We start from the raw sequence: 70,478 nt of genomic DNA, 5'->3' as shown, positions 1-70,478 counted from the left end.
GTCAGCCAGACACCTGTCGTTTCTAACATCAGGTCACTACGAGTCACCGCAGCGTCTTCATCCAGTGAGTGAGGCAAGGAACGACCGCAGCTGTCTGTCCTCTGTCTCCGCTAAACAACACACTCCCTGCCCATTAATACGCAAAGCTGGAATCATCTGGCTTTCTCCCGCTGCTCGGCCGTTTTCGGCAGCGAGACGGAGATGTGAGTCGGAGCTGAATTTATTCACAACTGCAGACGCTCACAGCCAGACAGATGCTAATGAGGCGGCTGCTGTTCTTTGCAAACATAGTTAAGACAAAATATATTCCCATTTGAATGGAACGCTGCTTATTAGACGCGATGCTGGGATCTTGGACTCAGTCACCTGCTGCTTTTTCTCTGAGCCGCTCTCAAGCATGATGGTCTCTGAAACTTCCAAGACCAAACCCTTAATAGGGCTGTGACCTTACTGCTAGATGAACCAGTTCAGGGGTGTGGGACACTCCAGTTTCCTCCCACACTCCACAGCCAAGAGTGAAGACTCTTGGTGGCCGCACCTTCCATTAGTCAACAAGAATTATGTGTTCTACAACTAAACCTGGGCGAAAAAAATCAACGGGCCTCGATAAAGTCTGGTCCATTTTTTCTTTTAGGGCGATACCGACCACAAACTCCTTATCATTGCGACGTCAAATACTATGATTCAAGTCGTGTCTGATGGCTAAAAAGTCCCATCACTTGTTTGTGTCAACAGAAAGAAGAGGAGTCGAGGACACAGCCGTCCAGCTGCGGGGCATCAGCAGCTCTAAAGTCGGTCGACCGGGCTCTGAGCGAGCGACTGTGGACTCTTCGTCACACACAGGCTGCTCTCTTTCCTCCAGTGACTGTCTCCATGCTGTGTTTTAAACCCCCCCCAAATAACACAGAGATAACAAGGCTGACTGGTGGAGAAACCACAAGCATAAATATGGATCTACAGAATCTCTCATTGGATTATCATGGATCGGCGAGCCACTTATCTATTCTCCAGTGATTTTGATTCATTGCTCGAGTCCAGCAGATGGCAAGCTCACTGTCGGCCATTAGGTTTTACAGATGAAGCTGTGGGTCCACGGCAGGGTTCCCTGGAGCAGTGCATGGTTCAGCACGGATCCTCTGTCTTAACAAACCAGAGAGGAGTCACACGCTCCGTGTCTTCGGTGACTGGGCCAGATGTGGTGACCTCTGGAATCAAAGTGGTTTGGTTAAACTTAGAAGAACAAATCCTCACCCAGACGAGGAACCAGGTCAACAGCAAAGCAGTGAACACAACAAACCTTGTGATGAAATAAAACACCAAACAATCAGAACCATTTAGACGTCTGACCTGGTGCCTGGAATGTAATCTGCTGGACAGACGTCAGGAGTATTGGACACAGAACCGCCAGCATTTTTTACCTTTGTCACGGCACTGGTACTTAACCTCTGGGATCGTGATTTCTGGACACAGCCATGGAAGGTCACATGTTTCCATGCCTCAAGTTTGTCCACCGTGGGCACAAAATAATAAGACAAAAATCAGTGTTTTGTATGTGAAGTAAATTTGGGGACACTATTTGACATAATACATTTTTGTGCAAATACTGAGGCTCCATTTGAGCGGCACACGAGATTGAAGCGTGCAATGTGAAACGACTGAGGCGGAAGACTATCTCTGTAGAATCACACCTTTTCATTCCATATTTTTAACTAGCGCAAGTCGCTTCTTGAATAAAAATAAGTCCTTTGTTTACATGAACCTGCTCTTCGTCCTCAAAAACCACTGACAAATCGCTCGAATATTTGTTAATATTGCTTGCGACTTCCTCTGCTTCCACGCACTCAGCCATGTTTGTGTGCAGAGTTGGTACCTCTGGTTCCATCACACGCCGCCGGTGTGTGATCCAGTTATGACCATCGAGTTTCTCAGTCGTTGACATCGGGTGTAAATTATAGCGGAACATAGAAATAAAATTTTATTGAAACTTTTTGAAGTCACAGAATGAAATCAGTATTTTTTCTTACTCTTCCTTTAAGGGTCTCATCTCTGCTTTCCGATGGCATGTATGTTTTGGAGCACATACGGCTGTCTGTATCAGAGCAAGGTCCTCCACGGTGAGTCATGACCCGTCACTGTTGGGAGGGATGGCGTTGCTAGATCGGAGCAGCGATGCAGGAGCCACACCTTTGCAGGTAGTGACCTCGCGCAGGGTGCTGGACTCGCGGTACGGTGAGGGCTCCTCACTGACAGAAGCCATCTTGCCACCTTGCTTCCAAAAAGGACACGGGGCAGACCCAGGACCTGCTTTAAGTGTGTCCTCGACTGAGTGGAAGCAAGTCAGCGAGCCAGTTTTGTGAGTCACCGAGAAGCGCTAAGATTCGAGGCTGAACACTGTGAAGGGTGCGATTCATCAAAGCTGAATAAAATGGGTCACAATATTTTAGGAGTCTGTCGCCTTTCCATTTTTCTTAATAATCAGAGCTGAACATGGAGAAATAATATAATAATGAACACACCCTCCGCACAAACAGCCCAGATACTCATTCACCCTTGAATGAAATAATTACTGACAGAATTACCTGAGTGATGAAGGAAGGAGCTGCAGCCAATGACGGGACAGAACTTCTCTGCCATCTAGTGGTCGCCAAGGGCCACTACAATACGATGCCAAACCTCTCAACAGCAACACCATCTACACCCACTAGAGAGGAACACATGAATGGAGACTTAATAATGGAACAATTCTAACTGCCTTGACTCGCTCAAGAATGGAGACTCACCATCAGCATGACAACAGCCTCTTCTTGTGACACGAGTATCTCACGCTGTGGTGTGGCATAAAGGTTGGTGACCATCCTGGGAAACGTTTTCAGGGCGGGTCAGAAATATGAACGTGATCACCACAGTTATGTGGTGGGATGGAAAGGATGATGGAGGATAGACGAGGCGCAGAGGAGAGTCATGGACCATGTGTGACGCTAAATGGAATGATTGAGCAAGTACGGATTCCCGACACAGTGTATTACGAAAAAAAAAAACGTGTTGTGGAAATCGTACGCCAACAGTGTGTCTGGTTTATCCGCACAAGATGCCAGTTTCAGGCTGCGATCAATCATAAGCACCTAAATCGCACTCAACTTCCCTCACAGTCCCAGTTACTTGCGGCACAACAAAAATAAGTCATAAAATTCTTTATTCATAAACTTGATGCAAGTTCATAAATTCCTTTACATGTTCAAAAATCACCCTTGCAATTGAGGGGAAAGGGGGGAGCAACCTGAAAACAAACCAAAGCATGCCAACAGTGCATAACTTCAGAACCCGGCCACCGCAGTCAATAAAGCAAGTAGGGATTCCAGAGGCTGGAGCTCCAACACGAGGCGTCAACTCAGGGATTTCATGTGATGGCTGACAGTAACTGGTCCGATCGAAGTCACTTGTCGGAAACCAGGTCAATTGATGGAGCATATTGACGGAAAACATTCTGACTGAGGAACCCGCTGCTCGACCTCGTAATGAGGAACAGAAGCCTGGAAACAAAACTAAAGACTTCCTTTAAACTTGAGTTTTGCTGCGAAAGTTGCATTGACATATACAGTAGATATGCTAAATAACAGTAAAGGTTTCAGTTCGTCGAATTAGCTGTGTTTTTTTAGACGCTTCTGGAGACGTGACTGATGACGACACTTGTGCGGGATGGATTCCTGAGTTCTCCAGGGAATGCATGTGTGATTCATTGAACCCAACAAAAAGGGAGGAGGGTTGGTCTTATTCACATCTCGGAATCTGCTAGAGCATCCTCAGAAATCGGATGAAGATGGAGAACTTTGTTGCTTATGCTGGTTATCAGGAGAAAAAAAGGCAAATGAGGACAACCACGAGAAAACTTGCAGGATAATCCAGACAGTCATCTGCATATAATTCACATTACGCTGAAGACTCGACAGTGCTGAGGTGCTACAGTGACTGTCGGGAGAGGTCGTGGTCCAAGCGGTTGGTTCACAGGAAGAGCTGGGTCCTTCTGGTGGACCGACGAGAGAGAGGTGAAGACTATTGCTGAAGAATTCCAAAAAACTGTGGCTGTGATGAGGTGGAAGGAAAGAAGTCCTCGAGAGGTAAAAAGGCCGTTTTCTTTTCTCACTCCATTTCAAAAGGATGAAGCAGGTGACACATGATTCCGCGGGAAAGCCCTCGCAGCCTTTCTGAGGTTTATCTGGTTGGAAGGGGCGAGACGTGAGGGGAACTGGAATGCCATGGAAAAAGAATAAGTTACGGAGCCTTGCAGTCGGGACACGCTGTTGAGGGAGTGTCATTGTCACCAACAACTGGAGTACAAAGCAATTTTCTTCAAAAATAAAGAGCAAATATCGCAGTAGTCATTCAGCTTACATATAAACAAGGTATACCGTTCCTTTTACTTCCGCAAGACACGTTATTCAGTCCTACGTAATCTGTCTTTAGAAGTTGTGGCACCTCCTGTTGGTCATCCAAGGGATTGCAAACTCCGCAGCCTGGGCCACTCAGGGCTGCAGGATAAATCATTTAAATCCTCTTGCAGAGTTACAAATGTCCATGTGGAACCCGATAACAGTGTGATCTGCCTGGACGTGCCCCAGATGCAGCAGTGGGGCCAAAGGTCCAGACGGTGGTGAAAGACGTCCATCTTTGGCGAACAGTTTCACTCAGACCACGGTGATGTTCTTCTCATCGCCAGCGGCGGCGAAGAGAACAAAAGCCACGATCTGGTTTAGTCAGGTGACACATCTCAGGCTCCATCTTTGGAGTGTCAGGAGTTGCTGTGGCGAGCACAGACGAAGCGCACCGTAGCTCGGAGATGAAGCCATGCCACACCTTTCAAACCGCAGCCAGCATCATCCGTGGCATGCTTGTCAGCAAAGCCCAAAGTCTTCGAATCCAAAGAGATGGACTTCAACGGCAGATCGTGGGGTCGTGGGGAACGTGGATAAATATCGGAGGAATGACTTCTGGGTCCATAAAACCAACGAAGAAAATCCAATTAAACTTTTGGGATAAACCAAGAACAAGAAAGAGGCGGAGGTTATGATGTGTGGTCCCAGAACAGGAGAGGTCAGTTTTAGCCGTCCTCCTTAGGGGGTGTGTACCATCCTGGATGTGGGGAGACAAAAGTACGGGTGAGGGCCCGGAACAGTTGATCACCATCGATAAGGACCAGTGTGCTTCGTAAAGCTGTGGTCCGAGCATCACTGGTTACACGCTTGTGATGGGCCTAAACTGAGAGCGCCACCTACACTGAGCATGAGGACATACAGGTATTCAACGTGCAAGGATCTGGTCACAAACAAGAAGCTCTTCTGAGACAAGTTCAGTTCCGCCCCTTGATCAAGTCCATTGCCATGTAATTCCTATCTTTGCAGGAGGGTGTACAGACTGTCTGGCACAGACAAGTATATATGTAAGGAGGGTTTTTTCCACTCCAGAACACAGTCCAGGACAACATCATACGAGTACTTCTCATCCACTCGAGTATAAATGTAGTGACAGAAGAGAGACACGGCTCAAGAAAGTTGACGTGAAAGTGTCCTCACCTTGAAAGCGCACTAGATGGCGCTCTCTGCTCGAATTTATTTGGATTTGAATTTCAATTTAACTTCACATCATTTCAAACCAAGAGCGCCACCTACTGAACATGAATGAAGACACTGAGAATTGAAGCCTGATCAGTCACCACTATATATATGACACTTTTTTGTAAAATCACATCATTGAAGGTGTTTTTAAAATGATATTCAGACAATCACTCAATAAAACACTTGCGTGACCTGAGACGGGGACCTTAAATACATCAGCAGGCTCACTTGTGCTAAAGATCAGTATGTACAAGGGTTCACCGGCCACCAAAAGAGAAGATACTCACCGTTCTTTTCGTGGATCTGGACCAGGGATTTGTAGGACTGCTGTGCTCTGGCTAGATTGTACTGATTCTGCAGTGAAACAAAGAAAGGTTCCATGTTAAATCAGCCGAGTCAGTCAAGAATATTCGGACCACGTTTTGCTGAATGAAGCTGCTGTTGCCAATAACAACAACACATTAAAGTACAGGAGATTAGTAAGCAAACATTTTACTCTGTTAAGAATGTTGTGTCATATGGAAGAAAAATGAATTCATGTCTGCCAATGTAACTGTACAAGTAAGATTCAACAGATTTGGACAAAATCAGATACAATTTTTCCCCCCCTAAGATTTGAAGTTCATCTCTTAAAAGCGCACTTTGATATGTACTTGTTTTACCTTTGATGTTCATTCATGAAGCGCTCGTGTCTCATTTTAGGTTGATGTACACTTAAGGTATATTTAACTCCGGGCCTGGTCTTCGGGGAATTATATTTGAAGGCAACGGCTTCTGAAGAACAGCCTGAGATAAAAATAACTAAGTGTTGCACGGAAGAGATTAAATCAAGGATTCATTTCTGGACGGTAATCAATGCAGGCTGCAGGTGAGGTCACCAAACGGATGTTCTCACCGCAGCCTGGTCAATGACGCCTTTGCAAGCCCCCACTTCTAATGATGATTTCCATCAGACTGGCCAGGCTCAGTGGGACTCAGGGTTGAATGTACAGCTAAGTTAACTGAGAAAGAGGTAAATTATGAGAAATACTTTGGACATGACATGGATCAAGTCATCTGGAGTGACATAATTCCGAGTCAGGGAACAAGTGCACAGGTCCTCAACAGTATGTATGTTACAATAAAAGAAAAAAGAAAGTTGAGAGAAGTAGAATGACGCACAGAAGATGAGTCTCCCAGCAAGAAATGAGCCTTGGAAAGTCAGAGTGCAGTTTTTGTTTGGTTATAGGTACGATTTTCTATTTCACATCTTGAAAAAAAATGTCTTTTTAAGCTAAAGAACATGTTTAAAATACTTGCATTACTTCTCACATACATTGCTATTTTTGACAACCGAAAAAAAAAAAAATCATATTTGACTGCGGGACCAAACTGGATGAGACAGGTGTCATTATTAGAGCACTTAAAAGGTCAACTTACTTTATTGGCTCCGAACAGCACTCTGGCTTTTCCTTTCACTAAGGTGGCATTGATCTGCATGATGACAGACTCAATGGAGTAGGCACTGCTCCAACCCTGCACACGGCGAACCAGCGGTCAGGACTCTGCTTCGACAGATAACAACTCTCAACTGAATTACCTGTTTGGTGAGAAGCTCCATGCAAAGGGCTCCTCCTCCGAGCACGTAACTGGAGCGAGAAGAGACAGAGGATGACAAATCATCCCATGATGATAGATTCACAGAAGGTCACTCACCCTCCAGACAGCACTGGCGACACCACCCGAACGAAGGGCGGATCGAAAGGGAAATTGTCCTGCAGAGGAACCAAGGCTGGATCAACTCATGTTCAGCCAATGAATCCACAACATCACTCACTTTGTAAGAGAAGTTCAGCAAGATGTAATCCATTCCTTCCTTTTCCTTTAAGACCTGTAGGTCGCTGTGGAGAGGGCTATCTGGGTCCACCCTGGAGAGGTGAGAGAAGAACATTAGAGCTCGACTGGTCTCCGTGCTGATGGCTCAAGACACTCACGTTCGTAGCTTGACGTGCCATTCGTAGAGGCTGTCGTTCACCAGTTCCACCGAGTAGATTCCTGCAGGACGCATCAGAGTTTAGGAAGTATTTGACAGTGGAGTGAAATCACACCACTTAGGTCCCGCAGTCTTCTATATTATTATGGGATATACGTTTTCAGAGCTATTGTATCTGAAATAATATTATCGTTCCACATTTTTAAGTAAAATTGTAAAAAAAAAAATAAACAATTTCACGACTGTTTACAGAACCCTTTTCCTCATAAACACGTTCCTCTGGCTTTTTTCCCCTGAATCACAGACAAGATATTTTATAGGAATCATCCCAGCTCAAAGTTGTGACAAATCACAACTCCAGACTAGAGTTGGTTATCAGTGGATTTTAAAAAAAAGGGTTCATGCTGAAGTACAAGCCAGTGTGTGATAAAAGATAGCTACATTCCGCAATCAGCGAGACAACAACTCTAAACAGCAAAAACCACATGATCCTGCTTGTTCAGTGGAGGAGAAAATCAGACGGAGACTTCTTTGTTTCCCCCCACATGCATGTTGCTTGAATACATTTACTTCACAGTTCGCAGTGTGTTGCCTCACCCGTCTTGTAGCTCTGAGACCTGTAGATTTCCCTCAGCTCCTTCATCAGGCGGTCGGATGCCTGGACCGACCCCGACACAGCTCCCTGTGAGAAGACGGACACTCAGAATGTAGCATTTCTGTACGACGTACAACAGATGGCGGTCCTCTTCAAATCAAAACGGATTCAATAACGCTTAACCAAGTCCACTTTACTTAAGGTTTTAAGTAAAATTACTGGTGGAAACGGTGCCACTATAAACTAAAGGCAACTCTCCATCACAAGACGACGTACACAGACTCCTCTACAATAGCTAGAGTTCTGAGGAGATAAGACAAACATGAGGTCCTCAGTTTGACTTAAACTATGAAATCACTTTTCTTTATGGGGAGTGAAAAAAGAAAGAAATACCAGCTGATGTTTTTGAACTTGAAGATTAAAGATTATTGATGATATTGGTTGTTGCATTTATTTGAAGTCTGTGAGAGTCACATGCAGAAGAAAGCGTCTCCGTGAATCGCTCTCAACTGATCCCATTTAGTGAAATTTGAAAGCGTGTCCTAAAAATAATAAGCGTCTAAGAAGTGACAAATGTTGGGGTTTGTGTAGAGTCGGTTGTTTGAAACAACACAAGCCAAATATGCAATGAAAACCACTATTTTGTGTCCATCAAAAGGTCATTTTAAATATTGATCATCAAGATATTATGACGCACTTGATACCAAGTGAATTTTGGCCACTGATTTTAGATGGTATCTGTTTGCATTTGTTGTCAGCCATGTTTTACAGAAGACTTCTTCTGTAAATTAATTCTCACAGTGCTTACATTTAAATGGTCCTGTCTTTGGTTCTTCCTGATCTTCTCCAGGATGGCGAGGTTCTCCTTCTCGATGCCGTCATCCTCAGACTTCTTACCATCGACTGGCTCCTCTTCTTTCATCTCATAGTGGTCCAGGTCCTCGATGTCCTGTTGGAGAACATCATGTTAACCATCTTCCTGTGATCACAACACACTGGAAAACTGTGGTGACAAACATCTGAATCTTTCCCTCACGATTAGGAGCCGACTGTGGTGCATAGCTAGTAAACAGCGGCGCAGTACATGTAAAGAGTTTGACCCAATTCCTGAAGGCAGTGTAAACAGAGCCGCTGTTTGACCTCACAATCCAAACTATTCAACAGATCTGAGATTAAACTGGAAATACAAATGAAACCAAGTGTTGAAAGAAGTGTGTTTCTGCTGGACCTGACCTCAGCAGTCAACATGTTCTCACGGTGACATCATACCTCTCCCATCTCTTCCTCCTCCTCCTCTTCTGATGTGACCTCCTCCGTTCCATTTTGCTGAAAGCATGACAAACAAGCAAGACAACAGTATGAATATAAAAGAAGCAGACAAATTAAAACTAACAAAACAGGACTCAGTGTGAGTAGAGTCAGAGGTAAAGCTACTGACGTTGTCATTGGAAGGAGATGACGTGAAGAGAAATGAGTGCATCAGAGAAATATGTGGAAAAGTTTGGAGACACAGTTAGGGAGGACAGATGGTTAGGATTCATGGAGTGTTGTTAAGTATGAGGACCCGGAGAGGATAGGTGTGTTTCCCAATCCTAGTAAACAGAGGCTCTTAAAATAAGAACTAAAGATAGCATGACTTTTTTTTACATACTGGGACCTTTTCAGACATGAATGCAAATCAAAAGTGACTCAGATGTGAGACACATGCGTACAGATGAAAGCTGTAAAAGCTAAACAAGGAGCAGAACGTCGGTGGATAGCATACCTTCCTCTCCTGTCCCACGGGCCCTGCAGGCAGTGGCTGATCCAGCATCTCCACATCTGGGTGCTGAGGAAGGTTGTAGAGGCGGCAGAGGTCACAAATGAGCTTCTTCAACTGCTGCAGTAGCTGGACGTGAGAGAACACTTCAGATCAGCACAGTGTCTGCAATCTACTTCACTAGTGTGAGATGAATGTGCGCTGCCTCCACAGCAGGCGGCGATTCGATCAGAAGAATGAATGGACTCTATCAAGAATTTTACATTTCAAAAGCAGCATTTTTAAAGCTCACATTGATTATTTAAACTACTATGAACAGATGCATCTTTAGTCTGATAGTATCCTTGCAAGAAAAAAAAACTAAAAATTAAGTCTAAATTTGAATTTTATATGAATGTTTCGCCAGGTTGAGGTTTGACTTGACACAGACACAGAGGAGAGACAAAGTTGACCAAGATAGACCTCCATGCTGTGGCAAGAAAATAGTAAAGGAAAAAGACATGACATGTTTCTATGGCACATTTCACCCTGGAGGCTCAGCAGCTGCAACAACTATCTCTTTATTAGCTTCTGCAATCCTCAGATCAGTTGTTTCTAAGAAGCCAGATTGATCCGCTAGCTTGATTTGTGAGTTCTTGTCATCCACAAACCTCATGTTTTTTCCCCAATTGGGAAAAAAACAAGGTCAGATGAAAAAAATGAATCACATTGGCAATGTTATATCGGATAACTACTGGGTATTCTGTGAAAAACAAAACAAAACAAAACACATAACCCAAAAAAAAAGACTTCCAAAGGTTACAAACAGCAGCCGTTGTGTTCAGGTCTTTTCAAATGTCAGTCAACGTAAAAGGAAAAACATCTGCGCTACTGTTTAGAGCACTGACACAAACGCTGATGTTATCTGTGCCTTTCAACAGACACTATTCGATGTGAAACAAGACAAACAAAACGCAGGTATTCATTCACTTTATATAAGCTATAAGAAACCAGGAAAGTCTAGTTAACTTTCAGTTCTGTAGATTCAACACGGAACAGATTCTTGAAACTGAAAACTTCCAAAGAACAATGAAACTGAAAACTTCCAAAGAACTATTGCAGAGGTAAATTAATTGCACAGACTCCAAAACCACTTAGACCATTCAATTTTTTCTCAGCTTTAAGGTCACATGGCTAAATCCAGAGAGGGGTAATTTAGTAGTTTTTCTGACATGAAACATTATAGTGTGTTGTACACGAGGTCCATGCTATTCTTTCTTTCCATAACATACTTGAATGAATAAAACACATTATTTTTTTGAAAGGATGAAATACTATGAAGACCACACCAACCCGAGACCAAGACAGTATCAAGACCGCAGAGCATCAAGACCAAGACAAGACCAAGAAATGTGGAGATCAAGACCAAGACACAGTTTATATAAGGTGTCTCCAACTGATGCACAAATGTGAGACAGGTTTTTGTTCCAATGAAACAAGCGCAAGCTGGTACTCAGGTGACAGCTGAAACAAGCAGCACCAGCAACAAAGAACAGCACTCATTGTGGCGGTTTTGTGGATCAGATTGAGGCCCCTGATAAATACCAAAGAAAAAACACAACAAAACTGAACAAAACACCTGAATCCTTCTTTTACCAATTACACGAAGAGTTTTCTCAGTCTGTGTAGACCGATCTTGAATAGAAATCCTGTGTCCATCCCACTCGAGACAAGGCTGAGTAAAAATGCACTCAAGACCAAGAGACTGAAAAAGTGGTCTCGAGACCAAGACCAATCTCGAGTACTCGAGTACACAATCCCGAAGACAAACCACATGGGCGTCCACACAGTATCACTTCAGGCATACAAAAACACAATCAAACTTTCCACCAGGTGTCTGGGCATGAATTCACTTATCAGTAAGCACACATGAAGTTGATTAATAATCCACTATTTCTGCACAAAGATCTCCGTCATTACCTCTTCATATTCTGACAGCAGTTACTGCTTCCCTGCTATTTTAAGAGCAAACATTCCAGTGGGGAAAAGGAACAAAGACAGAAGGGTGAACGTGTGTTGTTGAGGAGGCGTGTGGAGCATCTGGATGAGAAATCTGCCAGTGTTTGAAGACAACGTTGCGATCAAAGCTACCAAAACATGGCTGGGGATATTCTCGCCGCCTCAAGAATGGTGGTGAGACTTTAAAAGAGAATGAGAGCACCGAAGGACACGGGTTTCAGATCTGAATTCTGATCTATGTCCATCACTGAAAACGGAGTATAAAAGTCCGCACACTGAAGACAAATCAAACGCTGGCGGGGACCCACAAGCCTTTACTACGGATCACACCAATGATATAAGAGACTGGAGAGTGTCAGACCAAGTGCCTGGACATAAGGGAACGACAAGGTTAGGATTTTCAGTCACAAAGGCTGAGTTTCAATGTATCCATTCAGGGATTGACTGACTGACAGAGGACAACACACATATATGACACAGAACTTACACAACCTCTGCTCTGGACAGGGCCCAAGACAATGTAAAAAATGTGGACAACCCATACTGACTGCAGCATTCTCCAGTAAAACACACCAGCATTATCAGTAAAAGAGCAGTTAAGATGAGCCGACGACTCAGAGAGGCTTATTTCCTGAACAACAATGATGCATTCAAGGCCACCTCGCAAAGGGATGGAAAAGCACTTCCTCGCACTTCTTGAGGTATCAAAAAGGAGAAAGCACACTGAGTTTCTCTCATTCGTCTTGTTTTTCTTTCTGTGCACAAGCACTTTTCGTATGTAGCCTCGGGTGTCATTAAAATAACAGTCAGGTTTACACTCACAGAGGTGTCAGTGAAAGAGCTGCGGCTCGATCGAGATGAACATGGTCCATCAGTGTTATTAGAAACACGATCCTAAAACTGGAGCCTTTTTCTGCCGAGATTTTGAACTAATTATGCATTTCACATTTGTTTCTTGTTTGTGGAGAAATATTTTTCCTGTACGTAAATGTAGCTATTTAGTTTAGCCAATTACTATTAATATTGTGTTCTTGCTATTCTCAGGACGCTCTTTTGGGGTGTAATTCAGTGCAGATCCAGTGAAAACTTGAGACTGACAGTCGGGAAAATACAGATAATCATTGGCTTGTGGACATTCTGCAGGAAAGGATGGAGCCTGAGGCTGTGCATGAAGGTACTGACCACTGCAGACATTCAGTGATGCAAACAAGGCCAATCACAGTTGGTAGTTACCAGTGTGCTGCCCTTCCTCACGTCTTCCAAACGCTCCAGGACTTGGGCCAAACTCGGGTCGTCCGAGTCCACGAACCATATCGGAGGCGTGGAAGGATACGACTCCTAAAGACGGTGAAGAGAAAAGTCACATGAAACCATCGGCGGCTGAAGCGAGTACACGGGGTCACGCTGATGACGACATTGAGACTACAGCTAGCCAGCAGCTGACGCACTTCCACGACAATAAATGTTCATTTTCGTCTGAATACTTCGGTCTAATTCGAATGACAGCGTTACAATGGTATGATGAACAGGGTGGAATATGTCGCTCACGCTGTCATTGCACACGGAGCCTAGTTTTAACGTGACAAGTTCAGTAGCTAACTTTAGCTCGGCGGCTACAAAACAGCGGTGGTGCGTTCACGTCCCTTACCGTGATGTTACAGTGGATTATGAGCAGCTTGTCCCCGGTCACGTTAAACTGGCAACTCAGCTCATCGGGCTTCCAGTCTATGATCCGGAACCGTTCGTGATTCGGGTCGAAAATGGACTCTAGAAACTTCAGTTCGGCCTTCAGCCCCGACACCGACATCTTCCACGCATCTCCGGCCGGGCCGCTGGGGAGGGGACAAGTCGGGGCTTCAGCCTTTAGCTCTAGCCGCGGCGGGTATTCCGCGCAGAACCGGGAGGTTTGGTGAAGAAAGTGCTCCCCCAAGGCCGGTGTGGAAACGCTGGAGCCCGCTGCGGCGTCAGCACAACCGCCGCGGTTGCTATGCTAACGCGCTGATCCCCGCTGTTGTTGTCTTTCCGTCTATTGTTGTTCCTCTACGGTCACAACGTCACCGCCCGGGCTGCAGCAGCGCCCCGGATCCGTCTCCTGTCCCGCGGGTTCATGTCATCCAGTCAGCCGTGGGGCGGATTTCCACGGGGGGGAACTTCTAGCACAGCCCTGCGGGGAGTGTGTTTCTCATCCCGGTAGCTGCTGCTGCCGCCTCTGTGGGGTTTAAAGATGGCGTTCAGCTGCTCCCAGCACCATCCGCGTCCACATCGCAGCTCCGTCAGTCAAAAGTTTCAAGGCGACTCCGTCATCCGCCCCGAACACAACAGCGACTCAGACATGCAGAAAAGCAAGCGAGGGAATCCAGTTGAGTGTCGCCTGGGAGGAGGCCCTGGGGCAGACCCAGGTCACATGATCACGATACAAGTGCGTCGGTCACTTTAAGGACTTTTATTTTGAAGCAAACTCTCTTCTTTCACAAACCGTTGAGAGTTATTCTTTCAAGATGTAACAATCATGTTTAAAGTGCTTTAAACACTGCAGTATTGGGAGGAGGCCTTGGGGCAGACCCAGGTCACATGATCACAATACAAGTGCGTCGATCACTTTAAGGACTTTTATTTTTTGAAGCAAACTCCCTGCTTTCACAAACCGTTGAGAGTTATTCTTTCAAGATGTAACAATCATGTTTAAAGTGCTTTAAACACTGCAGTATTGGGATGAGGCCCTGGGGCAGACCCAGGTCACATGATCACAATACAAACGCGTCGGTCACTTTAAGGACTTTTATTTTGAAGCAAACTCCCTTCTTTCACAAACCGTTGAGAGTTATTCTTTCAAGATGTAACAATCATGTTTAAAGTGCTTTAATCACTGCAGTATTGGGAGGAGGCGCTGGGGCAGACCCAGGTCACATGATCACAATACAAGCGCGTCGGTCACTTTAAGGACTTTTATTTTGAAGCAAACTCCCTTCTTTCACAAACCGTTGAGAGTTATTCTTTCAAGATGTAACAATCATGTTTAAAGTGCTTTAAACACTGCAGTATTGGGAGGAGGCCCTGGGGCAGACCCAGGTCACATGATCACAATACAAGCGCGTCGGTCACTTTAAGGACTTTTATTTTGAAGCAAACTCCCTTCTTTCACAAACCGTTGAGAGTTATTCTTTCAAGATGTAACAATCATGTTTAAAGTGCTTTAAACACTGCAGTATCTCTTGAAACAAAGTTGTGCCTCAAATATTGATATCAGGCAGCAACTTTCACTTCTATTATATTAACTTCAACTGCAACCCACCTATAAGAACATTTCTGTTCTCATCCTGAAAAGGTGGAGGAGGTTGCTGGAGAGAAGGAACTCTGGCTGCTGCCCCCTCGATCCCGGGACAGCAGTCGTGAAAGAGGGTCCCAATTAAACCCTGAAATATTTCCCTCATACAGTAAGTAGTTACATGAAATAAATGGCATGCTTTTGTGCTCTTTCTTCGCAAGCCATGCTAATCTTGAGACACGATAAAATACAGATTGAGAGAGGCTTAAAGTTCAGATTTTTAGTGTTTATTTATTTGTCATTGTTTGTGGGGTGCGTTTTTACTTTTGCTCTCAATTTATTATTTAATTTTTTTTTCCACCTGTTTTCTGCTTTTTATGTTTATCAATTGAAATACAGAAAACTGTTTCCTATAGATTTAAATTGTCACTAATTAACAAATGAGAAATGTAAAAAAGAATGACTATAATTGGCGACGAGAATCAAGTATATTCTTTCTTATTTTATTTTGAAACAGCCGAATAATCGGTCGTAGAATTCCGTTTTCACAGCAGGAGGCGGTGTTGCTCTAATTCCGGACTGACTCGGCTGCACTCGTTATTTTTCAATATTTTAATCAAAAACACTTTCTTCCAAATACATGTCATGATATCATTCGACTGTGGTCTGTAGTAGATGAAGTGAGAGGACAAAAGCGTGGCCCTTTTTTTCATGACATATTTGAATATCTTCTGGTGATTATTATAATAATCTATGATTTATCAACCATTAAAATGTACAGCCACAAAATTTCAACCTAGGAAGTGAACACAACTAATGCTAAATAATAACTCGATTATGAAACAATGTGGCAAATGTGCAAACAACTGCTGATTATGTGTGAAATGAATTAATGTTACGTTTCCATCATTAGACCATAAAGAATGGAATTTAAACTTGTTGTTCTTGGCTGAACTAGGTGTAGTCCAGTGGGGAACTGAATGTTTAAGACAAATTCTCAACTGGTACCAAGTACACCCCTTATTTCCAACCACAGTCAGAAACAGCCCCTGGCTATTCTACAACATGGAAATTGATGTTGTAATATTGAACCGCTCAATGATTATATTAGATGAGTGTTTCGAGTTCAATACCTCTTCATTTTCCTAAAATTGAGGAGTTAATCTCAATTTTTCTTCCGGTAATTCCACTTATTTATTTTCCATTGTGTTATATTGTGACTTAAATTATGTTTTTAATTCTGACCATAACTGAACATTTCTTAATAAGTTACATTCAATTCCACCATCAAAAACTTCTTGTTTATAAGATGGTGCTTTGAATGGCTTCTTTTCTCATATTAAAACGTCAAAAGGTAATAAAACCCATCATTTCTTAATTTAAAGAGTAAAAAAAAATCAGGATACAACTAGTTTAAGAGCCTCATTGGAAGAGAATTGTTCAAGGAAATTGGCAATTTGCAGTTGTATACAGCCAGGTTTAACAAACAGTGGATTTGGTTTTCTGTCAAATAGATTTGCCTCCTGGCTCAGCTCTAATTCCATCAGCAAACAGATTATTTCTTCATCTGCTTTACACGTACGAGGACAACGAAATTCAACACCTCCAACCAATGCAGCACATAAAAACACGACACACGATATGTCACATGAAAAATTGTATTTCCACCATGAGAAGCTGCCAATTGTAACTGACCTGCTCCCCCCCAAATGTGCCGCAGGTCAGGGGCATCTGTAACGTGATGGCTGTTCAGGTAAAGGTCAAGGCTCCGCTCTAGCAAACACTCTAATTCATTTATTTTTGAGGAGGAGTGGAAAGGGTGTTTGTTTGAAAGCAGTGTTGTGACACCAACAAGGGCAAACTCACCTGTTTTTCCAGGTCTGTTTATCTTATGTGTCGGAGTGCGAAGCTACTGCAATCCTCTCAGGGATTACAGTGGGAGACAAACACAACCTTGGATATCTCTGAAACGCACATTTTGTTTTCATCTCTCCCTCAATATGTCAGGGTTTCATCAACCTATTTTGGAATCCATTCTCCAGCTGTCAGTGATCACGCTTCTCCTCTCAAACTTTAAGAGTAAATATCACAACTGAGAGAGTGACGTCCCATACTTATCAGCCACTTCAGAGCTCTGTTCATGTTGAGAACTTCTACCTGCAGCATATCTTTCCTCTGGTTCCAGAAAACACTGAGGAGGCCAAAGATATTGATGGGCGGATGAGGCTTCATGAAACAGCGTCTTCTTTTACTACTCACTAGGTGGTTTAAAAATGAAGTGCAATTTCATTTAAATGGTTGTTGAAATCGAAACATTTTACAGCAGGGAGTGCCATCTAGTGTGCTCTGAAAATAAGGACACTGTTTCATGAAGCCTCATAAACCCATCGCCAGCCCAAACAAAAAAAAAACCTTTTCTTTCATAGATTGTTCTCTTGCACCATTCTTGCTCATTGACTTACTCATTTTATTTGTTGATTACTACATTTATGACCCTCAAAAGGAACCCTTTGACATAAGGCTTCATGAAACCATGTTTTTATTTTCAGGTGGTGCTCTTGATGTGAGGTTTTAGAGCAGAGATCCACCTAGTGAGCTGTGAAAATGAGGACACTTTTTCATGAAGCCTCATAAACCCATCGCCAGCCCAAACAAAAAAAAACCCCTTTCTTTCATAGATTGTTGTCTTGCACCATTCTTGCTCATTGACTTACTCATTTTATTTGTTGAATATTACTACATTTATGACCCTCAAAAGGAACCCTTTGACATAAGGCTTCATGAAACCATGTTTTTATTTTTAGGTGGTGCTCTTGATGTGAGGTTTTAGAACAGAGATCCACCTAGTGAGCTGTGAAAATGAGAACACTTTTTCATGAAGCCTCATGAGCCCATTACTACTGCTGTCAGAGTTTTCAGCAGAGCAGCGCAAAGATGAACATCTGGACTGCTGAGTTGGAAAAATTTAGTCAGGCTGCCTACATCCCTGTTTTTGGAGAATAATTTTTGTCATAATAAACCAAAAATGTACGCTGGCCAGTGCTGCGCACATGAGGCTTCATGGAGGTACAGAACATGAGCTGGATCCTGGCTCCTTCAAGAGATGGTCTCATGAGGCTTCATGAAACAGTGTCCTTATTTTCAGCACCCACTAGATGGCACTGTCTGCGTTAATTTTTTGGATTTCAACAGCCATTTCAGTGAAACCTCATGATCACTTATTCTTTGACGGAGGGCGGGACCTATTGAGCTCTGAAAATGAGGACACTGTGTCATGAAGCCTCATGAGACCAGCACTTGAAGAGTCTCCAAGGATCCAGTTCATGTTCCGTACTTCCATCATGTGAACATGTCCCACAAAGATCTAGAAACAGGGCATTGTCTGCGTTTTTAACCGTGAACCATCCAGACATTGACAAGCTGATGCTTCAAGTTTGCACATTTTCCTCCTAAAATCATCATCTGGTCGATGCAGAGGTCAAACACATCCCAGTTGCTTTGTTATGCTACTTGCTGGACCAGAGAATGAATTTGACAATCGATAACATTAACACATTGACTTCCCCTGTGAGTAGCTAGTCTGCATTGATCTTTGTCGGAGATACCGCCAATATTACACGTGTATTGTCTTTGGCAATTGTATGAGTGGTGTGACATTTCCCCATCGTTCTCAACACGAGTTCAGAGAGGCGTCTCAATATCCCCAGCAAGGATGAACACGTGCGGGTTAATTGGAGAAGCGGCACCGGAGGATGACGGGCAGTTTGTTATCGACTCACAAATGTAGGGACGGATGTGAGATATGGATGGTTTCGCATGCATAAAACACTCTGGGGTGTAGAGGGGTTGTCGCGGCGGGGTCAGAGGTGAGAAAAGGGCCACAAACAAAGGTGTTTTATGACTGAGCTGGAGCTTGTGTGCGCACCCATAAAGAGGCAGATTGTAGTTGTCCTCCGTGATTTATCCAGCGCTCCTGTCTTCCATTTGAACGCTTAATTAAAGAAGCCTGTCTCCTCATCCCATCCCGGACGCGCTGAGCAAATCATCTCGCACCATTTAATATTTGGGTGTGAACAGCAGCAGGGTTGAGTTTGCGTCGCCTCACAAGCCAGTGTGTTGCTCCGGCTGTCAGTCATGGCCTGGAGCGTGGCCTCGCCCAGCCAGGGTCATGTGTCGCTGGACTCGGAATCAGATGACCCTGAGCAGGTCACCAGTCCATCACGGAGGCAGACAACCGAAAATTACACATCACTGTACGTCAGGCAAACATCCATGTCACCTCTGGTGCAACACCGCTCACTGACAGCTCTTGACGGAGCGATAGCGTCTACTCTCCAGAGCCCACTGTGATAAAAACTGTCACCCCCAAGTCATCTTCAACCTCTAATTTTTCAGCTGGTATGCTTCCCTCTCCTTTATACGAGGTAGGCGTTGTCAGAAAATGACCCTCTTTACCTGAATGCGTCGCTCATCAATTGCTGAGATGTGAGCAGGACTGATTCTTCGGTCACATCTACCTCTGGTTCACCACGTATGAGGCCGTTTGTCAGAGCAGACAGCAGCGATTCCGACCGAGTTGGTCGATTTTCAGTGACGGCACGAGCTGCCCGGGGTTCATATCCAGGACACCAGATCTGAAAAACATCTCTGTCTCTCCTTCTGCAGCTGTTTCTGCACAATATAATTTGCTGAATCAATAGATCAATATTGTATTCAGCAAAAACAGCATGCATGGCACTTCTTTTTGTGACCAACAAACTGGAGGTAGATAGTAGATTTAATCCATGACTTTGACAAAAGCATCAGTCCTGGTCTCTCTGTTGGATTTATCTGCGATAATTATATTTTAAAAGACTCTGTACCTTTACTCCAGAGCCTTCCTTGACTTATAAATTTCCATTTAGAAGCCACTTGTCACATTTACAGGTCTCGCTTGGCTTAAGTGTTACATCTACAAGCCCACTGTGGCCCAAAAGTATGAGATAAAAAAAAAGCAAATGTCACCTTCAAGAGGTGCTATAGCAACCAAAGTGTCTGAGAGCTCTCTGCAGTCCTCACATTTGGTCAGTTCAAGTCACAGCAGGACAAATGCAACTGAACTGAGGTGACTGTGGTAACAACATGTTGACAGTGTTGATGTTGGTCGTAATGGGATCATCTTCTGTGGATGAACTTTTGATTCATACTTTGACCCCTGGCTTTCATGATACTGGCTCAGGTTTCAACCAACATCATTCAAAACTTGAACCAGCTACACTTTACCTCAAGCTAACACGTAGCCACCAAACACGTAAACGCAAACATATTCTCCATCTTATTACCAGCGATGGGCTTATGAAGCTTCATGAAACCCTGTCTTTATCTTCAGAGGCCACTAGATGGCAGTCTCTGCTTTCAAATCTTTGGATTTGAACCACCACTTCAATGAAACCACACATCATTTTTAAACTAAGAGTGCCGCCTACAGAGCCCTAAAAATGAGAACACGTTCCTGTTAGTGTATGTGTTTTATACGTATATTTACATGTGCAGGGATCGAGTGAATCCCAGATTAGCTGTGGAGCTCAGAAGTCTGAAACAGCATATGTGTCTTTCATAAGCTGGGCGGAATGGATCCATCCACTGGTCCAATCTAATTGCGTAAGGGTTATCTCTGGAGCATCACAGTCCTACGGGATCTGTTGTTCCTCATCTTGTCTAACCACGTAAACCCGTGCATAATCACATTTGAGCCAAACTCTATTTACTTTCGGGGCCACTGCTGGTCTGGAAGGAGGCGAAATGGACGGTTGGAGGCGGCGGTGGGGGTGCGATCACAAAAACGAGAGGCCGATCTCCCCACCCGAATGCTAATGCCGTTTTACAAGGAGCCATGACAGGCTGACAAAAGGGGGATGGAGGCAGCGCTTCAGTCAATTTGCAAAGGGCGCCAATATCTTGAATCATAGCAGAAGTGGCCCGAGGCAATGAGCCAGGAAATGCAACAATATGGGAGAAGGCGGAGGAACATGTCGCCATGGCAAATGGAGATTCTGAAAGTTCATTTTTCCTGTTTTACAAGGCTTAATCTCAACAACTGGATACATCACCAAGAAGCCAGATCCATAAAAGATGTAAGAAACTACTGATGCTTCCTCACAGGCGTCTTGCTCACAACGCAGCAGCAACAAATCCAAACGTCTCTTTTCCATTGAAATATTTGCATTATTCCATTCCGTCCATTCAGTCCGAAGACCACCAACAACGCTCAGAAACAGTCGAGGAACTTTACCTGACTGGTTCTGCGTGTGGGTGATGGTGAGACCCCACAGTCGTGGTGCTGAGAGCCTGTGTGTGGCTGATAACATTTTACGCCGAGGAGGAGACGGTCCCGAGAGGAGGACCATGCCATCTGGAATCCTGAAAGCTGTGACACTTCTAATTTTCCCTGCTCCACATGTGGACAAGTCGGTGACCTCTGGCTGAGATTAGACTCACAGCAGCACCTGCCGGATTTTCACTTTCAACCGCAAGAAAACCAAACTTGATTATCTCTAGGTTCCTGAAGCTGAAGTTTCATTTGGATGTCCTCGGTGTCTTCTGTCCCCTTAATGAGCCGATGGCATTCCAAGTCCAGAGAAAACATTCTGCTTCCGTGATGAAGCTGAGGACACGACCCCTCCTCCTGATCGACTTCTGGTCTGATGCCAAATGATTTGCAAATTCTCAGTCTCCAAATGACAACAATGTGGTCACAGTCAAGACAAACAAGGACAGCTGTGCAGGATTGTTTGAAACAGACTGCCAACTCCTGAATCTAACTGCTTCTCGCCTTCATGTTTAATGTTTGATTTACAGCTCAAATTAGCTGTGGATTTTGGTTTAGATTTCTATACATGGTAAACGGCCTAATTTCCCTCCAGCAGTGAATCGCAAGAAGAGTGACTCGGAAACCTGGTGAGGATCAGACTCAGTCCTGATGGAATCGGAGTCAGTGAAATCAGCAAGTTGCTCACTCATTGCTCAAAAATGTGAACACATCTGAGTCGCTGTTAGCTGAGAGCAAGTTCGTCTGACTCATGGAAACAGTCGCTCCAGCATATTGTGGTGAAACTGCTGGCTACTTCAAAGTACCGACCGAATCAATGAATTGTAAATCACATAAAGTAAAGTGGGGTGGACGCAAAGATTTACTAAATTTTAGGAATTTGTTGGAGACGGTGCACACTAACACATGTGTTTGTATTCCTATCCTTGTGGGTTCTGCTCATTGACACAATTTATTTGTCTTACGTTGTTTAATAATTTGAAAACCACTGTTAAATAAAGACTTATTTATTCATTTTGTTTGAATATGCAACATGGTGTAGCTTGGTTGTGTGTACGGTGGCTTTGTGTACATCTTTGATGTTTAGTGTGTGTCTTAAATGTCTCCAATGTCTTGTCATTGTCTTTACTGTTTACTGGATAATATCATTTTGTTCCACATCACGGTTCAAGTTGGGAGCGATCTGCTCTCCCCACTCACTATTTTTGGCTGTAAATACAGAACATGTTTAGCATTTACATTTGTCGGCCTTAACTGTTTTCTTAAATCGTATCAGACCACAGATGATTTTCTCGGATAAGCACATTGACTGACGAAAACTACAGTTATGTGTGTACCTGAATCGGGTGACTCCTTGCGATTTGAGTGGTTCCGAACAATTGTAAAATCCGGAACTTCCAACAACAAATTCTGGATGGAGAGTAAAAGCAGGTCTTGTTATACAAGACCTCAGTGGACAATCAATTATTACTAGAGTTAAGTTCCAGAGCGCATTTCGAGAAGTGAAAGATCATGTGAGATTTAACTGAAATTGAATTTCAACTACAAAGATTTTAGAGTGCCATCTAGTGGGCTCTGAAAATGAGGACACTGTTTCATGAAGCCTCACCACTAACAGTATCTTCTCTTTCCTCCCCAGAGACTTTCATCAGTTACTTCTGATAAAATAGATCGTGCATCACATTCATCTTTTACGTTATATCGTAAAAGGCGAACAAGACATTACAGTACTGCTTTATAACTGCTTAATCCAAGTCACTTTACTGATGTAGCATGTAGCGCTCCAACAAATTACTTCGGAAAATCAATTGATGCCCTTGAAACATTTGAAAATTGAACCGTTTCAATCGGTGGATTTATCGTTTTTATCGTTTTGACCGTTGGCAAGAAAACAACCTATTAAACGGTGCAAACAGCAAGCGCACCATTCACGCAGGCCATCCTTGTCTATATCCATCGCTCTGTTTCATGAAGCCTCACCACGAACAGTATCTTCTCTTTCCTCCCCAGCAACTTTCATCAGTTACTTCTGATAAAATAGATTGTGCATCATCTTCATCTTTTACGATATATCGTAAAAGGCGAACAAGACATTACAGTACTGCTTTATAACTGCTTAACACAAGCGACTTTACTGATGTAACATGTAGCGCTCCAACAATTCCTTCTGGCCTTGGGGGGAGATCAATTGATGCCTTTGAAACATTTGAAAATTGAACAGTTGTAATGGGTGGATTTATCGTTTTTATCATTTTGACCGTTGGCAAGAAAACAACCTATTAAACGGTGCAAACAGCAAGCGCACCATTCACGCGTGCCATCCTTCTCTATTACAGCACAGTCTGCTAAATGAACAACAGGCGGTGGATGTAAATCACGTCAGGGTTGGGAGGTGGGGGAGGGGGGAATCATTCAACAGCGACACCACCAGAAACAAACCCACCACTGCAGCACAATTACTTTCAACTAATTGATGGATAGTTGGATTGGATGTGGAAAACGCAGCTTCACACCCAATCTGTTTCACTTATTCTGCAGTAACCAGGAGCCTGGCTGCACTGTTAGCAGACGGTCCAGACAGCAATCCGTCACTCTGGCATCGCTCTGTCCCTGGGGTTCCACTGATGACCGCGAGGATCCGTCCGCTCCGTCTCTGCCCTCTGGAGAGTTGAATCAGAGATACATGATCCTTGGCGGACGAGGAGATGTCATTAACTCGAAATATCCACCGAGCTAACGCTAAAAGGATATCTGTGCGCCATCAAGGCTCATGGTCACAAAAGGGTCAGGGACATCCGTCACTGGAACGTATCATTTTCTGATCGTATTTTCAGCCCTTTAACTCATTTTATATTTTATATCCCTCTGAAATATGATGATTCACAGCTCTTATTTTGAAAGAAGTATACAAATAATTAGCTTAAAACCAACTATTTTGTCATGATCCGCTTTTATTTTGTTCCCTTGACTGCTGTTTCTGTTTCTCCCTCCTTCCTTCCTGTTTGTGTGGTGCACGGCTGGAGCCAACCATCCCAATCACCTGTGAATAACAACACCTGAACTCCAGCAACGTGTGCCAGATGGTCTCCTCTTGTTTCTGTGGTAAAGTGGCTCTCCTCGTTCCTTCTCTCTCTGCGCTGTAGTTTGCTCATTTTTGACTACTCTCTCTGAAACCCTGGTGCCTGAGTTTGTGTTTTATTCCTTCCTCTGTTTCCGCGTGTTTCCTGGTTTGTTCTATGATTTACTATTTCTGTTCATTGTGTTTTCGTCTCTCTGTTTTCAGATTTAAGTTTGTTTGACTCTCCCGGTTCGGTGACGCTTTCTGTTGGACTCTTATTCGTACCGACTTCTCCCAGTTTGACGCTCAAATTTTGGACATTTAGACTTAGCTTTGTTTCTCCTGGTTCAGTGACTCTTTCTGTTCTGGTTTCATTGTTTAATAATTAAATATTGTACCTTGTTCCACTCCTTGCCTCCTGTAAGTTTCTCATCACTGCACTTGGGGCCCCACTCTGTGTCTTGACTCATAACATATTTCTGCTGTGTGCCTCAAAAATGGAGTCTTTCTGCTCTCTATCAGAATTTTCAGGAACTCAAATTGTGATTTCAGGTTCCCTCTTTATTCTTTTATTCACTCTTCTTCTTGACATCTTTTCCCAACTCAACCAGTGACTGAATAACAAAGAGAATATTGTTGAGAGTGTCTGATGTAGAGGCAATGTTGTATGGAGCCGAAGCATGTTCTGGATTATCTTGAAACTACTAGAATAATTGAAAATATATGACTTTGTAATGTGCATTGCTCAATTTCATTTCTTTTCTTCTCCTCTTTTTTTAACTTATTTTTGTTTGTTTGCAATTGTGTTTATTCATTTATTTATTGTTTGAATTATTTTTTATGTCCAATAGTACGGACTCTGTGGTGATACTCTGTCTGTATGACTCAGAATGAAAAATGACATTTCATATTTATGTTTACTTAACCTTCCAACCTCGAATTCCCTACCGACTCCCAGCGGCAGTTTGGTATGACCCGTTCGCAGGTCCAGACGGATCATTTCCATGTCCAATTGATAGGCATTGATTGAATCAGCACATCCCTGACCCCGCTATGAGCCCCAGGAGACAGATCCAGCATGAAACGTCCAATAACACCACAGCTGCGCTGTCAATTTGACTCAATTTTTGTTATGGCGACGAGGACCACCGTCTGGCGCGGAGGCTGTGGCCATAAATGAGGCTAACGTGGCTCGCATGCCAATGAGGACGCCAAGGCGCAGTGCTGCAGCCACGGTTTGGTTCTGGCTGTGTTTGGGTTGGAAGCCGTCTGATGGCGTTTCCAAAGCCAAAACATTCAGCACGCTCTACTCGGGTGCCCTTCAAGAGACTCTTTTCAGGTTTCTGGCCATTGTGTTGCTCATTCATTTTCTGTGACTTACAGGGTCACAGGAGGTCGGGAGGTCACCTGTCCATCATAGGGCACGTGCACTCACCACTCAAGGATGGAGTTTGGGGCTAAGTGAAAATCCTCTGAATTTGAGTTTTAAAGAGGGGAAATAGGATCAAAAGAAACTCAAAAGAGGCCCAGCTGCGTAGGTTACCTAGCCAGCCTGAGCCACTACAATGAATGGTTGGAGGAGACAGGCTGTTTATGACATGAGTCAGGTTTGTGAATTTTCTCTGTTTCTCTGCTGGTGTGCCAATGTTTGTTTACTATCAGTTAAGTCATGCAAGAAAGTGAGTGAATGATAGCAAGATAACTGAACAAACTTGGCGACATAAAATGAAGCTACTAGAACAGGCAAGGAAAATAATCCCCAAATAAAGTTAATAATTGAGAGGCTGACGCTCTCTGGGTGAGTAACAAGTGAGAGAGTCAAGTCTAGTTACAGCTAGTAGACAGTAACAGCTACTTATTCATGGTGTATGACAGCAGCACCTTACAGAAAAATATGTCACTCATCAGCAACAGATTCAATCCTAAATCTGCCCCAGAGTTTCTATATGTTTTTATTTTTTGAGGAAACTCTGGAGTTCCCTTTAAAACCAACTTCATAGCATTGAATCCCATCCATGCCTGGGTTTCCTGGGGAACTCCAGTTTCCTCCCATGGTCCAAAAACATAGATTTTGTGGCGCTGTTGCTCAAGCCAGAACAAAAGGGCCTCTGTCACGAGGATGCGCATTATATTGTTGTTCCCAAGATGTTGCCATTTATTTATCCGGTTCCGGTCATGTGTCTCTAGCTAAGAATGAGGACAAGTTGGGTAATTTGACTTTGTAAAACTCAACATGCATTCAGATTTGTGGATCAGGTGAAGACCCCAGACTCCCTCCTCTACATCTGAATTGAAGGGAAAACAAAGCAGAAAACAAAAGTTGTTCTGACACAAAGAACATAGGGAGAAAGTGACCAATGTGACGGTGATGAAGAGCGGTTCCTCCCTCCACCAAGTCCATATGATTTGCTCCAAATTTGGCGAGTGATGCATCTTCACACATAAAAGAATGTATTATCAGAACGAACATCCATTTTTGGATTCACATCCACTTTCACTGAGCCACATCTTGTCCTTCCCTAAAACCGAAGCGACAAGCCGAAGGAGCTGAAGAGCTGATGTTCAGATAGAAGCCATTTGCTTTGCTTCGCCTTATCTTGAAGCTCTTAGAGACACTTTCCAGGAGCATTAAGATCTCATCTGGAGCAGAGAGAATTGATTCCCATCAGCTGCCATTGCTGGTCAGTAAACAGCATGTAGCATGCGTGTAAACATATTAGGCGCAACAATGACAGATGAGCTCAATTCTGGAGACCTAGCAAAAGCCTTTGGAGCTGCTTCATCATTTACACCACATAAGATGACACACACGTGTCCTGGATGTAAACAGTAAGGTGTAATTGTTCTGGATCCACGCCGGTGATAAACAACATTCGAAGAGAGGCGGTGCCACCTGACGGCTAGAAGATGGCAGGAGGGGCCCCAGGCTCCTGATGTACAGAGATGTTGCTACAGGGTGAATCCGGGACAGAGCGGATCAATACCACCAGGATTTGTGATCCCGCGGCTCAGGTGTGGTTTACTATCCCTGGCTGGGCTGTAAAGATGGCATTGCGGGGCACATTAACGGTACCAAGCCAGAACTGCTGATGTCACCCAACACCATTTATCTTCGTCACTTGTGCCTGTTGACTTATTTACCTCCCCAAACTCCACAGTGGCCACACCTTTCTGTGCATCGTGGAGTGGGGTCGACAGAAAACAGGGACCACAGACTGATTTTAATGTCATGTTTCACAAAATATTTGGGTTTCCAAAAAGACTAGACAAATAGCATATTTTTCTTTCAGCACTTCCCACCAGAGTTTGCCCCAACAAGTCAACGTCTTCCATCACGACTAGTCTTGTGCGTCCCCTGCAGTGATGCCTGTCCCCCTCCCTCCACCTATATAACACATCCACGAACCTCATTGGCTGCCTTCCTTGTTTTCCATCTCCAGCATTCTAGGTCCAGTCTCTACTCCCTAACTTTGTCTCCAGACACTTATTTCATACTTCATGCATAATCATTTCTGATCTTGTCTAGTCACTCTCACAATCTCAGTACAGTGGTACCTCGGTTTTCAAACGTCCTGGAATTCAAACAAATCAGAGTTCGAACAAAAATTTCAAGATTTTTTTTCTTCGGATTTCGAACGAAAATCCAGAACTCGAACGCCCCTGTAACGTGCGCGGACCGATCAGCTGACCCACGAGGCGCTTTGTTATTGTGTATAACGCAGCCTCTGAATGCAGACGTGTCCCGTTAGCTCCATTTACTGACTGTTTTCTCTTCATATTGAGGTGTAAAACCTTTCCTGTCTCCACACTGGACCGTGGTAGAGTGTCACAGGGGAGGTGCTGGAGCGCTCACTCCAGGGTTTGATGTCCTGTTGTGGGCTGGAGCTGGGACAGGGATGAGGCGAGTCTGGGACAGAGCGTGACTTGGTTTATGACTTTGTCACAGCCAAACTGCACAGAAGCGCACATTCAGAGCTGGACACGCACCGGGCACCTCTTCACTTCTGGAGAGACGTCACTCACTCGGCAACCCCTCCCACATGCAGCGGCCACACACATAGAGGAACAGCCACCTGCAGCAGACACTCTACATTCACTCCTACAAAAGACTATTTTAAGGCTTGGAACACATTATTGCTTTTTCCATTCATTGTAATGGGAAAAATCGATTCCGATTTCAAACAATTCGCTTCTCGAACGGCCGTCTGGAACCGAGGTACTACAGTATATTCGCCTCTAACTCCACATGGCGCGATATGTTGGTAAAGTCTTCCTTTACCAACGGCAACGAAGGCAGCCTTCTGTGTCGTGTTGCATGTGTAGTTTTCTATAAAATAAAAGCATGAACTCCAGCCTCCATCTTTCCATAGGACATAGGACGCTAAGGTCTTTCTTTCCCAACATCATTACATTGTGCCATGGGATTGAGGATGTGTTGGCTACTCTGAGGTCATAGTGGTCTCCACCCTAGCTGCACTCCCTTCTTCGCCACACCATTATGCTGCATAACTGAACTGTCTCTTTCAGTGGTGGTATTGGCAGCAACAGGTGCCGGACAAGGGCACTGACACACTATGAACCACAGAGTTGCCAATGAGTCTCTGCATCTTAGAGGAAGTGACCTCTAATTTTCTAATCTAGTAGATCTCAAACAAGGAGAACGTCTTGATGTAAACGGCTCTACCTCAGGCATACTGGAAACTCCGGCCCAAGCAAAGGGGTCACTGGAAGCAGCCAGGCTTTATGGCTGACTGTACTTCAATTATCCTGCATTTGGAAAAGTAAAGCCAGAAAACATCTGTAAACATGTGTCCAGCACGCCTTTACATTCATGATGGGAAAATCTCCGCAGAGTCCATCCTTTTGTTCACGCCAAGAAGGGATCTGATCCCAGTCCGGGGAATCTACCGCGACCGATCAATACGCTCACATGAGGCAGTGGAGGGGAAGCCAAGCACTCCAGGTAATGAACTGTCGGCTTGATATATTCCCCTCTCTGGACGGGTTTGCAGCGGTGCAACATGGTACTGCAACAGCAGCACTTCTGTGATAAAGCGTCTCCTCCTCCTCCTCCACCTCACTTCGGCTGAAGGGAAGCGCTCGCGCGTTCACCTCCGTCAGCATCTCCACGTGTTTCCCATCAGTTTGAATTCTCCACTGCTTTTGTTTTCTTCATGATAAAATACATGAACCAAAACAAACAACCCCTCGTATGATAAAGGTCTAATATTAAGCTGTTTTCTCCGTCATACCACTGCTGACCATTAAAACCCTCACCATTTCGAACTACTCTGCAGCGCGTGTTAAGAATCTGTGACTCTTCAAAACTCAACAACAGTCTTCAAACACAACTTGAATCTGATCTTGAGACTTCAGGGAAAGTTGCCCCATTAACCCACTGGTGCGCTGACATAAATTATGCAACCATTTAGCAAATGAGCTTGGCCCCTGATTCATAACAGGCCTGAGATGGCTGCACTTTTTTTTAGCATATTTCTGGATCAGTGACTGCCAGCACTGTTGGGTTCCAACCACACATCCTGTTAATGTATCCCAGCACTTCAGAGTCTATTACAGGATTATTGTGCAAATATTACGGCTCCTGCCACTTGAAGGCAGAATGAGCCATAGCATTATAACCACCACCTCTGCGTATTGCGACTGTTGCTGCTACTGCTACTACTATTAGTTCTACTACTACATTGTGTACCATTACCACTATTTCAGCAACTTCCACTACTACTACTGCTATTACTTCGACTAATTTTGCTAGTACTACATCATCTTGTACTTCTAGTACTACTTCTCCAACTGCAATTACTACTACTACTGCTACTGTTGCTTCTACTACCAATGCCTCAAGTAGCAGTGCTACCGCCACTACTGATGCAACAACTATTACGTCTACAACTTTTACTTCTGCCAGTATTACTGTTACTGCCATCTCAACTATCACCACTAGTGCTGCTGCTACTTTCACGATTTCTTCTACAATGGCTTCTTCATCACTATCTCTATTCCAGGTACTTTGACTACAACCACTGCTCGTACCACTACATTACTACTTCTAGTGCCTCTACTGACTCTACAGCAGCTACCACCACTGCTACTTCAACTAATGCAACTACTCCTACTGTATGTCTACATTTATTTTATTGTATTCCAGAAAGTGGTGTCGAGAAAGTAAATACTATGTGTGTCTAACGTGTTTTCTGAAATGGCTTCATAAAAGTAAATATATGTTGTATTTTTTTCACCAATAGTATTTACAATATGACATGGTTTGACTACTGTGCAAAGCAGTTTCACAAAGAAGTTAAAATACTTTAAAATCCGATTGTAAAAGAGGCAGTAAAACACATCATCAGCTGTGTATCAGACTGTGGGTTTGTTTTTTAGTCTTGTGTCGTCCTGCAGCTGCTGCTCCTCCTACGATCGGACTTTGCTTTATTAGTTTATGCAAAAATTTGATTTGCTTTATGACATAAGGTCTGTGAGCATGAAGGTGGATAATGGGACCAGATTAATTGGGTTAAAGCAAAGTGAGTCATTATCAAAGCATGTGATCTCCGCACTGAACGATCGAATGTACACATTCCTCTTTGTTTCCACAGTAAATTTGAATTGATTTCAAAAAAGAAGAATAGGTTTTATATTTGAGTTTCATGGTGATTTTACGGAAATATAAGGAAAGACAGTGACATTGTTTTTTGAAGTGTAAATAAATATATAAACAAGCGGAGTGGACATTTCTGATCTTCCTTGTTGGTGGAGGGAAAAAAAAAACACGGGTCAAAACCTAATCATTCCGTATTGACCACCTCTCAATAATCGTGGATGGACGTCTTCAGGGCTGAGATTGAGGAGTGCGGCGGAGTCCTTGGGACTGATCTTCATGCCTGATACTGTTCCATTACTAGTCCTTATAATGAGGCTTTAAGCAGCAGCAGCAGCAGCGTGACAATAAATCTGCTACGCTGAGATTGCTCGGCTGCAGGTCAGACTGGACTTCGCCGTCTCTTTAAATCTTCCACCCTGGAGGTTAATTTATCGCCGTCTTCAAAAAGTGTGTCAGCGTGATTGGACTCACGATTTAACTGACGGAAAAGGCAAAGCACCGAGGCGTGGGGCATTCTTCTAATCTATATTTTATCTAATCCGATCTGTAATCTGAGGATGTAAACAGGTGTGTGTTAGCATGTTGTGACTGTTTTATTAGAGGGACAGCTCAAGGAGAAGCAAGCGGTTTGGACACATGGAGAGGAGAGGCTGTGTTTGAAGAAGAGAGAGGATGATAGAGGATGTACAGAGGATGTTCTAGCTGGGTTAAAATGGAGGACCTGCTAGGGGAACTCCAGATGGGAAAAAAGAGGGTGGTAGGAAGAGGATTCTTAAATTAGGATCCACACATCCGTGAGTAAAAGTACATGCAGCGTTGCATAAAGTGCATAAAGCCTTGAAGTGCGAAACCTAATGGTCTGTTACTTACGCTGATATTCTGCCGTGAACAGAGGAGAGTTATCTCTGTTCTCTGTAGTGACGGGCTGTTGAGGCTTCATGAAACAGAGCTCAGTAGGAGGCGCTCTCAGTTTCAAAATGATGTGAAGTTTCATTGAAATGGTCATTCATATCCAAAGATTTTAGAGCTGTGAGTGCCATCTAGTGGCCTCTGAAACGAGGACACTGTTTCATGAAGCCTCGTGAGCCCATCCCAAGAGGTAACCAATAGTCTGGACTGCACAGAGGAAGCCTGAGTCATCTGTGTCCCAGGGAATTTGTTTCTTACCAAGACGGGGAGCACCAGAATACATGGTGGTATCCAACATTACTTCAAGAAACGCAGAAAAACTTGGTCTGGTGTGGTTCCTTTTACCTTTCTGCAAGGGGCTTTTCTCGCTTTCAGTTTTTTGCAGTGGGTTGCCATCTTTCCATGGTTATCCGGGTCCAGCCCAGACACTGGTCTTCCTTGGCCTTAACTTGCTCATCCACAGGGATGATTCCGAGGCATTGGTTGAGACTATCTCTCCAGGGTGTCCTGGGTCTGCCCTGTGGCCTCCTCAACGGACATGGCTGAAACGTTGCACAAGGGAAACTTGACCAGATGTCCAAGTCACCACATCTGGTCTCTCTCAAATTTGAGCCTGTGGAGAGAGTAAATTTCATGACCTTGTGTTTGGTCATTCTTTGACTCTCTGGCCGAGTGATGGGTTATCAGACACCCACCAGATGTCACTCTCCTCTAAAATCTGAGAATTTCAACAACCATTTTACTTAATCTTCACATCATTTTAAACTCAGAGCGCCACCGTCTGAACTTTTGACGCTGACTCATGAAGCCTCAGCCTATACTTTCTCATAGACCATCAGGTCCCTGAACATGAAGGCCCAGCAGAAAATGTTCTTCATGAGGCAGCTACGAAAACTACGTCCATTCTCACTCTATCACCGTCTAGTACAGCAGCGCCACCTCCAGGGACAAGAGCAGACTGCAGCGCATCGTACGTTCTGCTGAGAAGGTGATGGGTTGCAGCCTGCCACCTCTTCAGGACCTGTATGTCTCCAGGACCCAGAGACGTGCAGGTCGGATCAGAGCCTTTGACCCTTCTCACCCTGGACATGGACTGTTTGTTCCTCTTCCCTCTGGCAGGAGGCTACGGTCCATCCAGACCAGAACTTCCCGTCACAGGAACAGCTTCTTCCCCTCGGCCCTCAGACTGTTGAATTCGTGAACAGCCTTGTTGTTTTATTTTATTTTTTATTTTATTATTTCTGACTTATCAGTAAGTCACACAAGTTTTCTGAAAATAATTTATGGGTTGGTAGGTGACTCCTCACAACCACTACTAACCACCATTCATATAAATCCGCACGGCCAAAGGCACTTGAGAAGTACATTTCCAATTCAACCTTTTTAATCCCTTCAAAACAACTTTGAGCTCTTGAAATTAACCATTTCACGTTTTGATTGTTAACTCATGACATTTGTACAAAAACTTCATAAATGTTTTTTCGAGTACAAACAAAACTTAACGGTTGAGGATGAACATTCAAAACACTCAATATGATTTGGGGCAAATCAAATTCTATTGATGAAGCAGTATGAATCGCAGGGACAAGAAATCTAACAAAAATAAATAAATAAAAATAAAAAGTTAAATGAATTTCCTCGTTTCGAATATAAGAGATCCTTTGTTTTTTATTTCATTGATTTGACAGAACTTGTGTCCAATAGCATAAGTTCAATAACAGTAAGAAGGGTTAGAAGTCAGCACCCAGTCGACCCCCTCTAACATCAGTTAGTGTCCGGCTGGAGGAGCAGCTGACGCGGGGACATCGATACTGCTCACTGCTCCCAAGGTCCGGAGGAGAGACGCTCGACTCCAAAATATTTCCAACTCGTCATTGAGTTGCGTTTCACCACGTTTGAGGAGTGACGAGACTTTTCCCAGTTCCAGATTAACCACCGGTGAAGTGCCCCGACTGTCCTACCCAGGCATGCCCGGGGAGGAGAGCGCGCAACTCGGCTACAGGGAGGAGCGCATGCGGCCGGAACAATGACTCGGACTCTCTCCATCATCTGCTTGCTCTCGCTGATACACAGTAAGTCTGAGGTTTTAATCACGTTAAAGCTTCAAAAGTAGCGGGTTTTAAAGTCGTGTTTGAGAAGAATTGACGGAGTAAGTCGACACCCATCTGCCTCTCAAGAATTATACGTTCATGTTTAAGATGAAGCATTTTAAAAACAACATTTCCGGATAGTGGAAAAAAAAAACAACAACACAAGTTATTAGCATAAAAAATGAATCTCACTTCTATTCAAGGTGAAGACGCACAGTACGCGCGTTATTCAGCTCTGAACAAACACATAAATACACCTCCTAAATTCATAGAATAAACACGAGACATTAATATATGAATATTTATTTTTCACTTTAAGAATCCAGAACTACTTGAATGGAACTTTTGCCACATATTCTCGATGCACCGTAAAATATTGTGTTTATAATTGTTTTTGTGGTAAAAACTTTTTGTTACATGGTTATTATTGATAGTAACTACATTTTTTTGGTTCTTTATGTCTTTCCATAAGTGATCAGACTTCACTCAAGCATCAAACTCTCGTCACTTTCGACCACGCCTTTATTGGATTTGTAGCCGTAATAAGCTTTTTTTACATGGTTATTATTGATAGTAAATACATATTTTGGTTCCTCATGTCCTTCCATAAGTGATCAGACTTCACTCAAACATCAAACTCTCATCACTTTCGACCACGCCTTTATTGGATTTGTAGCCGTAATAAGCTGTAGCGAAGGTGTAATAGTATTTTATCAAAAAGGTTGATCAATAAAAATGTGTCCTTTGCAACTGTACCTCAGTCACTTCGCAGCTAAGTAGTTATTTCCTGAAGTAATTTCCACAAAATGGGGCAGACAATCACAAGTGGGTAGCTCACTGAAGTTTGTAGCGCAATAATTTAAGAAGACATTGTTACTCAATTTACACTTGAAAAATACTGTCATCTCTACTATAAACATTTTTTGTTTGTTGTCAAGACGAAGCACATTTTGTCATGCAATTTCTGGGCACACAAACGCTAACTATCTATGTTGATTGGTGCCTGTAGTAGCCATCATGTTGACTGTCACTAAATACATCTCTTCAGTGTCTCTTGTACAGTATGTGATCTTGGCAAACAGCAGGTGTCGAAATGATGTGACTCCTTTCAAGTCGTAGTTAAAGGTTTCTTCGAAATAGCTGTTCAAATCCGAGGCCCGGGGGGCCAAAAATGGCATATTATGTGGCTCCTAAGAGCTTGAAATGGTGCTGAAGTAATTCCTATGAATTTAAAGTGCAACCAAAACAAGATCACCTCCAATGTCAGCCTCCTATTTGAAACACTGTTTTGTTCCGTAGCAAGTCATTGTCATAAATTTGTCTGGAAATGTCATTAGATACAGACGGATGAAACTTAGGGAAGAGGAAGTATATTTGAATTAGACCGGTCCCAGTCCGTGGATCAATTGGTACCGGGCCGCCCAAGAAATAGTTTATTATTTTCGTTTTGTGTATTATCTGAGTCCTAAGGATCTTTCATTTTGAAAACTTACCTGATTCTCTTGGTTAAGCCTCGGTCACTTGAGAGCCAGAATTTAACCCGCAAGCTCGCAACATGAGTAGGAAACAGCCAGTCTTGGTGAAGGGGAAAAGGCTCAGTGAAGAGACAGAGGAGCCTACGACTTAAAAGAAAAAGAACGTTTCTAACAAATAATACCAGGAGTCGTACTTGTATTATATATATAGGTTTATCACGGCCGTCTCCCGCCCATCCCAGATGGGACCGTCCTGCTGCAGAGAAACAAGCTCAGGGCGACCATTGATTTAACAATATGGTGATTTAAAATTTTCATGCACTTTATATTGGGTTTTGTGGTGGATCTGTATGCTATTTTGAAGGCATGTTTAGACGTTACATCACGACCAGAGTCAGAGAACATTAGGGCATTGGTCGAGAGGAGGAGAGTTTTGGAAATGACAGCTCCAACGTTGCGTTGGCGCTGATCACCCAACTTGGTTTGGTGAACCAACGGAGAAGAAATGGGCGGAGCCTATGTTGCGGTGATAGATGTGTTAGAGGTATGAGGATGCTAACGTTAGCCTGAACGCTAGCTAGAAATAAAAACATACTCTTGTACATACATGTTGTATTGTTCATGTTGTGGGACACAGTCGACCATTTGGCAACATGTGATACCAGAGGAAGTCAACACAGGGAACAGTCGTCCTGGCTACTGACATGTCCCTGTTGTCCTGTCCAACATTGTTTTGAAATGAAGTCCTTTGGTCTCCTGGAAATCTCTCCACACTTCATATTCCCACTTGGTTTCAAGTGAGCTCCGGAGCTCCCTGGGTTTGAAGGGATCATTTTAAGTGGTGAACGCCGAGTGCCCTCGGTCTGAGGAGGACTGGGACACACTACACTTACGTGAACGCGCAGTGTTAGGGTGAGAAATGGGACACAGCCCTAATCTCTACTGTACCTAGTTGTCCTGAACCAGTAAACCTTTGAGCTCTTCACCATGGAAAAAGATCTCATCTCCACCTTGGACCACACATTGCACCAGAGTCTTCTTCTTTCCTGGAGAGCAGATGCTTGTGGTCTGGTGTGTAATAGGACTCAGATGACTTTCTTCAGCACTGAAACTGTCTCAACAAAGAATATTTCCTTCCTGTCTTTTTCGCGTTTAGTTCAATCCAATTTCCAGTCTGCGTGCAAAGTGACCTTATCAATTCCGCACTGGCTCACGCCAGAAAGTGACCTTTTAGAAATCAAAACAATTTCCACTTTTGAGCTTGTCAAACTTTTTGTTTTTCTTTCGGCGTTCTATGAGTGGCTGCGCCTCTGTGGAGGTTCCGGCGGTTTTGACAGCACGCCATATGTCAGCATGTGCTGCAGAGGTACGAGACGAGCCAAAAAAGTGTCAGTGACTGCGGCCGCCTCTGACCCGCAGAGATCTGCGCGGTCATCACCACACCCAGGCGAGGTGTGATACACAGCTGAAGTGAGCCTCACGACAGGTGGACCTGCCCGTGGAGATCAAGTTTTATACCTCAATACCAACTCACGCTCAAGCAATCTTATTTATGAGTTGCTTTAAACTGTAATTTTTATTTATTTTTAACTATCAAAAACAGGTCATTTGAAAACTTTGTACTTTGTCTCTTTATTTTTCAACTATTTATTTAAACTTATTCCTGTATTTCATCAGTAGTTAAATATTTAATAAGTAATTCATGTCTCATTTATTGACCCTCAGTGTTAAATGTGTACATTCTGGACAAGATTTTTGACAGTAATGTCATTAAAAATATTCATTTTAGACCCATTCTTTTAGTTTCTCAAATCATCATTTTAAGTATTTTTTTTGTTTATTTCAACCTTTCTTTTCCTCATTACTTGTAACTTAAAATATACTTAGTACTACGTGTTTGAAGTATATTTTACCATAATAAGGTGGCACTTTTTTTCACAATTGTAAATTGATAATTGCATTTTTACATTTAATTAAATAAAGTCTGAATTTCTTTTTCAAAGATACAATCGATCGCCTCAATTCAAGACGGTTAAAAATGGCATATTTATCATATAAATGATTGTAATATTGAAAACTCTTTCTCAACTGTTTGACCAGACAGCCTCTCCGCCGACTCGGAGGAGCGACTCATGAACTTCCTGCTGGGAAAGGATCGCTACAATCCGCTCATCCGGCCGGCCACGAACAGGACAGAGAGAGTCACCGTGAAGCTGCAAGTGTCGCTGGCACAGCTCATCAGTGTGGTGAGCTACATCTTCATATTATCGTATTACTTCTTGATATTATCATATTATCTTCATATTAAACTAGTTATGCAACAAAATGTTATGTATTCAGGACTTCCTGTCTCAACAGAAATTGAGTGTCACCTTCTTCATAATCCGCGACGCAGTCCGTTGAAATAGGTCCTTCGGTATTCAAGAAGAACAAAAGCATTTATCGTATTAGAGCAAACGTCGACAAAGTGTGGCCCCTTTGTCATGGTCCCATCTTTCTTGATGGCCCCACGTGACAGTCCCCCCCGTTTGCGTAGTTGTGTCACTTGGTATATATTGCACCTCAAACGTTCATGTGCTATAGTCATTGTGCCATCTAATGTGGCGGAAACCCACATCAAATTCTCTATATACCATCTACAATGACACAATATTGAGGTGGTAGAGCACGTCCAAGCATTCCCACATCACACAGTGCTTCAACATGACTTCTTTGTCAACAATGGATCACTTTCCCAGCACTTTCACACCTTGCAAATGAGACTGGATCGGTTCAGCAACCCTTGAGTGGAATCATTTTCAGGTCCAAAACATTTGTGTTGTTGTAGAGTCCCCGCAGAAAACTTCAGCGGCCACTTGTCACCTCGACATCATCATTCTCCCATTCAGTCTCCATCAAGTGAAATATGTTTTTCCCACCACCACGGTCCATCGGCAGGACGTTCCTCCGCACATTGTCTCTTCCTGTCACGACGATGTAGAGCTGAGAAAGAAGCACAACGCTCCGAGGAGGGGCAGTTAATTACAAAGCAGCCGCTGCAGAAGCGCCATCGCTCTAAATGGATGGATGAAGCGGAGGATATATCTGGTCAGCTCCGATCTCTGCCTCTGTCATGGGCAGATTGAAACTTCAGCGCGCTGGATTAAAATGGGTCATAAAGCTGTTTGGGCTGCAGCACGGAGGCCCTGATCCCTGATTTACTGTGGTGGCTCCTCCCAACACCAGCCTGCAGAACTCTTGCTCTGCCTGTGTTTTCCCATGGAAACGTTGGTTTGGGGGAACTTTTTGAATTGACATTTTTGGATAAAACAACAACAACTTCTTGTTCATATCCAGACTCTTGAGTGGTTTAGAAAACTGTATATATTCACTGAAGATCAACTGTTTATGCAGTTCATGACTACAGTGTAAAATATTTAAAATGATTTTTAAATAGCCAGTTACACCAGTGTTTTCTCCTGTCACTTATATACTTGCTGGTAACTTCACTATGACTACGGCTCTTTCATGTTCACCAGCGGAACACTGATCGTATAGTGGACCACTGGACTGGATCGGCACCAGGAGTTTAAGAAAACGTGCTCTAAGATTGCAATACCTGAATGCGTGATATTGCATTGATAATGCAGTCGGCCATATCGATATTAAATACATCAATACTTGGATATGACACTTCAATTAGATTGCCTTTATTCTTCTCACAAAGGGGACATTTGGGTTGTTAGGGCAGCATACAAATGTAGATGTAGACAAAGCAACAACATACGTTTTTGTTTGATCATCTCAGTATGACACAGTATAATTCTCCACTTTTATGTAGTCGGTTGTATTATACTGAATTATTGAAGAGTTATTCTTCATCCTTCTGTCGAAAACTCATTGCTCTCTTCATTGTCTGCTCCTCCAGAACGAAAGAGAGCAGATCATGACCACGAATCTCTGGCTCACTCAGGTAAGTTTGATAAAGCTGCGATGTCTATCGGAGCGTCCTTCACACTGAACTTGAGTTTAAAACCTTCCTATTGTCTTGATGTGGAGCCGACGGCCGCTGCGGTCACGCTAAACGCTTTTGACTGATAACAAAGCATGCAATTGGAAATTAGCAGCGCGCGAGAGGGGTCTTTAGAAAGTCAGACAACTTGTTAAAGGGTCTTTGTCTCTTTGTCTTTCCAGCACTGGGTGGATTACAGGTTGTCTTGGGACCCTGCGAAGTACGAAGGCATTGATAAGCTCCGTATTCCCTCGAGACACATCTGGCTCCCGGATATTGTCCTGTACAACAAGTGAGAATTGAACCTGCCCTGTGGGATCTGTCTTTTTCCAGAGTCAGTTAGCCCTTGCATGAGATGGGGATTTAGGGATCAGTATAATCATGTTATTGTACGTCTTTTCATTGAGTGAGCGCATGAAAACAGCTTTTATCTAAAGATACACTGCCAAATTAGCGTGGTGTTCATCTGTGTCGCGGACGATTTAAGTACCAGCGTCCAGTTCCTGGAAGCCATTTACGTTGGGGTGTTCTGTCAGGGTTCATCTGTAGTGAGAGGAACCAGACCCACGAAGAAGGGTCATGTGCTCCCAGTTGCAGAAAGAAAATACTAATGTGGCCCTTATCTTGAGAGGTATCTTTACGTCAGCAGAGTCCTGGAACTGTTGGATACATGGGTCATGTTTGGGTCTGATTTCTCTAAATCTTTAGAGAAATCAGGGTGAAGTGAGAGGCGAGGTTTCTGATGCTGTTGACTGGAGGTCAGGTCAGACTCCAAATCCAAACTGTGCGAGAAGACACGGAAGAGAAGATGCTAATCATAGACATAGATTTCAGCCGGAGGAGGAGTCAAATTGGAGCACCACAGGACTCAAAGTCAATGGGTCAATTGATTGTTTGTCAGAGAGGCTTTACCAACAACAACCACTCAAATCTTCCTGGAAAATGCGGACAAATTTCAACGTTGAGTCTAACTTTCCCTCTTCCCCTTTGTTCAGCGCGGATGGGACCTACGAAGTGACGGTTTACACCAACGCCATTGTTCTTTACAACGGCAGCGTCAACTGGCTTCCGCCGGCCATCTACAAAAGCTCGTGCAAGATCGAGGTCAAACACTTCCCCTTCGACCAGCAGAACTGCACGCTCAACTTCCGCTCCTGGACCTATGACCACACCGAGATTGACCTCCTCCTGAAGACGGAAATGGCCAGCATGGACGATTTCACACCAAGCGGAGAGTGGGACATCATATCGCTGCCCGGCCGACGAACTGTCAACCCTCTGGATTCCACCTACGTGGACCTGACTTACGACTTCATCATCAAGCGGAAGCCGCTCTTCTACACCATCAACCTCATCATCCCCTGTGTCCTCATCACCTCCCTTGCCATCCTGGTCTTTTATCTCCCGTCTGACTGCGGGGAGAAGATGACCCTCTGTATTTCCGTGCTCCTTGCCCTCACTGTGTTCCTGCTGATGATCTCAAAGATCGTTCCCCCAACCTCACATGATGTCCCCCTTATGGGCAAGTACCTCATGTTCACCATGGTGTTGGTGACCTTCTCCATCATCACCAGTGTTTGCGTGCTCAACGTCCACCACCGCTCCCCCAGCACTCACACCATGCCCGGCTGGGTCAAGCTTCTCTTTCTTGTCAAACTTCCATCCTTGCTTTTCATGAGACGACCTCACAACAACCCCTCACGTCAGCGGCTACGGCAGCAGCAGTGCCTCAGTGCAAGGAAGGCGATACTGGGCTTAGGGTACCCGACAGCCCCAAAAGCAAATATCTCCAAGTCCACTTCTGTTTTGCTCTCCTCGGACTCGGCCTTTTCGACCCCAGGACACAAAAACGCGGCGCCTCCACTCGCTATCTTCAGCCACAGGAAGACAGATTTGCACACCACTGGATTTTCTTCAACTCAAGACCTTCATCAAAGGGTCAGTTCAGAGTGGGCTGCTGATCTCCACGAGGCTGTGAAAGGAGTGCGATTCGTGGCCGACCACATGATGGAAGATGATGATGATCAAAGTGTAAGTGGTGATGACTGAACTCCTCTACAGTCTGAATATTGCACTGTTTTAGGTCTGACTTCATGAATGAAGATCGAAAGGTACATAAATACCTGTGATTCCTGATGGCCTCATGGGGCTTCATGAAACAGTGTCCTCATTTCAGTTTGTGGTGCTCTTGAAGATGATGTGAGGTTTCATTGAAATGGTCACTTTAATTCAAAGATTTCAGAGCAGACAGTGCCATCTTGTGAAATGAGGACACTGTTTCATGAAGCCTCATGCAGCCATCACGACCTGTAGTCTAAGAAACGGTGGCACTTTGCTCTTTGAGTCTACACATCCTCACTCCTAAGGCATAACATGGGTGGCAAAGCTGGTCCTGTGAGGGCAGAGGTGGTGCAGGTTTTCATTCCAATCCACCTAGCACACAGAGCTTCACCAATCTGGTGTCTGAAGGCTATAACCGGTTTAGTGTCAGTCACCAGACTGGTTCAAATGTGTGTGCCTGATCGGTTGGAACAGAAATCTGCACCCGCCGCGGCCCTTTCTGGAACAGTTCGGACAATCTTGCCGTAAAATATTGACAGTTGTTTAGTGGTCTTTCTGCACAATATTGATGCCCAAGTCAGCTTTCTGTGTTTCTTAACACAGGTTTTCAATGGAGTCAAATGTTCCCCCTTCTTCTGCATTTCGTGAAGTTCCAAAGTAGTGAGTGGGGTTCAGACAGTGTTGGTGTTGATAACATCTTCCTTTCAGTCACATTTAGAACAGATACATGATGTGTGACTAAATAGCCATTAACCACGAGCTAACTCATCTTTAGTGCGATGAATGAATGAATTGAAAATGTATTGACCGCCCAAATAAAACAATCCAGTAAAAGAATCGACTTAAAATATTTAATTATACATTATTATATTAAATTATTATATATTATATAAGAATTTACAGTGAGAAAAAAATTAAAAATAGTTATCGAATTTACTTTTAAGTAGAAAATTGACCGGTTTGGCTTTAAAATATCTATATAGACTCATCTCATGTTTTTCATATTTATTTTATTTTGACTTAATGTACGTAACGTAATTCATTGGCTTTTTTACATCTTTAATGTATTTTTATTTATTTATCTTTAGCTATTGTGCTTCATTTCCACCCTTATTTTTTGAGCTTCATCAGCATTTTATTTTTTATTTTTCTATCAGGTGATGTTTGTAATTTTATTAACTGACAAATGATTATTTTATTTTCATAGCACATCTTTCCAATAATTGAGTGAATTATTTGTTTTATTTTACTTAAAAATACATTTAAATTTTTCTTTTTAAATAAATTTTAATTTTATTTTTGATTGAGTCATTTTTTTTCTTCTTGCGTTCACATATAGAATCATCTCAGTGAAACATCCATGACTCAATATTTGGGTTTGGTCACTGTCTGCACTGTCCTTATTTTAAGTTGTCAAAGACATTTGTGAATAAACAATGTCAGGTTTGGTCTCCACAGTTACATGACAGTTGTGGGAATTTAAAAGACCCTCCCTGTTTGGAACTAATTATAAGTGAAATGATTTTCTTCTACATTAAACCCCATGAAATGGTGCAACACTGTGAATGATTCAGTCTTGCGTTTTTGCATGGAGGGGCACACGCTGACCTCGAGGTTCAGCACTAACGCTAAGTAGCTGCTGTGACCCAACAAACTGTCGACAGATGCGCTGCTGATCAATGGCTCTCTGCTGGTGGTCAATACAAAAGGAAGTGCAGGGAAGAGAAATGGTTATTTTCAGGGACGGCAAGGACAGCAGGGAAGAGGAGGTGAGAGGGTCAACAGCTCCTTCTGCAGAGAGCGAGTCATATTTTCTGATGAGTGTTTGAGCGTCGACGTGTTAGAGGCAAACTTGGACTGATGTAGATCATTATGACCATTACTGTGTTCATTAAAATATGACATGGTCAGTGATACTGGACCTGTTCATCTGGGGCAACAAGGCAGTCCACGAACACGTGGAGGATAATTTAGGTGCGACCTGTCCTGGGTGTTCCCCACATCTCACCCCCATTTTTTTTTTTTCTATTAGATGAAGTTTGTAATCTTACTAACTGCCAAATGATGCCTTGATTTTCATTGCACATCTTTCCAATACTGAAGTGGTTTTTTCTGTTTTATGTTACTAACAAATAAAACAGTTTTCTTAGATTTTTCTTTTTCTTTTTCTTTTTGGTTGAGCCCATTTTTTCTTCTTGTGTTTTTATTCACGTTTGTCTGAGTGGAAAGGATTTGTGTCTAAGAATGAAAATAAATAAAAACCAGAGGACGGATGACATGAGCTTATGACAGGTTCATGAGGCTCAGTGAAACTGTGTTTTCATTTTTATAGCAGTACAGGTGGCGCTCTTTGTTGAAAAATGTGAAATGGATTTTCAAATCCAAAGACTTTAGGGCAGACAGTGCCATCTGGTGGGCTGTGAAAATGAAGACACTGTTTCATGAAGTCTCACCAGCCCATCAATAGTGTCCTCATTCAGAGAGTCCACTAGAGGGCACTCTGTTCTAAAACCTTTGGATTTTAACAACCATTGATCCAATCTAAATCAAGTAACATTTTCACACTGGGAGCGCGACTTTTCGATCTCTGGAAATCTGGACACTGTTTCGTGAAGTTTCATCAGCCCACTCACGCGAACCTTTCAATAATACTCTTTGTTTTCAGGTGATTGAAGACTGGAAGTACGTCGCCATGGTGGTGGATCGGATGTTCCTCTGGATCTTCATAATCGTGTGCGTGGTGGGAACATTTGGACTCTTCATCCAGCCCGTCTTCCAGAGTCAGACTGTCCCGAATCAGGAGCCAAGTTCGGACACCCCTCGAATTTGATCCACCTGTTTAAATTTTAGGGGCTACATTTACAGCGCTCCATGAATCTGTGTCTGAAAAGTACAAACTCAGCATAGTGTCCAGAGCTTCACCACAAGGATTCTAGAGAGGTCGAACTGCTAGAACTTGCTGTTGGTTTTTGTGACTCCAACGTTGACCTCGCTGTGTCACGACTGAACTGTGATTTGTGATTGAATAAATCTGTTGGATGTTTATCGTGGTTCAGTTTGATTAAAAGTACCGACTCATCAATAAAGACTGGAGTGTGTCAGCGTCTTGCCAGAGAGCCACGTTCGCAAGAGTCAGCCAGCCCGCAGGGTGAATGAGGTCGAACTCAGCATGAAGATACCTAATGTTCTAACTGGGATCAAGTGCAAACAAATGTGGCCCAACAAAGCCAATAAACACACCACATTTACCGCTCCATAAACAACGCAGAGCGCGATTCTGCCGACGCCTCCCGCCTCAGTGGGGCCTTGATTTAAGCCCAACCTCCGCAGATGTTTCAGCTGAAAGGTCTGTGAAAAGGAGGGAAATCAATGTTTAAATCAAGTGCACCACTTTTTCCTCAACTTTCTTCTCGCTCCTCCTTGAGCTCAGTCTTGTTCATCTGAGGACACTTCAGCAGAGGAGCTGCTCACAAACACTGGCGCCCTCTGCCGGTCGGATAGTGAACAGGGCCACCCAGTTACTCCAATAAAAATGTATAAAAGTACATTTTGAAAAAAAGAAATGTCAGTGAAGCATCTAAAAATGTGCCATGCTGTGGTTTTAACAAAGCATTTACGTCTCATCCAGACAACAAGGTTGCTCCTCGCTCTCCCCCCCGTCTCTCTCTCTTTCACCCTCCCCCCTTTCTTCCTCTCTCTCTGTGCTGTTGAAGCTTTCACTCACTTTCTCTCCGCTGCTCGGAGCAGCTGCCTCTGACCCTGGACTATCAGCCGGAGCAATGATGGGAAGCAGATTTCACCCTCCGTGGTTCTGCCTCTTCCTTCTGATTCTCTGTCAGGGTGAGTCACTTGTTGATACTGGGCTTGCAGTGGAACAGATTTGGGGCTGAGACTGCGACTGATTTCCTTCAGTTTTGTAGAGTCAAATAATCTCAATAACTACGTTGAGTACGCTCATGTCCTTCGCTGTGTTTCAAATGCTGGATGTTTAGTCTTTGTAATTGTTATACATGAACGATAGACATCAATGAAGTGGATCATCACAATGACATTACAATGAGAATAAATGAACTGGACATTTGAAGAATCCATTTAATCTGTTATGTTTGAATACGTGGAAAAACTCAGGCAACTGATGTGAAAAAAATGCTTCATTATTTGTGTTTAGGAAGTGAAGGGTCCGAAGCTGAGCACAGGCTCTTCTCCGTCATCTTCTCCAGCTACAACCCGTTCATCCGTCCTGTGGAAAACGTGTCCGACCCGGTTGTGGTTCAGTTCGAGGTGTCGATGTCACAGCTGGTCAAAGTGGTGAGTTTCATTTCTGCTTCGAAAAACGATCCTCGGTGTGTTTTGTTCACTAGTGATGTGCGGGAAGTCAAAAGTATGACTCTCAAATGTGCTTCAGTTTGGAGGTATGAAGTGTCTGCTGGCGAGATAACAGGACAGCCTGCAGCAGATAATGGATACAGCTCTCAGTTGTATGGTGGAAGCAGACCATGGGCCAGACTCACCTTACCGTAACCCGAACCAGCACCGACTCTGACCTGAACCCTTATCCTGATCTAACCCCAGCAACGTTACCCTCAACTCTTCTGAGGTTTCCATGACTGCAGACAGTTGGCTAGATCATACTGATGGTCTGATGAGGCTTCATGAAACAGTCTCCTCATTTTCAGAACCCACTAAATGGCACTCTCTGCCCTAAAATCATTGGATTTTATTGTTGTGTGTGTAGGTGGTTTCATTTCAGTGAGCCCTAAAAGTGAGAACACTGTTTCATGAAGCCTCATCTACCCATCACTAAGTCGGTCAGTATACTGAGCAACTTAAATAAATAAAAATATATAAAGTAATAATCCTGGGATTAGACTGCAGGACTATGCTGCTCTCAGTCAAGAGTTGAGACCACTCCTCCAGCGCCTCCTGGTGGTTTTTAATTTGTTGTCTAGGGATTTGATAATTATACCGCTATCAGCAGGCGTAGAAAAATTTATGGTAGGTTCTTTAAAAAATTTCCCCAAAAAACAGAGTGCTTTCTGAGTGCTTCAGAAAGTTTCATGAGACCACTGGTGGAAATAAGTACAGAAATATAAAGAGGAATACAAGCGAAAATGCGCCAAGTGGAAATGAATACGGACAGATGAACGGAAACAAATGCATTTGCTTATATTCCTGTTGATTTATTTCCTTAAATCCCCTTCCCATTCTTTCAGTGTGCTCAGTGAGGAATACTAACGTACAACAATCCAAAGGTCAAGGGGAAGCTAAAAATAGGACTAAAGTGATCAAGTACAGCGGTACCTCGGTTGTCGAATGTCCCGGAACAAAAATTTTGAGATTTTTTAGCATCCACCCAGAGCTCGAACGCCCCCGAAAAAACACATAACGTGCGCGGACCGATCAGCTGACCCACGACACACTTTGTTATTGTGTATAACGCAGCCTCTGTATGCAGACGTGTCCCGGTAGCTCCATTTACTGACTGTTTTTTCTTCATATTGAGGTGTAAAACCTTTCCTGTCTCTGGACCGTGGTAGAGTGTCACAGGGGAGGTGCTGGAGCGCTCACTCCAGGGTTTGATGTCCTGTTGTGGGCTGGAGCTGGGACAGGGATGAGGCCAGTCTGGGACAGAGCGTGACTTGGTTTATGACTTTGTCACAGCCAAACTGCACAGAAGCGCACATTCAGAGCTGGACACGCACCGGGCACCTCTTCACTTCTGGAGAGACCTCACTCACTCGGCAACCCCTCCCACATGCAGCGGCCACACACATAGAGGAACAGCGCACCTGCAGCAGACACTCTACATTCACTCCTACAAAAGACTGTTTTAAGGCTTGGAACGCATTATTGCTTTTTCCATTCATTGTAATGGGAAAAAGCGACTCAGATTTCGAACAAATCGCTTCTCAAACGGCCGTCTGGAACGGATTGTGGTCGAGAACCGAGGTGCCACTGTATTGAGAAATCGCTGCTAATGTCAAGAGACAGGTGGAAAACAGGCTCCCCAAAACTTAAAGGAGGAAACCAGGACAAAGAGTGTGGAGTAAGTAATTGCTGTGTCATGTGTGATGGCTCATAGGTGAGCGGAAGGTCGCCACGGCGACTCTTCTGACCGAGACTCAGATGAGAAACGTCTGCCTTGGCCGCGGCCGTCACTCACTGCCGCCTCAGATCAGCCGCTCCAAATATGACGAGGGGATTCTGTTGAGTCATGACAGCTTCCGAGGCGATGGCCATGGGTTTGCTGGGATCAAACGTGGCTCATGTTTGGTGGCTGTAGCTGATGTGTATTCCAGCAGAAGTGTATTATTTACAGGGCGTTCCCCTGAGGCGGCGCTTGCTCTCCCGTCATTAATGTGTTCTGACAGCTCGCGCAGATGAACGAGGGTAATTCTCCTCCACACCTGCTGCCTCTTATCGGGATGCAATTGTGGCGGGAAGAGTCACCAATTACAGCTCATTTAGCAGCTTCAATAACTCAACGCCATCATCTCTCAATATCGTCCATCAGTCAGGACCCTCTAATGAGCAGGAAATTGCTCTCACTCACACTTACTCGCGGCTGAATGCAGTTCTCAGTCCTAAATGACCAAAGACGATGTTCAGGACAAGAGTTTATAAGCAAGATGGTAGCTACATTAGCGCGTTGCCTTCAGAAATGAGTGCTGGAAGTCCTGACTCAGGGTGTTGAGGAGACTCCTAATGCTAAAGGGGCTCACCATCTTCAGGGTTAGGGTCATCTAGGAGTTGACCTCTTCATCACCTCCACCAATGTTCTTCCCAGAACATGCCCAGATTCACCCCTCAGTCGGGCTCAAGAACCAAGTCCGTTTCCTCAAAAGAGAAAAGTGCCCTTTTGGTGCACATTTTCTTCCTCTCCAGTGACTACAGGTTGGTCAAACGTCTCATACACACATTGAAAGACCTCCTGAAGAACCACAATCCATGTCCAAAGTTGCCTGTTCTTGGAGGATGTTGGAGGTCTCCTGTTCCTCCACCATAATCTCTTTGGTCTTGCTAGCGTTGAGTGGTAGATCAATGGTTGGTGGCTGAAGAATCACTCCACAGCCCTTCATTACTCCACCTGTTGTCACCACTGATGCAGTTCCTCATGGTGGAGCTGTGGAGAACTTGAAGTGAAGAGTGAAATCAACAGTGTGATTCATTTAATATTTGGATGGATCTGAGATACAGTATGGCGGAGATATGCGCTATCTTGTTGTCCATGTGTTAGACAAGTGAAAGGTCCATAAGCTTCAGTTCTGAAGGTTTTCAACGTGAAGTTTACAAAATCTAAACCAGTGATTCTTAACCATAGGGCCGGGGCCCATGGTTGGGCCGTGAGCGCCTCCTAGAGGGCAGCTAAAAGTTTTTTGTTTTACACATTTGGGCTGTGAGATGCTCCGTTTTAATTCATTAGCCACGTATGATGGTGGTAGTGTGTCACTGAAATGACTTGACAGCTGGAAATCTGACTGTTACCAACTATGGAGAAGTTCTTGAAAAGAAAAAATGATTAAGAAAATGTCCCTCCCCAACAGTAAAAACTGTTCATGAAAGCACCTGTCGCAGCAGTTTTAAAATTAGTTTTATGGCCATATTTTCAATGACACTTTGCCTATATCTTCTATATATATAACATACATTATGTTATATTTAGACATGGATTTATTGTTTTTATTTTATTCAGAATTTTATTCAGTTTTTCCAATTTCCTCAACAGCATGAAGTGTATTTTTTTTCCTTTTTTCTTGAGTAAATTTGATCAACATGACTTGCACCTGGTTCTGCTGTTGGATGGACTTTTCCACGACAAATCTTTGCAATGGTCACGTGGTTTCATGTCATTTCACAAGGCTTTTTTATGTGTGAGTATATTAAATATGGTTATTGAGCACAAATGAAATCAAGAGTCATGGATCAGTTCTGCTACTTGAGAATGTGATTGTCTGACACCCAGATGTCAATGAAGGTTCAGGTTGGGAGGTGAATACAACACATTCTGAAAATAACTTTCTCTTTAGAGCAAAGTGGTGCTTGAGTCTGGTCCAGATGTCCAAACATGAACCCATGGTTCTGCTCTCGTACATCCAGGTGCGAGGGATTGAATCAGTGTGAAGCCACTCAATACCAACCTTCGCTCAACTGTGTTTACCTCCGTGAGGGAACGTGCATGCTCTGTTTGATGATCCGCTGTCACATGACTGGTTAAACATGCACTCACGGGTCCGCACCTAACGCCGCCTCCCCCACCTTCTCCCCCTCCTGGCGACAGCTGTGTTGTCAACCCTTCAGGTCTCAGGTGCGCCCCTCGGAATCCTCCACCTCCAGGAAAATGGATCAAACCATCTTTCACTCTCCTTCCACGTCAATTAACTTCAACAATTGTTTGCTTTCTGCTCTGTTTTGCAGGATGAAATCAATCAGATCATGGAGACGAATCTCTGGCTCAGACACGTACGTTACCCCAGACACAGATCCAAGATCCTGTCAGTGCAAATCCTTCTGGGCTCGGTTGTCAGGGGGAATATTCATGAGCAAAGAGGGTTTTTTTTTTAACACATATTGATTGAGAATGAGGGGAAATGTCTAAGAATGCAAATAGATGCCGCTTCTGTTAAGAATCAAGACGCGGAGCGGGACCCAAGTGCAGTGTTGAAAGAGTCACAGGAGACAGGCGCGAGTTAATACAATTATTTAAAGACAAGATACAAAACTATATAACAAAAGGCGTCACCGAACCGGGAGAAGAAAAACAGAAAACAACCAGAGCATCACCAAAACAGGGAAGCGTCCACAACGGAGTGAGTCCAAACGAAAAAGTCAACGAACTGGGAGAAAGAATGCAAGAAGAGTCTGTAACTGGAGAGCAAACGCACAATGAACAATAACACAAAGTAAACTATGGAGGTTGTCAAAACGAACGCACGAGTAGGGAGTCACAAAACAGAGAGAAAACCAAGAAGCCACGCAGAGCAGGGAGAACACAGGGAGTCAAACTACAAAAGCTCAACACCAGGGTTTAGAAATAACTGAACAGAAGATAATTTAAACGACAGATAAATGTACGACGGCAGAGCAAAAAGAACGAACAAAGCAGATTACCAGTGGGCACCAATGAGGTCGATCTGGCACATGTTGCTGGAGTGGTGAGGTGTTGTTATACACAGGTGATCAGGGGTTGACTGGCTCCAGCCGTGTGCCACAGGAACAGGAAGAAAACAGGGAGAAAGTAAAACAGGACTCAAGGAACCAAAATAAAAGCGGAATCATGACAGTGTCAAGGTCAAATGTTCCTTTAAATAATACAAATAAATGATTCTTATGACTTAAATAACTAATGAAACGGTTATCGAGCAAATTCTTTATTGCAACCTTTTTCACAACATGACTCAACATGAATCAAGCTGTGCAGCAGATAGCGCTTTCTGTTTCTGGGGCGTGTACCGACTGTGCAACTTTTTTCTTGTTGTCTGAACCCTGTGGCTTAAAGAGCATCATGCTGCCATAATATTGAGCCTTGTCCCATCAGACTGCTGAAATCGCAGGCGTTTTATTTACCCTAAAGCGCTCAAAATGCACTGTCTTCGCCCGTTTATCAGCAGCTCGGCCCACAGAGCCAATCTACTGGAGAACAGAGACGAGAAGCAGCAGCTGAGACCAGCTGTGGTGTCGACACACGTGGGTGAAAACAGTGCATTGTGAGTGCTTTTAATGTCAATAAAAGATTAGAGGAGTTCATGATTCAAGTTCAGAACATTGCCCAGGTTCTTTCATGAGTCACTCTCCATACTGAGTGAGTGATCCTCATGCATTTTTAAGCGGGTGAACCACGGACCTTTCTACGGCGCAGACTGCACCACTACAACTTATGGACTGCTGCAACTTACGTATGAACAAGATCTATCTTCCTTCTTAAGTCCAGAGAGTGCAGCTAATATTCTGATGCGCTGTATAGTCTGGAATTTACGGTAATTCAGCATAAGTCTGCAAAATTAATAGGACAAGAGGCTTGTTTTTCAACTCAGTCTCAGCAACTCATGTCTGATTCATGAACTGAGGTAGGATTCTCTCTGTGAGACGGACTCAGCCTGGTGTGTTGGACTCTCATATTGTCTTCAAAATGCCAGCAAAACTGTCTCCTTTTATGAGTTGCCCCACGATTCTCTCTGTTAACTCACAATTAATGGCAAATCACATGTTTTGTATCTGTTTCAAATGTCATCTCAGTCAAGATCAAATTGAATTTCCTTTCTAGAGAAATTCAGGGTTCTGAAGAAGTGACACCGGGTCATGTGACTGAACCATGTAGCAGTCACACGTGACGTGACGGTACATGACGGTGTTAAATCCAAAGTTTCGCAACCTCCCTTCTCTTTCAAATAACCTGTTCATCCAGTCAAGCAAAGGAAATGAGTCATTGTTGGATTTCATGGATGGCTTGTTATACTGCGCTGCTTTCTCCGCAACATTATGCTAAGTGCAGTGAGCCCTTGTTCATGTGCTAGTCGTGGATGGAAAGTCGCAGGTGCTGAAGCCAGAGTTTGAGCTTCATGGCGTAAGACAGTCTGTGGCTGGGATAAAAGGCTCCTCCCATCCGCCCAAACTGAGCGGCATCTCTCACTGTGTCTTAATTAAGTGAAGACTCCCGAGGCAGACTTCCTGCTGTGCTTTATGACCCTCGCGGCGAGAAGTTGCAACAAAAGCGCCGCCCTAAAAGCCTCGTAAATCCCCTCGTAAACGGTTGGCTCTTCAGCGACACTCTGCGTTTCCGACGACCTGCTTTTATGAGCAATTTGAATAAAGAGGTCGGTTTAAACGTCCCATGCAGTAAATGATGGACCTGTCCTGCTCATGTGTAAAGTTGTGAGGGCGGGGTGATGCTTCAAGATGCTTATAGGAACCACAGTCAGCGGCCAGATCGCAGCTCTCAAACCACACTTTATTGTGTGTGGGGCCGTCAAGCAGATACACAGAAGGACAGAAGCAACATAATCTTAAATGTTACTTAAATTCTGTTACTTTCTGTAACAGAAGTGTTAAGTGTTATAAAGAGGAAAACATGCAATTACACCATGACATTAACATTCCAATAAATAAAAATAAAAATAACATCTTGAATATCATGGTAACTGAATGAATTATATTTAATACAGTATTATATAAATCTAATATAAAGGAACTTTATTTCAAAAGAAAAATGTCTTTAAAATATCACTCATCAAAACAGTTTAAAAAAAAAAAAATGAGAACAAGAAAATAAACATCTAAAAAAACCCTAATGCATTATATTTAAGATGTGAAAAATAATGAATGGTGAAAAACGTACAATATCTTATGCCGTTTAGCGTGTGGCCCCCGTCTGTCTGAAACCCATTGTTTGGTTTTCTTGGTTTTCTTCAGATCTGGAATGACTACAAGCTGAAGTGGAACCCCAAAGATTTCGGAGGAGTGGAGTTCATCCGAGTGCCGTCCAACAGGATTTGGAAACCTGACATCGTGCTTTACAACAAGTGAGGATTTCACTCGCTTTGTGTTTGCAGTTCTTCCTCGGGTGATAGTCGTGTGATGGGCTGATGAAGCTTCATGAAGCATCAGTTAGTTGTGCTCTACATTTTAACTAAAGTTTAACTCTAATAGTTCAAAGCTAAAGATTGTATTGGCTTAAATGTAATAGCATACCGTACTCTGATGAAGGACACTGTTTCATGAAGCCTCATTGGTCCGTACTAGGACCACCATCATTCACACACATACACACGGACAAAGTTTGTTTGGCCTCTACTCTCGGGATTCAATTATTTGGTGACTTACTCAACTGCCTGGGCTCCGGTCGACTATAGAGCAGAGACACAGCCATCTCTAGTGCTCTGAAAGTGAGGCTTTGAGAAGCGTCTTCCACCTGTAACTCAGATGAGGTTGTGGGACTCTATGGCTGAGATTTAAATATTAAAATATAATTTAAATAATATTTTACCGATGAAACACAGAACTGCTGCTTCACCTATCACGCTATCTTCAGTGGAAATTTGGTTAAAAAAAAAGTAAATGTACACACTATATTAAAGAAAAAAGACCTAATATTCATTGCAACACATTCTCTTCCTTTTATGCCATTTTATTTTATTTTATTTGTTTTCTAATGTTTCTTCTGAGAAGTCGTCAATCAGAGAAATATTATCTTTAAAAAAGAAAAGAAGCCCTAAAAACGAGTAAAATATATCATGACAAATTATAGGAGAAGGGCACAAACTCAGCTGAAATCGTTGAAACACAGCTTAGTAACAAGAGAAAAATCACAAATGGAAGACTCTCAAAAGAATCCTGAGAAATGTCTAAGAAAGTATAGGAGTTAATACATCTGAAAAAGGCTCAGAATTTACACTGAGGAGGAAAAATGCCCACGACAGAAAATCCTAAAGACTCAAGACAGAAAACACAGTGAAATTACGAGGATTTCAGAGGTGGTTGTTCTGACACCACTTGTGACAGGAGTGGTGGCAAAAAATAAAATCAGTATGAACTCCACAAAAAAATGATGACAAAAACTGTTAGTAAAAAACAGATTTGAAAGATCAACCAAAGAATAGACTTGAATACACTTAAAAATCCTTTGTATTTTTTTCTGTCTGTGTTGTCTGTTCGTCTCTGCAGCGCAGTGGGAGACTTCCAGGTGGATGACAAGACGAAAGCGCTGCTCCGGTACAACGGCGACGTCACCTGGATCCCGCCGGCCATATTCAAAAGCTCCTGCAAGATCGACGTCACCTACTTCCCCTTCGACTACCAAAACTGCACCATGAAGTTCGGCTCGTGGACGTACGACAAGGCCAAGATCGACCTGGTTCTCATCGGGTCCACCATCAACCTCAAGGACTTCTGGGAGAGCGGCGAGTGGGTCATCATCGACGCGCCGGGCTACAAGCATGACATCAAGTACAACTGCTGCGAGGAGATCTACACGGACATCACCTACTCGCTCTACATCCGCCGCCTGCCGCTGTTCTACACCATCAACATGATCATCCCCTGCCTCCTCATCTCTTTCCTCACCGTCCTGGTCTTCTACCTGCCGTCGGACTGCGGCGAGAAGGTCACCCTGTGCATCTCCGTCCTGCTCTCCTTGACCGTCTTCCTCCTGGTGATAACGGAAACCATCCCGTCCACCTCGCTCGTCATCCCGCTGATCGGGGAGTATCTCCTCTTCACCATGATCTTCGTCACGCTCTCCATCGTCATCACCGTCTTCGTCCTCAACGTGCACTACCGCACGCCCAAGACGCACACGATGCCCTGCTGGGTCCGCCGGGTGTTCCTGGGGCTCTTGCCGAGAGTGATGTTTATGACCAGGCCGGACAGAGACCCCGAGAAGGAGACGGAAAACACCCAGAAGATGAACTCAAGACCATGTGCGGTTCATTCTTCGCTGCACAAACAGTTCAAACCTCAAGCTCTGGCGTCCAGCGTCGTGTCGAGCCTCACGAGCCGCCAGAGGATCTTCAACAATACCGAGCTCTCCAATCTCAACAACCTGAGCCACGACCCCTCCAAGGGTCCTGGGTTCATGTGCTCTGAGGGTCGATGCAACTGCTGCTGGAATCAAAGGACCAGCAAGCTTCCCTCCGATGCCGGAGGAGGCAGCGGAGGACTCGGCAGCCTGGGCGTCTTGACTGGAGGCGGCAGTGTCGGGGTAACGGGAGGGAGTCAGTGCTCTAGCTCAGAGTCTCTGAATGGAGGACTGATGACTCTGCTGCCACTTTCCCCGGAGGTCAGGGACGCCATCGAGAGCGTGAAATACATCGCAGAGAACATGAGGCTGCAGAATGAAGCCAAAGAGGTCAGTGGTCTTCACTGTCGCCTTCAACACTGCTTCATCATCTCTGCATTCAAAGTCATTCCAACTGTTTCAAGACGTGTTCCTGGCTCTTTTATCTCAGTGTCTTGGCTCAATTGTTCTCCTGCTGTGTCCTTGTGTCATTCTTCATCGTGGTTTTCCTCAGTGTCCTTCACTATCATCTCCTTCAAGATGTCCATCTTCACTCACCTTCTCATTTACGATTCTTCTCCTGTGGTCTTTACTGTCATGTTGTGGTCCTCTAAATTTCATTCTTCTCTGTAGCATAATGTCACCCCCCCATATTGTATGGAGGGCAGCTGTTCCTCTACACAAAGGTAGAAGATCTCTTGCCATATTTTCTTTAAAAATGGAAGATTTTTTTTAAGCTTTGCCTCTTCCTCATCTGTAACTTCTCAATTGCTGTTTCAACTTCATTCATGCCTACAGCGAGGGAGAAGAGACCAGGAAGCCAAAAACAGAGACTCGCGGGTTCATGAGGCTTCATGAAACAGTGTCCCCATTTTCAGAGCTCAGTAGGTGCAGCTCTTGTTATGAAAATGGTATGATGTTTCAGTGAAATGGGTGTTCAAATCCAAAGATCTGGCAGAGAGTGCCATCAATTGGGTTGTGAAAATGAAGGCACTGTTTCATGAAGCCTCATCTGCCCATCACTAGTCTCATATGTATCCAGTTGTGTATTAACCGATTCTTTTCACTCACTGAATGAGACAATGAGTCTCTTTCATGGGTATGTCGAAAGGTCACGCCAGACGGTTTGACGTCTGTAAGAGTCTGTTCCGCTTATGTCCCTCAGACAGAAAGAGGAGGCATCAAACAGGCTTCACGGATATGAAGTGCGAAGGGCATGTTTTACTGATGCCATTCTGCTGTTCACAGGTGCAGGACGACTGGAAGTACGTCGCCATGGTGATCGACAGGATCTTTCTCTGGGTGTTTGTCCTGGTCTGCATCCTGGGGACAGCTGGGCTCTTCCTCCAGCCGCTGCTACTGGGCGAGGAAATCTGACATGTTTTCTAATTCATGCTTTTTTTAACCAAAGGTGAAGTGTCTCGATACGAGAAGAAGGGTTTGTCAAGGTCAAGAGGAGGAAGTCGAATGGAAAACTTCATGCATTTTTCACATCACCCCCGAATGATGCAATATATGTTTGGTTTTCTTGTATTTGCTTTTATTGTGTGTACATCTCTTGTTAGCAGGACGCCCGACCTGGAATCTATTCAGACACCAGTAGTGACCACAAGTGGTGGTAGGTGGTTATCACATGTGAGAAAAACCACAAGGGCTACATTGAAGAATATATGCACAAAGTGTGCCATTACTTCATTTTAAACAGTGTGGAGATTATAAATCCATATGCAAATGAAAGTGTAGATACTGCTTTTATACTCATGTAAATAAATATTGTAAATACATGTGTGTTCATTTATGTGTATTTTGGAGAGGCATGCTTCCATTGATGATTTGATATTTCTATGCATGGATTCAAATGGTGAGAAGGCAGACCAAGAAGAAGAGTTTGAAGCTGAGGATGTGAGTGTGGTCTGCTGAATGGTACATCCCGTGACCAGAAGGGGGCGTATGACTACCTAAATCATTCCGGAATTTAAAGGAAAATGAACCAGTTAAAACTAATATAGAGTTAAACGAAACGAGTTGGGAGTGACATGACATACAGAGAGGGACTTCATGAACACGAAAATGTGCGACACAAAGTTGAGCTTTATTGGTGGTGCAGACCCGTGCGAGTTGGTTCTGTCGTCGTGGGTGAACGACGATCCTGACAGTCTGCCGTCGGTGACGCATCCTGATATGTCAATGACCTGTTTATTCGCCTATTATCCATCCACCGGCGAGGATCTGAAATGTCACCGGAGTTCGGAGGCGTATAACCAGATGGTGCGCGGATGGGTCAGGGAACTGTTATACCGAGTGAACGACAACATTTGCACCTTACATGAGAATGTTATTTAAATATTTAGATGTTCCATTTTGAGTGTGTGTGTGTGTGTGAGAGAGAGAGAGAGATAGCTTTTTAAGGGAACGTTCTGAAAACTGTGTGGGTTAGCATCAATAAACATTCTGTGTATTCTCTTCCACGGCAATACAATGCAAATTAAGAGTCATTTAGGCGATACTTTTTCTGTTTTTACTGAGCAAAATATTTTGATGTTCTGCCAGTTTTGCCACCAAGGTCCTGGTTCAGCTTCACTAACCTCAAGTGCCTCCTTTCTTCCGACAACTTCTGGCATTGTTCTCCTTGAGTTGTCATAACCTTCGGAAGTCGATAAAATTCCAAATGTTTTTCACAATCGGAACGATTCGTACGACCCAAAACATGACCGTAATTCACCATTTTTCAAGGCAACTCTGCAGAATCGCCTTCAGTGCCGCTCTATGCTGAGTAGTGAGTATCTCCAACATGGCGGCTTCCGGTTTTGATGACGCGCCGTGAAAACCCTCTATAGCAACGTTTTGATCTTGAATATTTGAGTTCTCATGTTTTGTTTTTCAGTTTAGTTTTCTGGTTCATGTGTCACCTGCAAAGACAAAATTCACCAGTCTCTTTTTCATTTAAATTCTTTAAAAGTCTCTTTAAAAGTCTCAGAAGTTGTTCCCAAACCAGTCAAGTCCTTTAGTGTCAAGCTTCAGAAATGGCGAGAAACACATGCAAGCTAATCTGGAAAACAGTCATTTCACAAATGTAAAGTGAATATACCAAAAAATGCGGACAAGAACACGAGACACAAGGTTAATCTCATCTTGCTGGTGTTTAATTAACAGGAGAAACTTCTTCACTGCAATCATTAACTCATTTTCCTCAGCATGTTCCCTGATGAAAAGCGGAAGCGGGTTATGTCACTCAAAGCGTCTCGGGCCGTTGGCTTGTGGACTTCACAGAGAGCAACTGAATGATTCTGAAGTTAGACTGAGAAGTCCTCGTTTTTCGGTCAGACATTTTGGGCTCTATTCGAGACAATGGATTTAGGAAGAGAAACAGTCAGCCATTTTGTTTGGGAAGGGTGCAGGACGGCTCTCCAGTTGGGATCCCTCCCATGTTGAATGTCACCAGTGTGTGTGCAGAATACAGGACTGTTTTATCGGACCTTATCTTCTGTTAGCTCCACCACCAGATGGAGGAGCGGTGCGCATTCACACCAAAGCTAATGTGCGTCCCAAAACCCATCATTTTATCTGAGGACGGTCAAACTGGTTTGTGTTTCAAAAGCTTTGCCTTGTAAATTTTAAACAATTCCATGCAACATTTTTGTACTTAATCAGCCCAAAACTTCTGAATAATCATTGTGAAGACAGAACAACGTGATGAAACATTTTGCTAACCTGAAACACAATCACAAAAATATCAAATTAAAGCTCACTACAGTAAAGCTATGATTCACAAAATAAGAATCTAAAAAAGGATGCTAACCCGGTTCATGAGTTATTGCTGTGCTAACAATGCTAGCGTGCGTATAAACTTCATACAGAGACGGTACATGTCAAGGTATTTTGGCCACTTGGTGTCAGCAGGGAGCTTTAAGGATCCTTTGGTGTCAGACTCACCAAACTCACACAACAAAAAGCACTTGGCTTCACTTATAAATCAGCAATGCTAATGCTAACAAGCGTGATTGGAATTGAAAAAGACAAAGCAGCATCATCTTTTGTTTGGCTTCTTTTGTGCACCTGTTCGCATACATGTTCTTCTGAAGATCAGCATCAAAGGAAGAACAGCGGCGGCGACTGTGGTCAGGAAGGCCAGCAGCAGGTCCAGACAGTAGTAGGAGAGCCACGGCAGTTTGTATGACTCGGTTCGCAGGTGAGCGGCGCCTTTGTGTCTCATGACGAACTCCACCCAGAAGGTGGCGTGATCCAGCGGTTTAATCGGCTGATCTCTGTGCAGCCTGGAGAGAAGACGCATGTTCTCCGTGTAGGTCGGGTCGTCGAGGACGTCTCGGATGGCGTTTAAGAAGTGGTTCTCCTTCTCGATGAATTCTAACTCCACGATCTTCGCGGCGCCTCTTACTTTCAGACGCACCAAGTTGTCATACTGGTCGTAAAACAAGGGTATCCCCACGACGGGCACCCCGTGATAGATAGCCTCTTGGACTCCATTTGTCCCTCCGTGAGCTACAAACAGTTTCACTTTGGGATGTCCCAACAGGTCTTTCTGGGGCATCCAGTCCACCAGCAGAGTGTTGTTCCCCAGAGTTGTCGGTCTGACGCCATTGTGCTTCCAGATGATCTTATGGGGCAACTGTGCAAAAGCTTCAGCTATTTTAGTCGAAACTTCGATTGGAAGTTCCTCGACAAAAGTCCCAAGTGACATCAGAATGACGCCATCATCTCCGGAACTTTGGACAAAGGCCTCCAAATCGTCAGGCAGAGGTTCAGCGGGTTTGCACTGGAACCCCCCGATGTAGATCATGTTTGGCATAGTCGGCCGGGGAAACTCGAAAACAAAGTCCACCCTCATGAGCCACAGATCCGCCCCTTGCATCAGGTGCTTGAATTGGACGCTGGGACTGAAGAATTTATCACAAACGGCTTGGTAGTGCGGGTTGATCAGGAAGAAGTCCTGTGCGACCCAGATGAGATAGAACAAGGCGTTTTTGACTCGCTCGGTGAAAGTCATTTTGTCTGTGAGTCCGGAGCCGGTGAGGGGGATGTAGGACAGAGGGGAAGGGGCGACGACCAGATGCCCCTCTCCGCTTGTAATCCAACGTACATTGAAGACAAGCGGTAACTCCAGAGCATGGGCCAGGAGGATCCCAGCCCCCCAGGCAGGATCGGTGAGCATCAGATCATAGCGCCTCTCTCTCAGTTCAGCCATCAAGCCTTCGTCCGTCATCATGGTGGCCGCCATGTTGGCTACCATGCGGTGGATATGGTACATGATGTTGAACATTTCAAACTGTAAACTCACAAACGTGGCGAAGGAGCTCTCTCCCCTCTCGATTTCAAAGATCTTCTTCAGGATGGGTTTGACGAAATCCTGGTCGAAAAATTCCCGGAGGGGAACCGTGACCGCGCCGTAGTGAGGAGAGTCGTTTTTGATGTACCAGCTCTGGTTGGTCCGCACCACATCCACCGAGTGCCCTCGAGCATGCAGCGCTTTGATCATGAGCTCCATGTTTACCCAGTGGCTCCCTTCCAAGGGCACGATCAAAATCTTCCCGCCCTCACTCGGCGTGCACGCGAGGAGCAGCAGAAGCAAAGCCGCGGCGCCTTTACACTCCCTCTGAATCGACATCTCGGGACAGACAGGCTCTCTCTGCACACATCGGCGCCCCACCTGCTTCCTGTGCTCCTCAAAACACCAGAAGAGGTTACGCAAGCAGATTAACAGGCAAACCTCTAATCTGGATTTTCTTCTGGAATGTTGCAAAGCACCTCCAACTTAAGCACAGAGAGCGACTGGACCACACTACTGCCTCAAACTGGACCTTTCCTCAGCTACGAGATAAACTTTAACATAAAGTCAAGTGCGCGCAGAGGGGGGTCGGGGCGTATGTGTTTACTGATCAACTTTGATAGTGAGCCAAAGCCCCCCCCCCGCGTCCTGATCCTTTCACCTTTCTGCTGTCTCTCCGGCCATGGACTGGAGGGTTGGACTTCATTTCCTGTTACGTAAGACAATTGCTGAATCAACCACAGAGTTCAACAATCTCAGGAGTCAGGAAGGAAAATCATTTGCTGGCAGACAGAGAAAAATCCAGCGCCACCCTCCTCCTATCGCTTGAGACTCATTTCTGTCCCACTTGTGGAAGGCCCGATCCAGAGAAATAAGACAATATATAGATACATCTTTCCATAATTAAAAATAAAATCAAATGTAATATGCAGTAAATACTGAAATTTGTCATCAATTGATGGAAATGCACTAAAAAAAAAGTTTTTATTTTGTTCTCTAGTTCATGAACTATATGTACAGGTACATATATAACATGCATGTATTTATGTTCGGGGTATAATGGAAACCTTTCACAACTATGTGATTCAAGGGCCATGGTGGTATTTATTCACATTGTACCCACAATATGAGTGAATATGAATCGTCAGTTGGCTTGAAAATGATGTGAGGTTTCATTGAAATGGCCACTCAAAGCCAAATATTGAGTGTGCCATCTAGTGGGCTCTGAAGACTCTGGGCTCTAAACCATTCATGAAGTCCGCTGGAGGGATCTGCATATACTCATAGAGCTGAAGTTACATCCTGGTAACTAATACCTCTGAACCGATCCCTGAAAATCTTCAAACTGCCATTTGAAGTTCCATAAAAAAGAATAAAGAAAGACTCCGGACTATTTTGGGCTGTAATTTTATTCAGAGCTGACGGCATGAATCTATAGTTTGGTTATAGTAAAGTTAAGTACAGTTGGCAGTGGATGTTGTTGTGCAGAAAGTCCTGAATTAGAGTACGGAGAGCACAGAGGAGACACAAGTTTGTATGTCGTTGTTCATGCAGTAACAGACGGCATGTGCTTTCAGACTGATTCCTGAACATTCACTGTCAAGAAAACCCAACAGCAAGTTCCGAAGTTTCACCCAGCTCTTCCTCACGGAGCAGAAAAATCATCCTTTAAACTTGTTCATTTTGATTCAGAAAAGAGCAAGTGGGGTGAGAACATCTCGAAGGTCGCTGACATCTGAAAAATCATATGCACAATATTTAATTGAGTTAATGATCTACATATTCGTATTTAAACAGAAGCTTTAGAGGCAGCTGTTCTACTCTGAGTCTCACCCAGAAGACTGGGTTCCCTTTCTCTGAGAGGATCCAGGGACCCTGCTGAGAAACCTTTCACGCCTCGGCTGTTGTGTCCTTCAGCTCTTCTTTACCATGACTGACCAAAACAAAGTCCTAATGAGTCACACTGATCCGCCTGCCCATCTTCATCCTTCCCTCACTCATGAACAAGACCCACAGATTCATCCTTCATCTCGCCAGCGTTTCACAACTTCATTTAAAAGGCAAAGGTCCTGGGTCTGGGAGTTTCGTGGCCATGAAGCCAGGACTCTGAAGTCGCTGGAGAACAATGGGACAATGAAAGAGAATGTTGCTACAAACAAAAACAGTGAGGGCTTCCAGGTCTCAGCGTGTTATCAGCTTGTTCTCTGCTACCTTCGGTAACATTAATAAATATTTTTCACGGCACTTTAATACAGAATATATAAGACATCTATATGTTCTCAGAAGGCCAAAGACTAGTTTGTATCCAAAGATGACTGCACAGAACCACAGGAGGTGGAGCTCGTTTATGACTTGGTGTCTTTTTCTCTCCAGCTGGTGTTGAATAAATGGTGCCATCTGCTGGCGCAAAAGAGAGTCGCAACAGCAGCGTGTGGCGAAGGCAGAGAGGGTCGATCTGAAGCACTTCACAGGATGCTGCCAGAATGATCCGGCACGATGATACTGGCCCACTTGTAGATGACAGGGATGAAAAGGAGAGCGGAACCCAGGACCGACACCAGCAGGAAGGCCCACAGGAACATGCGATCCAAAACTTGGGCTACGAACTTCCAGTCCTGAACCACCTGCGGCCAAATGAAAACACTTGTCAGCCTTGAATGAACAATTCTTCAACACGAAGGAGTGTAAATTAATGAGCGCCGCCTTCTGGACTGATAGAGATGCGCTGATATCTTTGGGGATCCTCTGGACCTACTCACCTCCCTGACCTGGTTCTCCTTCACCACGTGCATGGTGATGTAGCGGATAGAATCCAGAGCTGCTTGTAGGTTATGTCGTGTCTTCAACAGAGGGGTGAACTCCGAGTCCTCCATCATCCCCAGTCCCAGCGCCCTCCCGGTCCCGGTGGCTCCGGCCGGTCCGTAGCGGTCCACGTGGCTCCGCATGCACAGCAGCTTGGGGAGCCGGTGCAGAAAGATCCTCCTCACCCACGGCGCCATGTCGTGGTGGGTGGAGGAGGAGCGATGGTGGATGTTGATGGCGAAGACGGTGATGACGATGGAGAGCGTGACGAAGATCATGGTGAAGACCAGGTACTCCCCGATGAGCGGGATGGCCTTGGAGGAGGAGGGGATGATCTCCTCGATGACCAGGAGGAAGACGGTCAGCGACACCAGCACGGACGTGCAAAGGGAGATCTTCTCTCCGCCGTTGGAGGGAAGATAGAAGACCAGGATGGTGAGGAAGGAGAGGCCGATGCAGGGGATGATGAGGAAGAGGGTGTAGAACAGCGGCAGCCTGCGGATGATGAAGAAGTAGGTGATGGTGGGGTAGTGCGAGCTGCTGTCCTTCCTCAAACTGCGGCTTCCCGTCGCTTTGACTATCTCCCACTCTCCGTTGTCGAAGTAGTCCCGCTTGTCCACGTGGAAGTCCTCAAGGATGATGTCCACCTGGGAACCAAGAGGACACTCTTCAAATTCCAAACCTGTCTGAAATCTCATCAGTGTGAACAACTGAAACTATTTGTCGCAGACTGACTTGGGAGCCGTCGTAGGTCCAGGAGCCGAACTTCATGGAGCAGTTCTGCAGGTCGAAAGGGAAGAAGGTGACGTCGATGGTGCAGGCGGATTTGTAATTCGCCGGCGGCGTCCACAGTATCGTTCCGTCGTACTTCACCACGGCCTTCGTCACCGTCCCCTCGAAGCGACCGTCGGAGCTGGGAATGAAAGAATCAAGATGAGTTGAAGAGGATGTTTTAACATCAAATAATACATGAAAGCTAGATCTACACTAAAAACTGACTGACTTGCTGTGGAGGGGAAACAGAAACCTTGAAAACAACACATCTTCAGAGAGCGTTTTGGGAGGGGAACCGGAAAGACGGAGTCCCACTAAAAGGAGGAAACTACCACGTAAACAGCAGAAGGACGACTTTCTGAACTAACAGATTATGAGAGCGTGAAACGTCACTGTAAAAGATGGGGGTCTGTCTTGGATCGAGATCATGAGGAGCAAGTCTATCGTGATCACGACAGCTAATGATGGACACGGAACAGTGTCCTTATTTTCAGAGCTCAGTCGGTGGCGATCTTAGTCTTAAAATGATGTAAGATGTCGTTGAAATGGTTGGTCAAATCCAAAGACTTTAGAGAAGACAGTGCCATCTAGTGGCCTCTGAAATTGAGACGACTGTTTCCTCATAAGCCTCATAAACCCATCACTGCAAAACCTTGATAAACAACAGAATAGAGAATGAAAAGATGGAATGGCCAAAGAAATCGAAGCTGAGAAAATATAACTGAAGAAAAAATGATTTTTGAATTTAAGGAGGAAAGACTCAAACATTAGAATAACAGACGAGAAAGTCGAACATGAGTAGAAGTTTTGCGATGAGGCAGTGTTGTCATTTTCAGAGCTGTTCAGAGCTTTGAAAATGAAGGAGCTGTTTCACGAAGCCTCATAAACCCACCACTGGAAAACTTTGACAAACAACGGAAGAGAGAATGAAAAAAAAAATGGAACAGCCTAAGACAGAACCACACAAAAACGAGGTGAATCTAGTACCCAAAAAACAAGCCAAAATGGAGCTGAAGAAATCATCGAAAAGGATATTTAAATTTAAGGAGGAAAGACTTGAAGATTAGAATAACAGAGGAGAAAATCGGCTGACAGATTACAGGATGAAGCTTCATGTAACAGCGTTCCCACTTTCAGAACTCAACAGGTGACGCTCTCACTTTAAAAATGCAACCGGATTTCATAGAAATGGTAGTTTGAAATGCAAATACTTAAGAGCAGACGTCTAGAGGGCTCTGAAAATGAGGACAGTGTTTTCATGAAGCCCATCAGTGATGCTGATCCTGCATCATACGTCGCCACCTACTTGTCATATAAAACCACGTCAGGCAGCCAGATGCGGTCGGAGGGAACACGAATGGTCGTGATGCCTAGGTATTCCTCCGGGTCCCAGCGGAGCTTCATGTCGACCCACTCCTGCTCCAAACAAAATCAATATGAGTTCCCATGACAACACATCCAGGGGTCACTACGACTTGACAAGCTGTACATGACAATATTTTCAGAAATTGATTCATTGGCTCACGATGGTTCTGATCCTAAACTATTTTGCTTGACTGAATGTTCGACAGAAGCTCATGTTCTAGGTGCATAACAAAAACTATGCCACTTCTTTTCTCTCCCTGTAAATGGCACCTGTGATGGATGGAACTTCTAACTGCTTCAGCCTTTAGTGCGCTGAACAATCCATCACCGCTGACCCGGCTGGCGGGAGCCGGACTGCGGGGGATCATTCATAACACGGTGGCACACTGGACGCCCAAACCCATGAATAAGGTTGACAGGATCAGAATGAGGCAGGTGTGTGTTCACGGGTTGTGAGGATGAAAACTGGCAGCTGAAATGTGTTCGGATGTAGATGTTGTCCGCACCTGCTTCATCCAGACGTTGGTCGTCATGAGCTGGTTTTTCTCGTCCTGGAAACATGACATATTTTGGCTTCATCAGAACTTGTGTCAAAATTTTGATGCATAGTAATTTTTTTTGATGCGGGTGATGCTAACTCTTTATTTTATTTTGAAACTATTTGATTTTAAATGTATCATTTTCAAATATTTCATTTTTTATTGTCACTTGCAACAATCAGAAGGTTTGTAACATTTAAAACGTTGCTAAACAGACAGCTAGCATAGATAAGCGACAGGGTTTTGAGGCTTTTGTGAGGATAGCATAGCGCCAATGGCTACATAATGAAACGCATGAATTAATAGTTTTCAACCTCAGATAACTGGTCAAAACGTGCATAAAGGAATGACGTAAACATGAGAAGAAACAAATGTTTCGGAAGAAGACTTGCGCTCGGCTAAATCAGACAGTAGCGCCTTAGCGTTAGCCGTTCTTCCTTGAAGTGAGTGTAATAGCTCAGAATATACTCTCACCACGTCGACCAGCTGGGATATGGCCAGGCCGAACTTCACACGTATGGTCTGGTTGAGGTACTCCACGGGGCGGACCCATTTCTGATAGTTTTCAAAGAGGTATTTCAGCAACTTGTCTTCGGCTTTTGCATAGGAGGAGAGTTTCGGGACGCCTGGAAGAGATGGACGGATAGTTAGGAGGAAATAGTTGGTGAACTTGGGATGATCCCACAAGTGTTCATCGTGCTGTCGTTCATGAGACGTCGTTCTTACTAGCGCTGAATTATCAGCTGTGAAGCTTCGCCTTCATGAGCTTCGGAGGAAGCCATTTTTGAAGATGTCCGCATCAGCCCCCCATCTTACCCCCGATGACTAGAAGCATCACAAATTCCTCAAACCTAATAATGAGTCATTTTGGTATACTCTCATGTGTTATTCGATTCGTGAGTGGCATTCTGCTGTGCAGCCTGCGGCAGCGTGTCTCCAAGTGGATTTGGGCGAAGAGTTTAAAACGCACTCCTTTCTATCTGTTACATAGACAGAGGCACAGGAGGAGGATTCTGTGACATGAACAAGACTTGGGAAGTGAGACTGAGGCAGAGTTTGAGGAGTAATCTAGACAGGCGGATCCTGGGACGACTCATTTTTGCAGAAATAATGGTCATAATAACGCAGACAGTCTCGCTTCCCGACTCAACGCACCCACACATCGCACCGTAAGTTGTCAGATGCACATAGGAATCAGACGCCCAAATAGCCTCCGCACCCGAACCAGGACGGATATCTGGAGTCGGATGCTACTGGGAATCTGTCATATTTCGATTTGAACCGGATCTGGGCGGTATATTGACTTGATTTTGTCACTCCGAGCCACATCTGTCCAACATCCGTTTCGGAAACGGCAAACTGATCCATACTGAATATGGCCCATTGTTCTGCGAGTATGTAGCCCGGATCGGGAATGGATCCCAGAGCACCTCTGGACCAGAAACATTTAGCTAGGACCTTGTCAAGGACCGCTGAACTGGACAGAGCACACAACGTCACCATCAGACAGACGCCAACAGTCAGAGCGACACATCTTGACAGGTTTCGCTTGTAACCTGCGTTACTTCCTGAATTACGCCTTCATTTATCTGCTCCTCAGAAAACCACCGTCCTTCTGTACGAATTGCCCTTTTGAAGAGTGCTAAAGTTGCCGAATGTGACTGCCTTTCTCAAAAGGGTGCGTTGGCCCCTAAAGGACTTTTTCACCAACCAGCAGCTGCCCCAGCGCTTCTGACATGGGTGGGCGAGCCACTGGCAGACCCCTCCTTTTATAGGTCTGGGCTGTCCACCGCTGGGTGGTAAGTACATGTCTCTCCCATAAGTGCAGAGCACAAGGTATCCAATAGCAAAGTACACACACTTCGGAGAAAGGCAGTTACATTCGGTAACCGTAGCCTTTTGCTTCGCGATTTTGGCTCCTCTTGGCCGACCTTCTAACCTCTCCTACCTCTGCTAACCTGATCTGTTGCCGGAGTTTCACCTGTGGAGTTCACCAGTTTGTCTTGGTTTCAGAACATGTCAAAGCACAGAACTGGCGATGGGTAGATGAGGCTTCATGAAACACTGTCCTTATTTTCAGAGGCCACCAGATGGCACAGTCTAATGTAGAATGTTTGGACTTGAATTCAATGAAACCTCACATCATTTATGAACGAAGAGCGCCATCTATTGGCCTCTGAATATTAGGACACTGTTTCATCATCCCTGCAATACTGTTTCATGATACTGTACAACACACAACTCACCGTTCTCACCGCGACCTCGTCTCATAACAAAGGAATCTCGGTTCCTACAGGAATGAAATGAAAACCCAACCCTCCGAGGCGAGAGCTCCACAATGACCCACAAATATCAATACTATTGAGCCTCCATCTTGCCTTGTAATTTTCTCCAAACATGGTAATGAAGCCAATTACACGGGGAGAAGGCGTCATAATTAATTTGTGTGGCCACAAAGTCGATGTGGCGATCAATAGAGAGGAGGCTGGAGCCCCAACAACAGCCACCTCCAGCATCTGTCTCTTCCCAGGCTTGCCTCTCGATTGAACTCGGAGGGAAACACTTTGATTCTCACATGACTTTTGAAAAGTGCCTGGCGCATCACTTTCATCTACAACCGGCTCAGTGTGTTTCTGATGTTCTTTAAAAGCATCAATGTGTGTAGAGTAAGTTCCTGGTGGCAGTGGAACCCCCCCCGTAGGTGGTACACTTACTCAGCGAGTGGCACAGGTGGCAGCAGCTCAGCAGGGGCAGCAGCAGCAGCAGCAGCAGGGAAGTGGCCGCGCCTCCTGCTCGCAGCATCCTATCACCCCAACAACAAGCAGCTGTGCATCAGCACGATGGTGTCCATCAAAGCTGGCAGCTGTAGAGACACCACCAGTGCAGCATCACCTTCTCACCACCCTCCATCCTCAGCGGCCGGCACGTACCTGCGTGGATCCATCGATGCACAATCCAGCTCAGTGTCGTGAAGACGTGGCTCCGCTTCCTGCAGCCTGCAGCTGTGCATGAGCAGCCCCTCTCCTGTGGAGAGAATCTCCCCTCTTCCCCACCCCCTCCCTGGTCTCATGGGGGGGAGACGCCTCCTCTTCATCTCCTCTACAACGTTGCACTGTCCTCGGTTGAAATGACACTTTGGATTCAACAGTACATGTGATAATTCGCTTGGAATCAGCGGCGAGTGTGAGACTGTGACGCTGCCATGGCGACAGCTGATTCCTTCACGCTTTGAACCATCATCCCTGCTGCGAAAGCTGTTCTGTTTTATTCATGTATTTAAATGATCATTTATTGAATAAAATCATAACGTACGACAATGAAACCAAAGGAGTAGCCATTATTATTATTAACAACAACAATAATAATAATAATAATAATAATAATAATAATAATAATAATAATAATAATAATAATAATAATAATAAAATTATTATGCTGAAAAATCCAGTGTGGTATTTTCTGAATTTGTTAAAATACATTTAGCTTCCGTGATCAAGATATGTTTTCACTAAAAATAAAAAAAGGATGTATTTATGTTAAAAAGAACAGGATTATTTGCTTTGGACAACAGCTGATTTATTTATATAATTCAGTTTCTTGTGTCTTTTAGAAATATTTTGACCCGGGACAAAATCTTTTTGCAAGGAAATTGAATTAAATTGTCATTTTTCATCTTTAATTTTAGGAATTAATAATGTCATTTATATGAAAACCAAAGTTATGTGAGAAATGCTTATTATGCATGTCTGTTGAATAAATTAAATCAATGTGTAACAACTTATTTTTGACACAATTATTTATTCATTTTTTTAATAAATATATTTGTCAGTACCTCTTGATACCTTACTTTTTAATGTGCTCAATCTTAATAATAATATTAAAAAACTTTTAATTTTTAAAATTAAATTTGCAAAAACACATTTTTAGATAGATAGATAGATGGACAGACAGATAAACAGATAGATATTTACAGTAGATAGATGAATAGATACACCTCTCGTTCTCAGCCACCAGAGGTCACTGCGTTAAAAATCTGACAGATTATGATGAGTTGAGTATTAAGATTTGCCAGTCAAAAATATGGTGTATGTATTGCTGAGTTTGATTTAAAATCTTTTGTCCTTAAAACACAACCATTTAAAACTCATTTTGATCAAATTAATTGTGTTCATCTTTTTACTTTATTTTTAAAACTTTACTTTACTTTTATTTATTACTGTATATATGTTTTTTCATTACATTTTTAGATTGTTATTTCAGGTTTGACTTTTACAATTATAGTCCATGGAAAAGAGAAACAGGTTTCAAGCAGGTTTCAACTCACGTTTAATAATAATAATAATAATAATAATAATAATATTGAAGCGAATGTTGTGTAACAGCTACCTCTGCTGGTGAAACAACAGACCTAAACATGGCAGAAGGAGCTGGCTGTTCGTCTTTAAATATCAACTAATGTGCAAGCCAGAAAAAAGCATCTGTATTCAGTGTTTCTCTTCCGGTGAAAGCAGAATTTG

At 44.0% G+C, this 70,478-nt stretch overlaps 5 protein-coding genes across 6 annotated transcripts; 2 read left to right on the top strand and 3 right to left on the bottom strand.

Annotated features, from left to right (window-relative positions):
• Positions 1-2,977: 2,977 nt before the first annotated feature.
• On the bottom strand, positions 2,978-14,270 carry LOC128759508 (ubiquitin-conjugating enzyme E2 Q2-like). The gene is made up of 13 exons (XM_053866517.1): positions 13,582-14,270; positions 13,167-13,271; positions 9,942-10,064; positions 9,446-9,502; positions 8,985-9,125; positions 8,179-8,263; positions 7,583-7,643; positions 7,426-7,516; positions 7,305-7,363; positions 7,189-7,237; positions 7,029-7,124; positions 5,897-5,963; positions 2,978-5,127 (listed from the first exon to the last, which is right to left on the bottom strand). Exons 1-13 carry the CDS (start codon positions 13,738-13,740, stop codon positions 5,096-5,098), a joined length of 1,125 nt encoding a protein of 374 aa, XP_053722492.1. The 5' UTR covers positions 13,741-14,270; the 3' UTR covers positions 2,978-5,095.
• Positions 14,271-34,117: 19,847 nt separating this feature from the next.
• Positions 34,118-44,538, top strand: chrnb4 (cholinergic receptor, nicotinic, beta 4 (neuronal)). The gene is made up of 6 exons (XM_053864306.1): positions 34,118-34,163; positions 37,757-37,902; positions 39,564-39,608; positions 39,830-39,939; positions 40,643-41,678; positions 44,374-44,538. The coding sequence occupies exons 1-6, from the start codon at positions 34,118-34,120 to the stop codon at positions 44,536-44,538; spliced, it is 1,548 nt and encodes a 515-aa protein (XP_053720281.1).
• Positions 44,539-45,459: 921 nt separating this feature from the next.
• Positions 45,460-56,856, top strand: chrna3 (cholinergic receptor, nicotinic, alpha 3). Its single transcript, XM_053864304.1, has 6 exons — positions 45,460-45,548; positions 45,877-46,016; positions 50,124-50,168; positions 53,115-53,224; positions 54,366-55,548; positions 56,446-56,856. The coding sequence occupies exons 1-6, from the start codon at positions 45,488-45,490 to the stop codon at positions 56,572-56,574; spliced, it is 1,668 nt and encodes a 555-aa protein (XP_053720279.1). The 5' UTR covers positions 45,460-45,487; the 3' UTR covers positions 56,575-56,856.
• A 1,473-nt stretch (positions 56,857-58,329) lies between these two features.
• LOC128758438 (UDP-glucuronosyltransferase 2C1-like) lies at positions 58,330-61,012 on the bottom strand. The gene has a single exon (XM_053864305.1). The coding sequence runs from the start codon at positions 60,818-60,820 to the stop codon at positions 59,225-59,227; it is 1,596 nt and encodes a 531-aa protein (XP_053720280.1). The 5' UTR covers positions 60,821-61,012; the 3' UTR covers positions 58,330-59,224.
• An 876-nt stretch (positions 61,013-61,888) lies between these two features.
• Positions 61,889-68,969, bottom strand: chrna5 (cholinergic receptor, nicotinic, alpha 5). 2 transcript variants are annotated; one of them, XM_053864307.1, is made up of 8 exons: positions 68,892-68,958; positions 68,676-68,824; positions 66,436-66,587; positions 65,929-65,973; positions 65,364-65,473; positions 64,019-64,196; positions 63,241-63,930; positions 61,889-63,105 (listed from the first exon to the last, which is right to left on the bottom strand). In XM_053864307.1, the coding sequence occupies exons 2-8, from the start codon at positions 68,761-68,763 to the stop codon at positions 62,947-62,949; spliced, it is 1,422 nt and encodes a 473-aa protein (XP_053720282.1). In that variant the 5' UTR covers positions 68,764-68,824; positions 68,892-68,958; the 3' UTR covers positions 61,889-62,946. The 2 variants fall into 2 exon arrangements, with proteins under 2 accessions (XP_053720282.1, XP_053720283.1); XM_053864308.1 differs by lacking the exon at positions 68,676-68,824 and having other exon boundaries at positions 68,892-68,969.
• Between the last annotated feature and the right edge of the window lie 1,509 nt (positions 68,970-70,478).

This window comes from Synchiropus splendidus, chromosome 5 (genome assembly GCF_027744825.2).
Source record: "Synchiropus splendidus isolate RoL2022-P1 chromosome 5, RoL_Sspl_1.0, whole genome shotgun sequence".
NCBI classification, from domain to species: Eukaryota; Metazoa; Chordata; class Actinopteri; order Syngnathiformes; family Callionymidae; genus Synchiropus; species Synchiropus splendidus.
Note: the sequence above shows the minus strand (reverse complement) of the source record. Positions and strands in the feature narration are given on the sequence as shown.

Bases quoted from the DNA above. Each gene is read 5' to 3' on its own strand.
- chrna5 (XM_053864307.1), bottom strand. From the start codon at position 68,763: ATGCTGCGAGCAGGAGGCGCGGCCACTTCCCTGCTGCTGCTGCTGCTG. The intron at 65,474-65,928 runs GTGCGGACAACA...TGTTTGGAGCAG, and splicing joins CCAACGTCTGGATGAAGCAG to GAGTGGGTCGACATGAAGCT. The intron at 63,931-64,018 runs GTCAGTCTGCGA...CTTGGTTCCCAG, and splicing joins GGACCTACGACGGCTCCCAA to GTGGACATCATCCTTGAGGA.
- chrnb4 (XM_053864306.1), top strand. From the start codon at position 34,118: ATGACTCGGACTCTCTCCATCATCTGCTTGCTCTCGCTGATACACA. The intron at 34,164-37,756 runs GTAAGTCTGAGG...CTGTTTGACCAG, and splicing joins CTTGCTCTCGCTGATACACA to ACAGCCTCTCCGCCGACTCG. The intron at 39,940-40,642 runs GTGAGAATTGAA...CCCTTTGTTCAG, and splicing joins GATATTGTCCTGTACAACAA to CGCGGATGGGACCTACGAAG.
- LOC128759508 (XM_053866517.1), bottom strand. From the start codon at position 13,740: ATGTCGGTGTCGGGGCTGAAGGCCGAACTGAAGTTTCTAGAGTCCATT. The intron at 10,065-13,166 runs GTAACTACCAAC...TCTCACGTCCAG, and splicing joins TGAGGAAGGGCAGCACACTG to CTACTGCAGCAGTTGAAGAA. The intron at 5,128-5,896 runs GTGAGTATCTTC...CCCCACATCCAG, and splicing joins CCAGATCCACGAAAAGAACG to GATGGTACACACCCCCTAAG.
- chrna3 (XM_053864304.1), top strand. From the start codon at position 45,488: ATGATGGGAAGCAGATTTCACCCTCCGTGGTTCTGCCTCTTCCTTCTG. The intron at 45,549-45,876 runs GTGAGTCACTTG...ATTTGTGTTTAG, and splicing joins CCTTCTGATTCTCTGTCAGG to GAAGTGAAGGGTCCGAAGCT. The intron at 46,017-50,123 runs GTGAGTTTCATT...TCTGTTTTGCAG, and splicing joins TGTCACAGCTGGTCAAAGTG to GATGAAATCAATCAGATCAT.
- LOC128758438 (XM_053864305.1), bottom strand. From the start codon at position 60,820: ATGTCGATTCAGAGGGAGTGTAAAGGCGCCGCGGCTTTGCTTCTGCTG.